The sequence below is a fragment of the Convolutriloba macropyga genome, chromosome 7 (genome assembly GCF_964194025.1).
Source record: "Convolutriloba macropyga chromosome 7, txConMacr16.3, whole genome shotgun sequence".
NCBI classification, from domain to species: Eukaryota; Metazoa; Xenacoelomorpha; order Acoela; family Convolutidae; genus Convolutriloba; species Convolutriloba macropyga.
In genome coordinates, this window is record NC_134474.1 from 8,836,725 (window position 1) to 8,908,813 (window position 72,089).

General features: G+C 35.9%; 3 protein-coding genes across 4 annotated transcripts; 2 read left to right on the top strand and 1 right to left on the bottom strand.

The window, feature by feature from the left end:
• Positions 1 to 16,206: 16,206 nt before the first annotated feature.
• LOC142342932 (calmodulin-lysine N-methyltransferase-like) lies at positions 16,207 to 44,856 on the bottom strand. Its single transcript, XM_075394611.1, has 11 exons — positions 44,677 to 44,856; positions 39,946 to 40,023; positions 39,617 to 39,878; positions 39,160 to 39,220; positions 23,349 to 23,403; positions 22,450 to 22,513; positions 22,104 to 22,164; positions 21,928 to 22,005; positions 19,095 to 19,158; positions 18,691 to 18,840; positions 16,207 to 16,469 (listed from the first exon to the last, which is right to left on the bottom strand). Exons 1-11 carry the CDS (start codon positions 44,854 to 44,856, stop codon positions 16,380 to 16,382), a joined length of 1,143 nt encoding a protein of 380 aa, XP_075250726.1. The 3' UTR covers positions 16,207 to 16,379.
• On the top strand, positions 23,903 to 27,639 carry LOC142342583 (uncharacterized). Of its 2 annotated transcripts, XM_075393958.1 has the most exons (4): positions 23,903 to 24,018; positions 24,599 to 24,697; positions 26,864 to 26,982; positions 27,288 to 27,639. In XM_075393958.1, the coding sequence occupies exons 1-4, from the start codon at positions 23,996 to 23,998 to the stop codon at positions 27,485 to 27,487; spliced, it is 441 nt and encodes a 146-aa protein (XP_075250073.1). In that variant the 5' UTR covers positions 23,903 to 23,995; the 3' UTR covers positions 27,488 to 27,639. The 2 variants fall into 2 exon arrangements, with proteins under 2 accessions (XP_075250073.1, XP_075250074.1); XM_075393959.1 differs by lacking the exon at positions 26,864 to 26,982 and having other exon boundaries at positions 24,599 to 24,762.
• Positions 27,946 to 39,409, top strand: LOC142342582 (uncharacterized). Its single transcript, XM_075393957.1, has 4 exons — positions 27,946 to 28,000; positions 32,241 to 32,340; positions 33,030 to 33,187; positions 38,904 to 39,409. The coding sequence occupies exons 2-4, from the start codon at positions 32,262 to 32,264 to the stop codon at positions 39,129 to 39,131; spliced, it is 465 nt and encodes a 154-aa protein (XP_075250072.1). The 5' UTR covers positions 27,946 to 28,000; positions 32,241 to 32,261; the 3' UTR covers positions 39,132 to 39,409.
• Positions 44,857 to 72,089: the final 27,233 nt, after the last annotated feature.

A 72,089-nucleotide genomic window follows, 5' to 3' on the forward strand; every position in this document is an offset into this window, starting at 1 on the left:
TTGAGTCCAAGGTGGCTTGCTTAGGGCACACTCCTCAGACTATCTGCTTAGCTAACTTCCACTAACTGAGCTAGCAGTAGTTACCCGGGGGCACCGCGAGGAGGTTACAGATCACGTCTACACCCTGGGTTACTAACCCTCCCCACAAGGTTTTCGCCTCAGCATACCCCTGTAGTAATTTTTCTGAGTCCGAAATACAAATTGTCGGTAACAAAGTGTCGACTAATTGAAATCTTTGTAAAGCCAATTCTGTTATACGGCCTTGAAACCAGCATCACGAGAAAAACTGATATAGAGAAAATGAGTGCCGTGCTAAATAAAGCACGAAGAATGGTCATGAAAATAAATGACAAATGTGTGATGTCAGTAAAGGAATTGAGCGAAGCAGTCACTCTGAAGGACAGAGGCCGAGTTGGCGGTCAGAAGAGCCAATCGTTGGGTGAGCCTCAATAATCTAAAAGTCCCTGAGCTACTTTCGACTTGTAAGAGCCGAAAGACATACACCAAAGACTGGCTAAGAACACTCAAGAACGACTTAAAGAGGCTAAAAGTCGCCAATATTGAAGAAACTGAAGTCGATGAAAAAGTCAGACAAGATTGATACCACCATAAAACCTGTAGGCGAAAGTCCACATAGTAGAGTGTTCTATGAAAAATTGTAGTCGCATATTTGAACTACAAAGGAAATGAACAGGCATGTGAGAACCGATCATGATGTAACAACAATGGAGTCAGAAATAGACCCAGAAATGATCGTAATACCAACAACAACACCGCTTTGCTGCCCCTTGAGTGAGTGGCTGTAAAAAGTCATACAAGACAGTAGGCTGGTGGAAAGCTCACATGAGAAATGCACACCCGCAATGGGTGGTAGTGGAAAGTGATATGAAAGTAGCAATTACTCAAGAATCAGCCGCACCAGCAAGCTCAGATATAACTGTGGACAATAGCAGTCAAGTGTTTCAATGCCCAAGTGTGCTCGACATTATAATGTCAAGAAGAGCCGAGTGAATCATTGTTACGAAACATGGCTGGTCCTACGGCAAAGGCAGAGAGGTCGGAAGAAGAGGGACTATAGGCTCTCAACCCGAAGACTCTCCTCTACCTAGAGATCCGGGGGCCTCGTCTCACGGGAGTCAAAGGATCTGATCTGATCAGTCTCCTGTTGCAAACCCTCAAAGCTCTGATGACTACATACCGGCGGTCAGGTAGCTTTTCGCTGCCTACCAATGGGAGGGGCCACCACTACAGGGGTATACAAAATAAGGTCCAATTTACATATAAGTGATTTCCAGATTGTCATGAGATCAATTTATTTTCCTACTGTCAGTTGGCCTTGAGATCAAGTGACAATTTTTTATCACATAATTTTGATACCTACATAGATAATTCAGAAAATGAGATTTTTGCGACTATCCCATTAGATGGAGATTATTTATTTATCTTACGTTTATGTTCTTTTTGCCGGCAGAAATTTACGCAGCGCTTTAATTGACACACGCTATTGCGCAGCAATACCTCAAGTCCTATTAGAAAATCTCCAAAAACAAACCACCGAGCTTGATTTTATTGAACCAGTTTGCAAAAATGTTAATCTAGTAGCATCTGGTTGACATGTATCTGTTTCTCACGCTGTTAACATAGCCAAGCATAATCTTTTGAAGATTTTTCTATCGTTTTTCCAACAATGAACACTGTTATTATTGGTAACCCTTTCTTTAAGAAAAAATATCTGCATCTGTTCGTCAAATAAAATGTTTAAGTTACCAGATATAACTGTCCAAATAAACGAAAGCCAAAAATCTAAAGCACATTTTTGAAAAAACTGAATTCCAGTTCTCCTACAGTCTTGGAATTCACTTTGAGAGAGAACTCCAATAACTCTTCAGAATAAAGAGATGTAGCTATACCTAATGAAGAACTCGAAAAAACAACGAAAATAGCGCTTACTCAGTACAATTGATGAACATGGAAAAAACTAATATCTGCGATAAATATTTCTGATCATTTTGTCCACATAAAAGCCGACACCTTAGTTAATCCATTCGAGATACTTAATCAGTCCCAAGCCGATAGGCTCATAAACATTGACAAGCAGCTAAGTGCCCTCGCAAAAAAGAGACCCAAATTATATAGAAAAAGATCTGAATCAATTAGTGCAAGTTAATTTCTCAAATCAAAAACGTCAGCCCGGCCCTGCGTATGAGAAATTCTGGTTGCCAACCCCAGAAACCTGTAGTAGTCCAGAAAATCTACAATCTTTGCAAAGAGAAAATTTAGACCAAATCAAAAACTTTCGACTTGAAAAAATTCACCAAAAAAACGATTGTGAACAAAAAGAAAAGTTCTTGCAAAATTTCAAGTGGGAAAATTCAGCTCCTACGTCAGAGCATAAGGTCAAAGTTGAAAAGTTTCTTGTAAAATTTTCCGGCGTACTTGAATGACATCGTTTCGATGCAGCTTACAATACAGAGCTAAAGATCAAACTAACACCAGAGAACGACAAGCCCGTTTACGTTCAAAGTCCAACTACGCCGAAACATTTGAGGGACGCACTTGATGTTGAGTTAGCTCTGATGCCCTATTTCAATGTTGTGCAACTCGTCCTTATTCAAAATAAAGTAGGCCGGTGTTTGCTCAAAGAAAGTCATTAAGCAAAATTCGAATTTTAATTGATCTTAGGAGAATAAACCACCTACTAAAGATTGGTTATACAAACACGAATTTTGCGATCTCAAATATGAGCAATACTTCAAATTATTCGGCCCGAAAAACATTGTTTACAGATTTCGATTGTTCGAAAGCCTACAACTTTGAACAAATGGCATATGACCTTGCAGTTCAACTATTGGCGTTTACTTTTCCTTCACGAATATACGCCTACAAATGCCTAGCACAAAGTCTTAGCAAATCTGTCACAGGTTTCAGTTCAATTATGACGCAACCGTTTCTATGATAAATATGTGTCCGCATCTCACGTTCAATTTTCGAGGTTTTGCAGCCGACTCCTTTCCCTTTTTGAAATCAAATTGTTTCATAATTATCAATTCAGCTGAATCTAGTAAGCCTGCAAGCACTGGATTTTACTGTCCTATGATGACAACTTGTACCTTGCGACCCATTGGACCTTTCTGTTACAAACTATACAGCAATCTATGCAAGACTCACGAAGTACTATAAAAATGCGAAAGAACTCAACGCGAACTTTTCTTTACAAGAGGAACTTTGTGGTCTCTTTTGTATCTGTATTGCTCATGTGAAATATATAGATTTCAAAATGTACTTGTACAAGAATGATAATGATTTGTTACGTTTTGCTACATATTTGTTCTAATTGACTTTTTGATCAGATGTTTTTGAACCCTATTGTAACAGAAGAACTTTTCGAGGTTAATTTTTGAATTCATACAGAAAACAAACTTCATTCAATCTAGAATTTGTTTAAAGAAATCAATAACCAGTAATCAGTATATCCGTTATTTTAGATAATTCAGCAAAATTTACACTTAAAAATTTAAAAAAAGATCTAGTGTACAGTCAGGTAAAAAATCAGTTTGCATCTGAGCATCTTTATTCTTCATTGAGCAGAAACTGGGTAATCTCTTTCGAGATACTGAAAAACCGCTTGTTTCATATTTTGAATTGAAATCAACCGAAAGAACAATTTAATCCATAAATGCTCCAGATATTACCATGTTTGTAGTAAAAATTAGACTTGAAACAGCCGTACAGGCATGGTACTGCGTATCTTTCCGAGTTGCTTTTTGGAATCATCAATCACGTTAGAGTTTGGCCAAAACATGGTAATGAACAGAATTACTATAACAAAAATCAAAGTTCTTCTCGTGCAATACATATGCAAAATTGTTTGTGGTTGTTTCCTGAAAATAAGGCTCACTGTCGGTTATAATTTTTTTTTCTGAAATGGTGAAAAGGATTCAGATGAACAATCATAGCTTGTCTCAAACAAGCTTAACGATCTTTTTCACTTGCGGAATTGTCAGTGGGTTTTTGTTCTTGGTTTCCAAGTTCGTTTAAACCTTGATCGTTGTTCGTTTATCACGGGTTGCTTTTCAACAGAACATTCTTGTGAGTAACTTCTTCAAACTCTGACACAGTGAGCGTTACTCTTTGATTGAATTTGAATTTTCAGTCAATAATTCTCAAGAAATCAAGAAATCAATGGTAATATAGCTACCAGTACTCTCATAGGTTTTAACTGAATCTCGAACAAATCTTTTTTCACTTTTGGTTATATCGCCCCAAATTCATGTTCAATGGCCGCTAAAATGTTCATTCCGACAAAATTTTCTATTACTAAATCCGTTTGATAACAGCAAGATTTGTGGTTTTTAACAATACAAAATTGAGCAATAAAATTTGATAGCTGTATTCAACAACCTGCTGATACATGAATGCACTAGGCTGGACTACTATATGCGAGACGAAACTGTGATAGCGAAAATCTAACCTTCAGCCAAGTGAAAACCAAAACAAACTAAGCTAACTTTAGTATGGTATTTGTCAACAAGACTGAGTGCTCTTATCAGAAAGCAAACAATAAGTATTTGCAAGATAGTAGACAAAATACTAACCCAACGATGTTGGTTTCTCGGTTAACAAATCTCTCTAGTTACAAGGAAACTCAAAGCTTTAAAATGTTGTCTTTTATATTCATATCTTAGTGGTAACTTTAATTTCATACACATAATACATACAAAGAGAAAGTTAAAAATGGGTGGAAATGACCTTAAGAAATACACCTTATCACGTAGAGACCCTATACAGTGTCGATAATTTTTCTACTTCAGAGCGTGAATAAAAGGCACATTTAAAAAGAATTGACTATTTGAGAAACATTGACTGCCGCAGGAAAAGTTCATAATATAAACGTTTGTGAGATTGTTTACTGAATGCCTTTCTCCTAGCATTTTAACGAAGCCACAAAGCCACTATTTGTTAAAAGCAAAGCAAAAAAGGTCTCATTTACAGGATTTAAAACTTGAAATATCGCATTAACTTCTCAGCTGCTTTGATCGACTGTTTAATATTTCATTTCAAACAATTGAGCACGAAGCAACTTTTCTGTTATCTTAAAAATTTGATTATTTAATTCACTATGACAAGAACACAGTATCAGCAATTGAGAAGTTTTTTGAAAATCATCAGTGTACTGTTAGCATGCACTTCAACGAGCCAATGAGTTTAATCGACGTGATACAAATCTAACGTGTTGAAACGACAAGAGCAAGAGTTCACCCTAGCAGGACATGAAGACTCAAAAAGAATGTCTTCAATTTCTCGATTCTGCATCCTAGCGACAGAAAAATAATCTGTCACTTCGAAATTTTTAATGCTCCTCTTTACGAAAATCAACAACGATATTGGGATGAAATCGAAACGTTGGAATCAGTATGGCATATGAAAACGCCCCCAGACTCTCCTAACTCGAGCACACAAAAGAGCAATATTCACGCCAACAATCGTCGACTTTCCAGTTGAAGATATTGAGACCACTAATTCAGAAAAATACAAGTTTTTTACACGCCACCAATTCAATTCTGTTATCCACTCGAAAAACGAAATCTCGAACGAGATTGAACTTACAAAAAATTTGAATATTCTTGAAAGTAAATGTAATTTAATCTGCGTGCTGTTATTGCGGCTCTTTGTCATGCTTGCATCACTGTATTTTTGGTTTCTGTCTAAATTTCCTGTGTTCAATTATTTAACTGCGATACTTTAAATGAAACATTTGATTTAGTTTCATTTCTGTTCAAGCAATATAAAATTTTTGAACAGAAAAAGTTTTTGACCAAATTCCAAATTCAAAATCTAGCTCCAGAGTTGCTAGATCTTTGCTTTTACGACACGAGTAAAGAACGTAGTAACTGACGAGTTTAGAAACTCGAATTTATATAAAGTTGACAAAATCTCCTTTTCAGAAAAGCTTAATAGTTTTAGGCAGTTTGAAGCTAAGTTTTTTCTTCATAATTGTGAGATCGTGCTAATCAACGAAACAAAAATTTTGAAACTTTCCTTACTAATTGTAATTTGAGCAAAAATATTGCTTAAATTTTGTTCAAAACTTTCTATCAATTTTTTTTTAAAACCTGAAATTTTAGGACCTCGAAAATGTCATATTTCTAACAAAAATAACACTTTTGAGGCCTTTTGAAGAATAGATGTAACAGAAACAGTTGGTAATCGGAAGTTCTTACGTGGATGCCTTGCTTCAAAAGGTTAAAACAAAACAGTTGAAGACTAATTCGATTGAAAAGCCACAGAAAAATCAATTTAGAATTCAAGCAACAAAAAAACTACCAATGTGAAAAATGTTTTTGTGTAAGCACAGATAACGGTCAATTTGTTTTCTCTGGTCAGAAACACTAAAAAGTTACCAAAATTTTTGAAAAAATCAGATTGTTTCTCACGCTCAAATGGTTATCATTTCAGACCACCTGGTGAAAAAAATCGTGTGCATTTTTTCGCCCTTATAGAAAATCCTTGTCACTTTTGAGGCAACAATAGTGTTCATAACTCTTTCCCACAAATAAACCGTTCCGTCAGTGAAGCCAAAAACTGACGCAAAAATCACTCAAGCGTGAAATCTTGACCAATAGGTAAACATTGCCAAAAAACAGGCTGAAAGAGTTTTCCAGAGCTATATCTCCGCCTAGAGCACAAAATTGAAATAGAAAATGTGCCTTCACATGAAAAAATTCTGAAAAAATTTCATGCAAATTAAGGCATTTATTCATGAATAAAACCTTAAATTTTGATTTTAAATAATTTGATAATTGAACACCTTTTGTTGTTAGAACTTTCATGATATCACTTCAACGTCGTTCTTCACCTCAGCAAGCATTGTTTGGATTAAAAAGAGAATACTGGACACCAAGACCCCACACTCAGTCGTAAGCCTTCAATTATCATAAAAGTAATAAGTTCAGATGGATCCCAAGGGGGCTCCTTTCGCCTTCAGCCTTAAATAAACAGTAACTAGGAGACTTCAAAGCACCCAATCAGCAGTCTAAAATAATATCAAAAGAGCAAAAACCAATGAACTTCGAACGGAACTAAATTTTGCAAAATAAGCAGAAAAACTTGAAAATTTAACTGATTTTCAATAAAACCGGCGAAAAACCTTTGATATAGTTTAAGGTTGAACCTAATCCCTCTGGTAATAAGCGTTGACATGAGTTGAACTGAAACACTAAAAAATCGGTGTTTGTATTTTATCAACGTACAAAGACCCACCGCAAAGACAAGTTCGGGTCACTAATTCGCGTGAACTGAAACTAGAGGCTGGAATCAATTGGAAGCAGTTAGGTTGCCGCAACTGAAACAGATCTTTTTCTCTTCTTTGCTTTTGGAATTCATCAAATTTGCAATTCACAAAAAAAAACGCTTGCAAAAGCTTGTCTAAACTGGCAACTACTTCGAAAGCTCTCAATTGCAACTTGTGTGGAGAGGAATACACAGAGCGACTACTCTTGAACATGAAAGCATATTCGGAAAATGGATGACAACAAAAATGGCGACAAACGCCATCGTCGATCACATGAGGAGAAGCCACCGTCACTCTGTCGGGGAAAAGGAAAGAGGAAACGCAAAGAATGCTGCCAGTGGATACCGCATTTGATGGCGTCATTCGTCGATATGTTTTGCAACCAACTGAGGTTAAGACAGACCTGATGAAAGCACTCCACGAACAAAAAGTACAGATATAAGATATGGTTAGAGTACGCGCTTCACAAACCTCAAAAAGCACAAGTCTCGCTCGACTGAAGTGTGCCTTAGCAAAATAAAAGAAGGTAATGAGACCCAAAATATCACTATCTACACAAATAGTGCATACATCCCTGAAGACGTTCAGGGTCCAATTGACAAGGAATTCTTTAGATGAGAAGCTAAAAACAATCTCTCAGTATGAATCCCATGGAAGTGGCTGGAAATTTCAAGAGCTGAACAAGATCAACATCAACATCAGAATGGTCAAAAACAGTCCTGTCAGGTGCACGTCTTTCATATAGCTATCGAGAGGTCTAAAGAAGCACAAAAAGTGGCTTCTGAGCGTTGGGAAAACCAATGACTACAAATGTTTTGCCTATTGTTTCAAAGCTGCATACAAATAATACTATAAGCAAAAACTAACATCCCACACTCAGATGATCGGATGGAAATTGCTCAGGGAAGTTGGTGATTTCAAAAACTTCAACGAAAATCCCCATTATGAACAAGTCAATTATGTCAATGTCAAAATTTTCAGGTAAGTGAATCATTCTATATATTCTTCGAAAAACCCTTTATTAGCACACCGTGAAGGAAAAATTGAGAAAATCAGCAAAAAAAATCTCCTGATTAGGCATTAAAATTTTTTACACACAAAAAAGGAACTGCTACCCTATGGCATCTCAAAATCACAAAAGCTATTCCATATGGACATCCTACTGCTAAGTCAAAACAAAAATACCCAGTAGGTACTCATCAAAAAATTTCAAACCCTAAAATGCAAGTCAAAATTCCAAAGGTTCAATTGCGATCCGACAGAAAATTTTTGCGTCGAAATTGTTTTCATATATGCTCCCATAAAGTTAAATTTGAGAACCAGCCGCGCACCGGTTTAACCAATGAACCACTGCAGATAAAAATGCCAACAACGCCAGAAAAAAATAGCATTTCAAAAATAAAGCTGTCAAATCATATTGCCCCTATGTTTGTGGCTACGACTTGGCGCGAAACATATGCCAAGTAGTTTTTGCCTTGTTATGGGACAAGACAACCCTGCAACCTACTTCTTTAGTTTCAGACGAGGTCATGATGCAAAGCAAAATCTTGTATAATTGCTCAATGATAGATGAAAAATTCGACAAAAATACGAGTTTCCTATTTCACGGGAAAAAAACAATGTTGAAAAGAAAATTATTGGATTTGTGAAGAAGCTTTCGCGGAAGATGATCTAAAAAAATTAGAGCACTGTCAATTTCTGGAGACTGTAACCTTCTCGAATCCGTAACTTTTGGAGTTGGTAACGTTCAGTTGGTAATTTGGAGTCTGTAACCTTCAGCGACAAAGAACTAAATTTACGCCTATCTTCGCATATAATCTGGCTAACTACGACCTTCAGCATGTAATACTTGCCCTTAAAATGAAAGTGAAAAAAACTATTGCAGTTTTACACTAGAAAGATGAGAAATTTGTCACTGAGCTTCAGGGTATTGCCTGGTTCCTTTACAAAAGGGCATGTTCGTCATATCTATGAAATGCGTTTTCTTGACAGCTATAAGTTTATGCGTACCTCGTCGGACACACTAGCCAGAAATTTACCTAAAGACAAATTAATTACCTCGATCGCCAATTTTCCGCCCACTCAGAAAAAGAAAAATACGTGCCTCGCCAGAAAAGATTCTTTCCAGACTCGTATAATAATAAAAAGAAATTTGAGCCTGAATTACTTGTTACATTTTGTACCAATAAATTGCATGGAAATGAAATAACTGTGTCCCAAGCTGACTGGGAACATATAATCAAAATTCCATTCCTCAAATGTTGGAATATACAGCAGATTGTATGGCACTTGTAATACCCTCAAACTTGCATGCGTTTTTGCAAAATTTCACAAAGTGCGTTTTGAAACTTTTTCGGTTGACTGTGCTCAGTAATACACTCTGTAATGTTCTCAGAGTCTGCAAGATTGATATCGACCTGTTAATAGTTAGAGCGTCTTGATATTGCCGAGGCAATGCTGAGAGGGGATTCCGAAATTTCGGGTGTGTTTTCAAAAAGATTAGCACAAGCAAACAATAAATTCGTAGAAGGGTGTGACGACGAACGACTCTCAACATTCCTATGGTACATAGTCGCCAATAATTTATACGGTAGAATAATAGAAAAAAAACCTTACCTATGAATAGCTTTGAACTGGTATGACAAAATGCTCCAAAGCATTTTGGAAACAGGCTTCAAATCTGGAGTTGTATATATAGTCGAATTGGTTTTAGAGTAACCCCTGATTTGCATGAGATACATTCTGACTCCCGCTTGCTCCCACAAAAAAATAAAGGTGTGTTCGAGTAAAAACCAAAAAACTTTTCTGTATCGCAACAAAATCCCAGGAGGATACCGAACCAAAAAACTGAAAACAATTTTATTTAAGATAACCAACTATACTTTGCACTATCCTACGCTACAATTGTATGTAGAGTTAGGATTTGAGGTAATAAAAGTTCGCAGTGTTATAATTCAGACAAAAAGGTTAAAACCTTATAGAAGTGGATAGAAAAGAGAAAACGGGCCTGGAACAGATTCGAGGATTTCTTCTGACTGTTGTCACAGAGTGCATATGGAAGAAATGTGAAGGGAAACGGAATAGAATTAACAAGTAGATAACGCAATCCAAATCCAAACGTCTCGAAACAGCAAGCATAAATAACAAAAAAAAGTTTTAAAAGGTATAAAACTATCGATGAAAATATTGTCTGAATTTCGACGAAAAATACTGAAGTGGTTTGTAAAGCAACTGTTGGCTCCGCAATCTTGGATCTGGCCAAGTGCTTCAAATACAATTTTCAATACAAAAAAAAGAATCAACACTTAAAATGTTAATTGCTATACAGCGATATATTTCCTTTTGTATGAAATAGAAACAAAGGATTTGTATCATGATTTGGCAGGAAACGCATGGATGAGAAATCATTTCGATTTCTATTATTAAGAGGACAACAGTCTGTTCAATAATATCCAGAAGAAAGAAAGCCTAAAGTTTAAAGACGAAATGGCGGGCAAAGTTTTAAAAGAGTTCGTTCACCTAAAACCGAAACTCTACTCAATCTTAAAAGCAGTTGAGTAATTACTAGTCATTAACAATCATCTAATGTTCACAATCAAGCCTTTCAAATCAATTTCAACAAAACATTGACCGCTTATTACCAAAACTAAACCAAAAAACTTCAAAAACAATTGTGCCTTGTTACCGACTCTAATGTTCCCATCTCTGCGTTTCAGATAAACTACTAACTTATAAAACGTTTCTCCAATTGTAATCACTGGTACTTTTCATATTCAGATTCTTTAAAGAAGTCGGCAAAAGGCGTCAGCAAGCATACACAAAAGCAACTGACACACGCACGATGCAAGGATTCCTGGCTGCATGGCCGACAGGTCCACAAACAGAAAACAAGGATTGCTAGCAAGGTAAAATTGATAACCTAAACTACAAAAAACTATGTCTCAGCAACTGTGATAAGCGCTACAATCGTGATGACAACGTCGAAACTTTGCCTTTTGGTCATTTTTGTATTGATTGGGAGCGAATTAACCGAAGTTACTGGAGTTTCCAAAGCGATAACATTGCTAGTATTGTTAAGAACTGATTGGACTGAGGAAATGAATGAAGAAGGGGACTATAACATCGATATTTTTACCCCACCAGACCATTAAATTTAACTAAAGGGAGAATTCAAGCGCTGAAATTCAGCAAACGGCTGATCTCGAAGCCGAAACGGACAACGAATCTACCCCTACACCAAATCCTTTCCTGTACTTAGAAGCATTCGTTAGTTTAGAAGAAAAACCGAAGTCAAAAAACTACGCGCCAACTTATTTGAGTCAAATTCTGATTAAAATTTTCACACACATATATACATATATATATACGCGTTGACTACTAAATTTAATTCTTTAAATATTTCTAAAATTTTATGTAATCAGTCACAATCAAATGTTTACTTTCAATTCTTTTTCTTCGCTTATTCCAACTTTATTGAGGGAAACAATAAATATTAAAAACATAACTGACAAACGTCGAGCGAACTGCTCTCAAACGACCGGCGACCGGTTGGCTTCGTCAACAGCTAGCCACGATTTAGTGACCTCAGAGCGCTACCTCTTTATCCTGTTTCTGCATACGAAAGTCAAATGAGTCAGACAAAAAATCGGCCAAGCGAAAAATTGCATAAAAGACAAACAGGATTGATATATTTGCTACACATTGCTTTTGAGAGCAATTGACAACGGTTTCCTTAAAGTGCTTGTTAGATCATTTATGATTAAAAAATATTTCAACTATAACTCATTGATAATGACGATCAGAGATGGTGACATTACGCCACATAACAGCAGCTGAAGTGCGGAATCAACAAAAAGAGAGAGTGAGAGAGATAAAACGTGAACGAGAAAGAGAGCGAAAGGAACCCCAACCGAAAGAGAGAGAGAGAGAGAGAGAGAAGGAGACAGGCCTATATTCCATGATTGGATTCGACACTGCAACTTCTAGTTTTGACACTGCTAACCTCGTTAATAAATAAATCATACAGAAAAAAATGAAGGCACCCAAAAAATTAAAAAGTTTTCAACTTCGCAATAAAAAAATCAAAACCATTTTTGTCTCAAAAGTTCTGTCAAGTAACCCATCTCCGAGACTTGAAAAGTTTCGTTGGCCAGTAATGGTCGTTAAACTCAGAAAAGGACAAAAAATATTGAAAAAAATTTGAAATTGCAAATTTTATTAAAATCTTGCTACAATTCAAGATATTAATATCTTAAGAACCATTTCCTTGTCTCAAGAGATTATCCAGTATTGCTGTTTCAAGCCTGAAATAGTTTCCCTGGCTCAAAGACCCATACGCTTGGAACATAAAATTTTTCCCAAGAAAATTTGAAGAGTTTTTTATCCAAATATACTAAAACTGGAGTAAAAAAATGTTGATCATAATCCCATTAACTCTAGAAACTATTCAGCGGCTTATTATCAAACCTTGGAGGAGGCCCGAGGGCCTCTTCTGCCGGAAAAAAATCAAACAAAAAAAAACTGCAAATATTTTTAAAAATTGCTTTTATTCGTGATATTAAAATCTTGACGAACATTCCATTACGTCTACAAACTATGCAGTAACATATTATCAAACCCTAGAAGAAATTCCGTGGATCTTGAGACCAGAGAAACCTAAAAATATAACGAAAAATTTCAAAAACTTTAAAATTGCAAGTTGTTTTAAAAAAAAATTGCTAATAAATGTGATATTAAATTAAAAAGTTGAAAACTAATCCATGACGAACAAAAATTTTCTGACAACTTATAATCAGATCCCGACGGAGGCTTTTTTGACCCTTGAGGCTCGAAAAATCTGATTAATGACAATAAATCTTAAAAAAATTGGAAAAAAATGGCAAAAATAACAAAAATATGCTAAAATTTGTGATGTTAAAATCTTGCAAGACATTCCGTTTAATCTAGAAACTATCCAAAACCTATCTTCAAACCCTAGAGGAGGTTCCTCGGCTCTTAAGGCGGAAAAAATCTAAAAAATTTGTCAGTAACTTATTATCCAACCCCATAAGATGTTCTCTAACCCCTGGGTCGGGAAAGACCTGAATAAGGAGAAATGTCAAAATATTTGAAAAAAATTGCACGTTTTGTCATAAAATTGTAAAAATACGTGACGTTAAAAGGTGGAAACCATTCCATTACCACTAGAAACAATGCAGTAACCTATTATCAAAACCTAGAGGATCTTCCTTGGCACCTTGGGCTGATAAAAAACAAAAAACGTCAAAGATTTTCAAAAAGCTTGAAAAAAATTGCAAAATAGTATAAAATTTCGTTTTTAGCAAGCGGTTGTTCGTCAATAGCTAGCCACGGGGGGACGGGTGCACCGGGGGCTGATAGGGTCAACATTGGGGTGGGCGGGGCAACAGCGCGGTGGGGGGATGAGGGCAATAGTGGGGGGTCAACAGTGGAAATGTCGTCAACCTCTAAGAACCGCCCATCACACCATACATATAAGTATACGTCTCCAAAACAGTTTGAGCTGAAACAGAGCTGAAAGGCTCTAAGAGCACTTAATGCCCGCTGGGCGCTACCTGTTTATCCCGTTTTTGAAGACGAAAAGTCAAAAGCATCAGACGTAAAATCGGTGGTCAAGCGAAAAATCGCATAAAAAAAGACCGACAGGACTAATATAATTGCTACAAACTTCGTTTGAGAGCAATTAAAAAACATAGCCAACAGATTGCCGGAATAGCTGCAAAAGAATAGACCTGCGTGCCATATAATAGAGATAGAGACAGATACAGATCTAAATCGAAAAAAAATCGACGCCGCTCAAAAAACTAGGTAAAAAACATTCAGCGATAAATTAATAAAGCTTGTTGAAATTCATTCCGCAGAAGCCTCTTATTAGGGACCTCTACTGCACAAATGAGTTCCTTTGACCTTAAACAAATTCAAATTAAACTTTTCAAGTTTTAAAGTGCAAAAGTCATTTTATTGAGTGAGGTAAGTCACGTATGATCAAAATCTAATCACGCACATAACCTTAAAACTTTTGCTAAAGCGAGTGAGAAATGACGTCACGCGCACAATTGCCGTTAGTGAGAGGAAGAAGTCATTCAGAAAATGTGACTTTTTCAGCTTTGCTGTGTGAACAAATGTAAAACGAAAAAAGAGCGTCAGACGACTAAACAAAAAAAACCAAGAGCACCGCAATATAGCTTCGCTCAGCTTACAGCTTCGCAGCTATAAACACTTTGAGCTAGTTAGCACACGCAGAGAGCATAAAATTAATATAAACTTTCTAAGTTTTCAGACAGTTAAATTTCGGTTTTCCCCTACCAAGACAAAATCTATGGGCTAAGGCATGCTCAAACATTTTCCGCTTGTGGTATATCGAAGTATGTTCTGAAAAAGGAATTTCCTTGCCCATCTGGCCTACTCGCGGAGTTTCCTTACCCAGTTTCCATACTACTCTAGCTGCGTCTCAGCTGGTTTTAGGCATATCGCCTCATGGAGTGAAAGCCACAAAGACGGTTACACAAGATGAACAAAATCCCTCCAAAATTCAAACCCCTAGGGCTGAAACTGGGCAACCTGACGCCGCTGTATTACCGGGCTCGGTTTCGCCTCCGAGTTTGATACTTTCTTGATAGCAACAACAACCGTGTACTATTCATTAGTTCAGAGGAAAATTGTGTCTAGTTTTGCCTTCGTCATTTTTGTGATGTGATTAAACATTATTTCTAGTATTATGAAATAATACTAGAAATAATGTTTAATCACATCACAAAAATGACGAAGGCAAAACTAGACACAATTTTCCTCTGAACTAATGAATAGTACACGGTTGTTGTTGCTATCAAGAAAGTATCAAACTCGGAGGCGAAACCGAGTCCGGTAATACAGCGGCGTCAGGTTGCCCAGTTTCAGCCCTAGGGGTTTGAATTTTGGAGGGATTTTGTTCATCTTGTGTAACCGTCTTTGTGGCTTTCGCTCCATGAGGTGATCTGCCTAAAATCAGCTGAGACGCAGTTCATCCAGTTCGTTATCCAGTTCATCACCAGTCAACAAACTCTGCGTGAAGTCAAAATTATCCAAAAACTTCTAAATATTCTGTACTTAATCTGGTTAAATAATCTGGTTCAATTTGCTCATTCAAATAATCAACTAAACCAAATAAAACTCCAAATAAAGCCAAATGAAGGCTTCACTGTAGCATGTAGAAAAAAACAACAACTATTCCGTTTCCTAGCTGTTTTCATGCCAGGGGACAGGGTAACCTGCATACTTAAAAACAATCTACGTCTCGGAATCTGGGTTTAGTACTCCCTCTTCTTAAACACTACTGTCAAATAGCACTAAGTTATAAACACTTCCGTCACTTTGTACGGCCAATCAGAGCGTAGATTCTAATGATATTTCTCATGTCTAAAGAACTAAATAGAGTTCAGTATATCAAATGGCTGGGTGGTGTTGGAAACAGTTCTGTTAGGAAAAATCCAGAGATAATTTTTGACTGATTGGGTTATAAAAGCGAGCATCTAAACTAGAAGTGATATAATATAAAATTTATAGTTTCGGATGATGATTGGAGAGAAAGTCTATCAGATGAAAACTAGAGACTAGAAGACTCGAACCAATTGTTGTTCACAGCTTGACCAATTTTCACAGCAGAACGCTCCCAAGTATGCATCTAGAACCAAAATCCGGACATTGCTAAATCGTTTTAGGGATGATTGTAGCTCACTGACTTTTATAAAAAAAAAACTGAGCTAACCATTTATAAAAAATTGTCCTCAGATATGTTAGAAATAATCAGAAAAAACTAAGGCGCACAAAAGGCAGCCTCAAACTTACGGTTATAGATTGGAAGGGTGAAATGTTCCAAAAAAATGTAATTCAAAATTTTCATTTGATAAATTTGAGAGGTCAAGCTGCTTATTTGCTTAGTTTTAGAACAAGGAGATCAAATTTATATTGCAACATATTTATGGACTCTTTCTATTCGGATGGTCGTATCCAGCGACTTTGTATTTATTTTTGGGACACTTGAGGCAAGGAGGGATTTGGGCCATTGTTTATGGGTGTATATCTAACTGGCTAACTAAGTCGAGGACTGCGCAGTTGACTTTTTGAGAGTGATCAGGATTGGCTGGTGACGCGAGGGACTGAAGTTGGTGCTATGCTTCAGATACTAAAACGGGCAAAATTCATCACTTGGCGAGCAGTAAAACAGAATAATAGAACTAATCGTCAGACACTCTATACACCCTTAAATACCTTTTCGTTTAGGCCAACGTATTTTATTTCTAGAAGTTCAATGCAACAGCTGTTAATTCTGAAAGCAACGTTTTCATTCAATTATGATGAGATAAAAGATACTTCAAAACTGTTTTCTCTCCAATTTTGTTTTTCTCAAATTATATACGATGCAGTGATGTCTCATAGTGGGGGATCACTGGATTGTCCTAAGCGGCTTAAGAGCAAACCCCCTTTATTTATATGAAAAAGAAAAAGATTTTGTTCTCGAGCATTGAAAAAATGAAAGAAAAAATTACAATTTTCGAAAACTTCAATTTTTCCGCAATCTCTTTGTTCGACTGCCATCATTAATTAAATTTACAATTAAAAATAATGGACGCATTTTAGAATATTGTAACATTAAAGGTATTTCTCTTCTATAAAGTCTGCACAACCTTCGAAGCACATGTTTTTAGAAACTTTCATAAACAGCTTGCAAGTGTTGAACTTTTATACCAGCCAAACTGACAGCCTGTTTTCAATACCAATATTACAAAAAAATCACTATACAATATTTTGAATTGTCATAAGAGCAGTCATTTTAAACACTCGGTATTGTAAAAAAAAATGAATTTTCCAATTTACTGCTTTCTTAACGGTTCTCAAAAGTACGGGAAACACTTAAGTTTGCACATATAGCGTTGAGGCTTCTGAAATCTATTAACCTTAATATTAATGCCAGCTAGCAATGGCTCTAATGAGCTTCGATAACTTGATGCACTATGACCTAATGACCAGACCTTATCGGTTTATCCCGTTTCTTTTGATTTTGCTCTTCTTGACCTAATTCACTACATTGCGTTATTCAAGGAGTGGAAAAGTTTAAAATCCATGCAGTTTAAAGAGAGTGAGGTAAGTCACGCAAAAAATAAAATAAGCCTGCTAATTGAATCTACGAATCATTTTGAAAGAATAAGAAGAAAGATAACATGAGAACGGCCCGGCCAAAAAGGGATATCTGGAAAAACAACACCCAAAACAATATTTCCAAAACAACTCGCAATACAAACAAACTTCAATGAATAACTGACCGACCTTCAATATTAAAAAAACAAAGAAACGCTATATACACAGAAAACCGAGGAAAGCGGGAAAAGGACAAAAAATTGTTAAACATGTAACTCCAAAGAAGGTTTAAAATGCTACTTTTCGATTGTTATTCTGGGAACCTTTTACAATTATTGAATTCTACAATGAAAAACTACAATTAACAACAATACTACAATGAAAAAGGCAAACAGCAAAAAATCGGAAAAATACAAATTTAAACAATTTTTTGGTAAATGTATAAAACCTTGAACTGTCAAGTCACAGTTGCAATACCTATATAACAGTTCTAGGTTAAAAAGTTAATGCCAAATGATTAACTCAGAAGAAATAAGCAAAAATAAACAAAAAATAGGAAAATTAATTAAAATTACCCCATTTTTTTAAGCAAACAACTCAAAATTAAAATCTAGGGAAAGATCAACTAAATCACAAAAATAACTTAGATCAACCAAAAACTCCCCAGATACGAAAAAAAATTACAAAAAGATACTAAGAGAAAGATTACAAAACTACTAAAAACGCATTCCACAGGGGAAAAATGGCAAAAAGCTCAAAATTGAGCCTTAAAGCCTCCGAACGCACTAATACTAGTTTTTATTGACACAAACACCGGTATCCGATAAAGTTAAGTTAAAACTAAAAAACGTTTCGAATAAGCCGCACGAAAAACAATCACTGTTAGCGAAAAACTTTTTGCACCTACTTTTCTTGCTCTCTCAGAATAATGCATAAACGAAAACTACAAAATTCTCTTTCTGCTTTTAACTTTTGTTCAGCAGATTGACCTAAACACTTCCTTTCACAAGCACCATTTGACTTCCACTAAAACACATCCCCTAATATAGAAGTCACCGATTAAAAACATTCTATAAAATAGAAGTCACCGATTAAAAACATTCTATGTTTTGTCTCGCAAACTAAGTTTAAGTTGATTTAATTATGAGAGTCCGAATTGTAGATAACCCGAGGGATGACCTCAAGCTTAGGGGAGGAGTGAAGAGGAGGAGTGGTAGAATAACGGGGGGGGGGGGCGACTTGCAGGGGGCCGGGTTGATACTACTTACATATTCGGATAGCTTGTATATGTGGTCATCAAAGTGTGACTCTACTTGTACTGAAGAGAAGACTCCTCTGAAGGTGTCTGAGTCTTTGCAGATTGAGACAAAGTCATCGAATGAGTGGCCCCTCTTAGGAGCTATCAGGATGGCTTCGCCCTGAATGAAAAATTGACTATGGCAGCTCGAATTTCAATGGACTTTCTACGTTTGTCACCCCAAAATACTGCTTATCAATTGCATCACTCACAGGCACAAGCTATATAATCTCACAATTTTTTGCCTCTATAATGTGACGGTATGAAATGAGCTCGAACTCCCTCTATGAGAGAGACACAATTTTGCAATGGAGGCATAGCAAGGATCCTTCAAACTTGGTTGAATGCTTCAAATAAGAGAATCAATTGACTCACCCCCGGCTTCAGTACTGTGCTTATTGTGTTAGCGAGGTGTGTTCTGAACTCATCAAAGAAGAGGCTGAAACAACACATATTCAACGACAATTTAAAATACCTTGGAGCATCGTGAAAATCTTATCAAAACTGGACAGTTCCCCATTATATCCATCGGGCAGGAAATAGCCGTCCATTCCAAAATCCTCCTGATTAAGGTATATTTACCGTTATTGGTGCGCCGTATTAGATCTAGCCCTACTGAGAGATGATTTAGCACCACTCGGGGTGACCTCAAGCAAAACAAACACTACGACTAACGTCTGGCGATTTGATCTCAAACGACCAAGTTTTTTCTGAAGTACTTTTTGTCTAGCTTAAGTACATTTGGCTTGTTCGCTTCGTCGAGTACACAGTGCTAAAAATTTTAAGATTAGGAGCCTCCCTTTACACATTAACCTCCCTTTGTTTCCTCAAAACAGTTTTGGTGAATCGCATACTAGCATGGCTACTAAGAGAGCTGCTCATCCACCTAATGCCCCCTTTACCTGTTTATCCCCGTTTTTGAGGACAAAAATTAAAGGAGTCAGACGAAAAATCGATCCCATAAAAAAGTCAGTGGGACTAATACAAACATAGCCGGCAGATTGCCGGAAAATAGCCGCCCTTGACGCGCTAGACGCACATCAGGATTGAAACAGAAAAAAAAGAGACAAAAAATTCACAAAACATTTTTCATGTTTCAATTGTTCTAATTCAGTGTGCAGATTCTCAACCTCGACTTACTTCAGCTTCTAAACAGAAGGGTATTAAGCTTAATACTTATATCAGCCAGCAGTCGCTCTAATGAACTTTGATAACCTAATGCCTTATGACTTAATGACCGCGCTTTATCGGTTTATCCCGTTTCTTGAGTTTGATTTTGCTCTTTTGACATTAACCGTATTCACTACATTGCGTAATTCAATGCGTGAAAAAAATAGAATCCATTCAGTTGAAACAGTGAGTGAGGTGCGTCAGAAGTCAAACGTGAAAATCGTGATTTATGTAAAACGAAAAACGTGATCACAAAAGGTAAAGCGAATAAAAAAGGAGAGCGCCTAAATAATAGCCGTTTGAGAGGCTGACGGCAGCTATTAATTAGTACAAACTTTGTTTGAGATCAATTAAAATGTGCCCAATAACTTTCAAAACATAGCTGGCAGATTGCCAGAAAATAGCCGCAATAGCTTCGTAGATCTGCATTCTCAAAAAAAAACAGTAAAAAAGACAGACCAAAAAACTGTAAGGCTGATATGTTTTATATATTTTGATTAAAAATCTGTATAAGTGTTTGCTGCCTCTATTAGCTGCTCTCAAATAACCTTCATTTAGAGTGACACACACCCATTTGACCATTTCAAATCAAAGAGAGGAAGTCATTTTTGAGAGTGAGGTAAGTCAAGTGTGACCAAAAATTTAATCATGCGAATGAACAAAAAACTTGCTCAACTAACAGCGAAAAATGACGTCACACACGCACTTCAGTTGAAATTGCATTAACGAATGAACAAAAAGCAGATTTGAAGTGGTTGTGACGTCATATGGTCGTAACAAAAATCGCGACGACGAAATAAAAAAACCACGTTAAACAAACGTTCAATTCTCTCAAATAGCTGCAAAACAGAAACTTTGTCGACTACAAAAAAGCTTCTTTAACTATGAATAAAACTGACGAAATTCCTTATATTAAAAAAAGAGTGTTTAATCGAAACTCAAAAACAGTTGGCAGACTGCTTTAAAAATGCTTTCGCAGACCCCTGACCAGCCTACTGATTTAATCAGGTGGAAACAGAAGACAAAATGTGTCAGCACATTTTTTCCAGGTGTAGAATGTGTTCTAATGTAGTCTACAGTTTCATTTGTTTCTCTAAAGATGGCAAATTTAGCTTATAAGTCGGCTTACAATAAACTTAATAGCAATATCAGTTAAAAGCATGCTCTAAAGAACTAAATGACAGTGCCCTGGGTTCACCGCCTTATCCTGTTTCCTAGTATTTCGCGTTTTCACCTCAAACATATTTTCAGAAACCTGATGAATGAAAGCTTAAAATCCAATTTAGTTAAGAGAGTAAGTGAGGGTAGTCAGAAAAGAATGTAAACAAATTAACATAGCTGACAGACTGCCAGAAAATAGCTTTGACAGCTTCTAGACCGGAAAGCGCAAAAAAAGACAACAAAAAATGACTAAAGAAGAGAAAATTCAGTTTTTTAACAGCTGCTGAGACCTCTAGTGAAATTGCCGCATGTGAACAAAAACTACTAGCGAGAAAGCGAATTTTTGTTCAAGCACCGTTCTCTCACTCTACTTTAAAATTAGAGCCAAAAAATATCACGCCGCAAAACCACTCCCTTTTTCGCTCCATTTCCTGTTTTGGCGTGACCAAAAATCACTACAATTTGACTTCAAAAATCATGAAAATGTATGAACAGATCTTAAAAAAAGACAGCGCCCCAATACAATTCAAATTCTTTGAATTGTAAAAAATAGGAGCGCTATAATAGCCGGCTGAGAAGCTGAGGCAACTATTAATAATAATTTTGTTTCTGCGTAATCGCAGCAGCGGCAAAATGAGTTAAAGCGAAAAAATGTTCGAGGTAAAAAAAAATAGGAGGGCTATAATAGCCGGCTGAGAAGATGAGGGCGACTATTAATCGGACATAACTGTAATCTACAAATTTATACTTAGCAATATTTAAAATACTGTTCCAACATATCGTACCGAAATTTTGTTATAGTAAACAGAAAGACTTCTGAACTTTGTACTTCATTAATGAAAAAGATAAGCGTCATAATGTATTTAAATAGTCTAACCAGTCGGCTGATATGACGTAATCGAATTGCTCTTTCAGATCAGAATGCTTCTCTTCCACAAAGTCCCACCTCAGAACTCTAAACAGCCCTCGTCAATTAAAGAAACTGTATTAATATAAGGCACAGAGCACAGAAAATAATAAGCAGAAAGAAGAACGTATCGCGTGTCAACTTACCTGGATTGAAGATTTTGATTCTGCAGTTGGTCTTTATTGCGTTCAATTGATAGATCCAAATCTGCAAAAAAAAACATTTTTTAGAGATGATTTCCTTGCATAACATGATCATAAAATTTCTACACGCGCAGTGCAATCAAATTTGGAACAATGACCTAAAAACTAGCATCATAATTGTTCAATTTTAGCACCCACTTCGTAGGGTAATTTATGGTTTCTGCAAAACTATTCATTTCAATCTTAAAATTTAATCCATTTTTAATCTTAAATTTTAGTTTAAGTACTATATCTCTTTTCCAGGTTGCGCAGATTCCTAACGCTATAAAGAGATTTCTGAAACACTAACTTGAGATAGATTCTTCAGAGCCATCGGTTAGCATTACACGCTCGCAATCAACTGCCGCAGCCAGCTAAAACGGACAAACAATTTTCCCGAGTTAATTTCCAAACCAAGCTCTCAGGAGGTAGTGTGTGGCTTTTCCCATTAGACCGGAAACGTTTCCTCTCAATACTAAAGCAATGGCATAAACTCAAAAAAATGAAAATTTGCATGAACGAAAACCCAACTGAAACAAACATAACCGATTAACGTCGGGCGAATTGCTCTGAAAAGACCAGCGAGCGGTTGGCTTCGGTAGTAGCTTAGGGATGCTGGCATTAGGGATGTTTGAGCGGAGTGAGGGGATTAAGCGACGGGGATCAAGTTATGTGCGCGTGTGTGTGTGTGTGTGTGGGGGGGGGGGGGGGTAGGGATGCCAAACTTTAACTTTTAAGACTAAGAACCCCCCCCCCCCCTCACACCCTGTCTCACAACAGTTTCGGCGAATCGTATAATTGGAGACTAGTGAGCTGAAAGGCTAAGAGAACTTAATGCCCGCTGGGCGCTACCTGCTTATCCCGTTTTTGAAAACAAAGTTAAATAGGTCAGGCGAAAAATCGCATAAAAAAAGACCGACAGGACTAATATAATTACAACAAACTTTGTTTGAGATCAATTAGAAACTACTATTTTAAGATTCAGTCTACGGTGAGGGTTATTTTTATCAAAAAATTTATTTTCTCATGATCAGAGGATGAAGTCTCTTTGTGTTCAATGAACTCACTCATCTTTTCTTTGTTTAAAACAGGTCCCATATTCACAATATTAATTTTTACTTGATAGTGATATGAAACGGCTCCGTGAAATCAATACAGAATTAGTCGAATTATCATAAGTCTGTTCCACTATGCCACTAATCCACTTACCAGTAATCCTGCTAGGCAAGTCATGCCTCCACCCAGCTCTATCACTGATTTTCCCCTAAAACACACAACAGACCACTTTACATTCAGCACATTCAGTTCTCGTATAGCTAGCCAAACAGTACACCTTATTCGTGGGATGTTTTGCCCCCCCCCCCCCCCCTCCCCCCAGCTTAGTGAGCATAAATTTTTTATGACCCCCAGGCGCACGTGCTATTTTCTTACATAGTAACGTGCTATATAACACCCTATAATTTGTTACTGGGGGTCAAAAAACACTGGGGGCCGAAACAGAATAGATCCGAACCTTTTTACATTGAGTACCATAGTCGATTTCTGATCTGATAACAAAGAAACAAAATTGAAGTCAGCCAAAACCCGACTAGGGTTCAATTTGTATGCAACCCTCCGTCCTCCTCTGACTGTGCTATTATATTACACAACTGATCTCTTTCGTTCTTCCGTTTACCCCCCCCCCTTCTGGGGACGTGAACGTAAACGATCCCAAATTTCCCGCCTCGTTCCTAATTACTGACATGCTATCCGTTGTTTCGATTTCTACACGTGCATATTATATCCATTTATGTTCAAACTCATCTTTGGTGATAAAACTAAAACTACTTGACTGCAAATATTTTAAATATTCGCCTATGGAGGACAATTTTTCAGAACGGTAAATACTTTTTAAAATATTTTCTCCATTTATTTTCAAAAGTACCCGGCAATCAGATCAAGATCAGTTTTTGGGATTTATTTCGTTTCATTGTTACTTGCTATTCTGATTATACCCCCCCCCCACCCCCACCCAGTCCCCCAACTAATCTTTGTGCATAGTGCAGATATTATGTTGATGTTACGAAAAGTTACTAGTTACAAATAAGTGGTCTTTATTTTGGGGAAGGGTGCTGAAGTAAGATCTATTCAACCCCAGCTTAGAACCCATATAACTTCTACAACCCACAATCACCCCAAATTTACATACTTGTTACATAAAACTTATATCAGATGTTGTAAATGGCACCGGCAGGGGCAAAAATATTGTCAAAATTACGAGTCCATTCCCCCCCCCCCCCCCACCACGGAAATAAAGCCCCCCATTATGGTTAACATACAATAATCGGGGGCTATAAGTGACGGCGGCGGCGGGGGGCACAAAGCTGGCGGCGGGGGGGGGGCTATAATGGGAAAGACCCAAAATTACAGTTCATCGAAGACTGCGGTGTTCGACTTGATCAGACACGAGGACTTTTTAGGACCAAAAAGCGGCTCTCACAAGCATTCAACAACAACAACAATGCAACGGGAGCTGGAGGAGTAATGCAAAGTGGCACGGGAGCTGGGGCCACTAACACGAACTCACTATTTCTAATTTCACTTTTTCCAACTTTGAACAATAACGGGTGTTCCCATATCCCAGGTAAACAAGATTTTTGCTTTAATTAGACGATGTGAACAAAGAGCAAACTAAATTTCGTTTTCGAGTAAATAGTTACTATGGTCTGATGGCAATTGGGACCCGGAATTTCAGAAATGACAGATAAGTGTCGGCTGAATTGAACTCAAGCGACTTGACTAAAACTCAAAGAAATTGCCGCTTACAACATGAATTTGCCTCTCAGCATTTTCCTTGGTAAACCACAGATTTAGAAAACAGTAAGCTCTAACAGAGCTGCGCAGCAACGCGATGTGCTCACACTTAACTAGTTTACTCCATTTCTGTGGACGAAAAGTCAAAACGGATTAAAAAATGACAGGTATTAGAAAGCTAAAAAATCCAGTGCTTTAAAATTAATTTTCTTTCAAAAACTGAGTATAGAGATTTTATTTCATCCAGTTGTATTATGTGTCGCTTCTCGTCCCGTGATTAGCTGATTCAAATTCCGATTTTTTAGCTGCGCGGGATAAAAAAATTTTCAGAATAAAAAAGTAAGGCAAAATGGGTGACCGAAGACCTCCGCAATAATAAATCTACGCTCTGTTGACAGCTTAACAATTAAAAACAATTACTATATGTAAAATTTTGAAGAATGAGGATACGAAAATACCAAAACTCATAAAAAGCCGGAAAAAACTAACTGATAATCTGAAACACTATCTCAAATGCCACCTCAGTCGAAAAACATTTTAGCTACAAACCTAATTGAAAGCAAAACAAAATAACCAAATGCACGAAAAAAACGACAAGAAACGGTTAGATGTACGCACTTTCTGTCGAAAAAAAATAGTGCAGTAAAAAATCCTAAGAACAAAATACGTCTCTCTCTCAGCAAATTTGCTCAACGCAAAAGTTTTACTCACTTTTGCTCTTCATATTAGAAGTCTTCTTTAATTATTTCTTCAAATAATACAAATTAGAAAAAAAAACTTTCTTTCATGCACTTTGACACAAAAAATAGTTACATATTGATCAAATTTTTGTCATATACCTCAATAAAACACTGCATTTAACCAAATAAACTGCATAATCATTCTGAGACTGAATCCGCGCACAAGAAACATGTGTCTAATATAATTCCAATTAAAGCAAATGTATTTGGACCGAAAACTCCCAAAGTAGACTAAAAACCCAAAAAATTGTTCAAAAACCACGGATTAAAGAAAAACTCATCTTAACTCCCAAAAATACCTCAAAATGAAATCAAAAACATGAACAGACTAATGTCGGGCAAACTGCTCTCGAGCGAAAGGCGGGGTATTTTAAAGGTGCAAAGATTCCTTCGCCGTAATAGTAGCAAGCATTTACCACTCCGCTATCAAGACTTCGAGCTAATTTTTTTCAAATCTGATTTGTATTAGCAACAGACTTATTTTCCGAATAAAAGCAATTTAGTTCACATACAATTCAATTAGTCAAGCGGGAAAAAACAGTCAAGCAAAGACTGCGTAAGAAAGACAAACACGTTCACAATAATTGCTTCCAAATTCTTTCGAGAGCAATTAACAATCCTAATATCTTTAACATAGGCCATTGAAACTTTTAAAGCGAAGACCAACTGCTAAAAGCAATGCAATTTTTTAAAAAAGCTGCACGCGAACAAAAAATGCTAAGCACCAATTTTTTTTACACCTAAATTTCTCTATTTTAAAAGAAGGCACGAATGTAATAACCTCCCTCTTTTCTCCGCTCTTCAAATTTATAAACCATGACAACTTTGTCAAACGTTTCCCGCAAACTTTCGCTTTTTGTTCGCTCACCTATCAAAAAAAACAATACCACCTCTTCGGATATGGTTTTCCGAGTCTTAAAAATAAATAGAGGGCCAATAATAGCTCCGCTCAGCTGTCGCTATCGCCGCTATCAATCGCAGCTATCCCTCCCCCCCCCCCCCCCCGCGGGCGAAACGATGGATTTTTATATGCAAAATTGCCGAATTTTGATTCACTCGTACAATTTTTCAAAGCAATTTGAATTAATTGGCTAAAACTAATTGGGTAATTATATTGAATTAATTGGGTAATTATATTCAGGTATTAATGAATTAAGAAATAGTATCTTTGATTGTTGCTGCAAACGATAGTGGTTTATTGGGCCAGAATGCGTCTACAATGAGAGAAGTGATCAGACTGTTCAGAGAGAAGGAAGAGATAGAGGAGGAGTTAAGAGAGGCAGAGACACTCCAAGTCAAATTAGAGGAAGGTATCACCATCAAAATCGTTGTGCTGCTTTAACAAAACGATTTTCGAACCAGCTCTTTCGGCGCTCAATTTTCTTCATGAACCCCACTCACAAATTATGTGTTGTTATATGACACGTTTTTTTCTAAAAAAAATACCAAGTTCGCTTGGGAGAGCGGTAGACATTGTATGCCCACTAAACTGGGTTGTGATCCTTATTTTCTATGGACAAAGAAGTTTTGTAATAGGGGCGTAAGGTATTGAGGGGGAGATAATAACAGAAAAAATGTAGCTCCTTTTTACATAAACAGACGGTAACTTGTTCAGGTCTCAAAGACGAGTTGGAGTCAATAGACAAAGAATACGAGGGAAAAACAACAGCAGTTTACAGGGAAGCACTGGACCAAGTGTACAGTGTGAGTAGAGACATCTCAGACAAGAAGAGAGAGGACAAATTGGAACAGGAACATCATCTCTTTCATTTTCCCACTGTGAACAAAACTGTTTTCATTAGCCTAACAAACTAACGTGCGTTTTTCTGAATGGATGTGCAGTTTTTATATCCTGCACGAGTAAGATACGAGCTTAAGAGGTACGAATAATCATAGCAATTTATATAAATGTAATCGAGTAAAGGAAACAAAACAAAGAATTAATTTCGTTGCTGTACAAATCTTTACATACAAACAAATAAGATCATGGAGATCTTCTATTACAATTTGCCCAAATATAAAATCAGAAAATTATTTCTTTCAGTTGCATAAAAACAGCAACTATGTATTTTCGATCTAGACATTTAAAAAGGGCTGAGCGGCATAGTTAATTTTTACCGACGATTATGTTAGTGGAATAAAACTTCCGTTAGCTCATCGTAGGCAACGAGATGAGAATTTTATGACAATTTTTTGGTGAAAATTATAAGGTGAAAAAATATCATTTGTAGATGGTTACATTGCAACGTGCGGAAATGAAACACTTCACAGGAAGAACACTTAAAGGTCATCAAGACACTGGAACACAAGTTCAGTCAACTCTCAAAGGTCAGATACTTTTCGACGGAACACTTGAGTTTCGCTCTATTTTTTACAGCTGAAAGAAAAAAGGCCAAAGTTGGGTCTTCGTGACAACAAAATTTGACATGACGTTTTAACTATTCGACTACAACCGTCCCACAAGTACCATTTCACTCAAATACAAGCCAACCGTTGTAAATTTTGCTCTCGAACCGCTGGGAGGGGTGTCACAATAAAAAAATCTACTCTTCAAACAATGCTCTTCCTCGTCATCTTCGGTGAACCGTACAAAGAGCCTACAAAATCTCAAAGAGAGCTACAGGGCCTAAACTACTTGCACTTCCTCCAGTTTATAAAGACACACAATCGAAACGACAAAAATTTGTCAAAAACATTTGAGCGTCTGGACCCAAGTAAATGCTAAAAAGAGGTCGTTTAAGCTTTTTCAATAAGTTATCGCGCTTTTATGTTTAAAAAGTTTGGACTGAAGTTTTGATTAGTGAATATCGACTCCACTTGTAAAACTATGCGTTAAATTAGCATTTAAAGCCAAAAAAAATTAAGACTCTCGTAACAGGAAAGTTAACAACCTGAAACGTAGAGTGAAAATCATTTCAGTTTACAAGGATCACCAATTCTGATTACCATGATTTGCTTTGCGAAATATTTCGCTCAATTTTAAAGTCCAACTATTGTCTCAAGCAAAGCAATTTAATGGTTAAACTGTTCTCGAACAACTAGAGAGGCTAGAAAAACTTTTATGGTGCACGAACTTTTATGGTTTCGTTTCAGCTACACACACTTAATTTCTGAATGCACGCAATTGAAATCAGTGAATTTACGCAATTCAAATCACCAAAAACACTGAAAAGAAAACGGTCTGGCAATATTTTGCATAAAAGACGGACACGTTTAAAATACAGGCTTCAAATCTCGTTCGAGAGTAATTAAACTTTACCGGCACATTGTCCAACGAAAGCCACGATTGGCCATTTTGACCTTCATGTCATTGAAACAAGTAGACAAGATAAAAAAGAAACCTAATCTTTGAAACTTTAAAAAGGACTAGAGCTCTATTAAACATCATAATAAATGGTGAGAGTTCTGAGTTATGATTCAAATTGCCTCCAGTTACATTCTATTTAAAGCAACTTAATTTTATAAGTAACTAACTTTTGGAGTGAAGCAAGCGATAAAAGAATAACGTAAACCATTAAAAAAAATAATGTAAAACATAAACCGACTAATGTCGGAAGAATTGCTCTCGAACGACAGGCGGGTGGAATAACATTTACCTCCACCGGGATTCGACCCATTGACCTCCCGTTTCATAAACATATGCACCACCGAGTGTGCTAATTGTCCCTCCTTTTTTCTTTGCTGCAACCGACTTTATATTAGCAACAAGCTTTAACAAAAGAGATCACTCAAAAATGAAGAACGAAAGGTGTGAAAAAGTCACTTGGTAAGTCAAAGAATGTCCTAGAAAAAAGCACAAAATGGTCAAGCGAAAAATTTGCATAAAAAAGACCAACACGTTTACAATTATTGCTATGAACTTCGTTCAAGAGCAATTAAAAAGTAACGTTTAAAAAGTAATAAGGAAAACTCACTATACAGGGAGAGTTAAACAAATGACGTTACGCATACAATTCAGTTGCAGGCACTTAGAAGGCCGTGAACAATAAGGCTATTTTAAGCGTTTAGGCGTCATTTTTTTCCCAAATTGAATCCCAAAAAGAAATTTTAATCTTGAATAATACCAGCAGTTATAACTGATACACATAAGGAACAAACTATTAGACCAGCTCTAAATGTTAACGCCTAGAGTTCAAAATTAAGTAAATGCTAGAAAACAAAGGTCAAAGTTTACGTAAACAATTGTGCTTCAGCTGAAAAAAATGTAGAAAACTTATTTCTCTCCAAGTCAAGAAAGACTTCAACTGTTGTCCAGACTATCCTATAGCTTCTGCGGATATTGATAAGGTTAGTTTCCTGCTTTGCACAATTCTTTCAAGTTTTCTGGCCGAAGCAAGACAGTCACTCGCAGTAGCTTTTAACAAGAAAAATACGTAAAAACTCTTTCATTAATTTAGTTTGAAGATTAATCTATAACCATTGCAAGCCAGAAATTCTCTCATTAGCCCTTGTCAGGATAATTGTTTTGTTTTGTCAAGATTTTCCATATTATTAAACAAGAGTTTGCTATTAAAAATTCCTTTACTTTTTATTATGACCATACGATATCTTAATCCCAAAACTAGTTTTTAGAGCAAGGTCTTGGTAGAAAAAAATTGAGAAAATTTAAATTTGTAAATTACGTGAACGACGACCCGGAATGTTTTTTTTTGAACTTCAAGTCACGCCTAATACAAAATGCAGCCCAAATAAGGCCTAAAGAGTATTTCGACTAAAAATGTTTAAATGTGACAAGTTTAACCCGATTTCTGATAAAAACCACTTCCCTAGTTTTGCCTTTTAAAACCCTCGGCAAAACAGTTGATGTTTCATCACTTGCTGAAATCCATTGCGAAAAAATTTGGCTTCCATGCAAAAACCTCGCTCAGAATAAACTGCGTTAGGTAAGAGTATTCAATAATCAGGTGCTTTTATGAAATTAAAAAACTGGTAATTATGATTATTGAAATTATTATCAGCTTCACTTTTTTTCAAAAAAAATATAAACTGATTCCACAGTAACAACAAGTTCGACTAATTGATGCTCGGAAAGCAGAATGTTTTTCTATGAAAATAAGTTATAAAGACCACAGAACTTTTAGAATACATGAATTTGTATTAAGCAAAGACTGACAATTATTTTGTCTAATAAAACTTGCATTCTTCAAAATGTCAGAAATACCACCAGTAATAACTTTGCGAATCCAGGGGCCTATCTGGTACCAATTATTGTATCAATAGAATTTCCATATGAGACTGCTAAGTGATCATTACTTCTCAAAATGGAACTTCCACCATGAATAACACCAGCTGTTAGTTACACATAATAAACAAATTATTAGACAATCTCTAAATCTAGAGTCTAGAATTTACAGTCTAGAATTCTCTCAATCTAAACGCCTAGATTTCAAAATAAAGTAAATGCTAGAAAAGAAAGGTCAAAGTCGAAAACAATTGTGCATCAGCTGAAAACTTAATTCTGAGTCATGAAAAAAATTCTTGAGATCAATACCAGACTGCCCGATAGCTTCGGCGGATATTGATAAGACTAATTTCTTGCTTTTCACAAGTTTTCTGGCCTCAGCAAGACAGTCACTCGCAGTAGCGTTTACCGAGAAAAACCCGTAAAAATTCTTTCACTAACTTAATTTCTGCTATTGAAAAAACCTTTTGATTACATTTCAGCTTTTATTTGAAGATTTACTTGTAACCATTAGAACCAACAATATGATCTGTGTTTTGTTTTGTCAAGAGTTTGTCGGTATAATTAAACAAAAGTTCGCTATTAAAAATTGCTTTTTCTTATGACTCTACGATAAATTCATCTCAAAACTAGCTTTCAGAATCAGATCGTGGTTGAAACATATCGCGAAAATTTAAATTTAAATTACGTGAATCAGGACCCGGAGTGGTTTTTGAACTTCAAATCACGTTGAACTTCAAAATTATGCGCAAAAAAGGCCTCTGATGTCATAAAGTGAATTTCGACAAAAAAGATGTTTAAAAGCGTGGAAAATTTATCCTGAGTTTTGATGACATTACTTTTACAGGTCTTAAAACGGAAAAACAGTAGATTTATACCACTTGTTGATTTCCATTTTTTTCAACTTCTTGCTAATAAAATTAACTTCAATGCTTAACTTTGCTCGCACTACAATTTGTTAATTCAAAAATCAGCTGGTTGCAGATGAGTGTCAACAAAATTTTTTCAACTTCACTTCTACGGCACTTTTTCCAACAAAAGTTATAATTTTATTCCATAATAACAAGTTCGACTAATTAATGCTTGAAAATCATAATATTTTCTATGAAAACGAGTTTTGAAGACCACAGAACTTTTAGAATACACGAATTTACATTCAGCAATTATTTTATTTATTTTTCATGAACTGATAATTATTTTTTCATGAATTTGCACTCTGCAAAATATCCCAAATACCACCAGAAATTACTTTGCAAATCCAGGGGCCTAACTGGTACCACTTATTGTATCAGGAGAATTCGTCAAATCCCTTTAAAATTCTTAGTCAATAATGTTTTGTCAAGTGACTTGAAGTCAATTAAGGATGAGATACGTTTATTTTGTCAGGAAAAGAGAGAAAAGGTGACAATGGTGGACGAGATCAAAGAGGACTTGCGCAGAGTGCAGAAACTTATGAACAACGAGCGTGAGTTCAGAGAGGCCATAGGTTAGTGCATTAGTAGATGTGGAAAGTTTCCTTTATTTTACCCAACTCACCACCGTGGCAATATAGCTATCTGAAATTGACAGTTTAAATATTGATCATAGTTTGTACCAATTCAGTGATAATGGTTTATAACTGTTTGTTCTACCTCCTATTTTGAAAAAACACAAAAGAACCAAGAGAACATTGTTCGATCCAAATTATTATGAAAAACACGGGCACAATTTTGGCTTAACTTTAATAGTGTAATGAAAAGAAATGGGACTACGCATTACTGTCAATAATCGTCCTTCGGTATACTCATGCATTACAGAAGGTGTAAATGCATATCTATATAGATTTTCAAATTTTCTTCTGGTGAATGTGAAAAATTCCCCTACTGTTTGTGTACCTTAAAGAATTCCGCATTTTCACGCCTGTACCTTACAAAGGCCCAAATAGTTGAAAAAAAATTCTGATCTTTTCCGTTTGTGCCACCCCCCCCCCCGGCTTAGTGGGTGCATATTATTTGCACAACCCAGACGCACGTGCCATATTTTTACATAATGATTTACTATGTAATGACACGTGCCGGGGGGCACAAAAAGAAAAGATCCAAAAATCAGTACATAGACTTGCAATTTAGGTTCTCTTAACGAGTCAAAAAACAAAAGAATTGTCCGCGACAATAAAAAGATCTAAATATGTTTTAGATTGGCTGTGTGACAAGTACAGCTGGACCCCAGTGGCAGATGCGAGAGATCTAATGCTGGATGTGGAGAGAGACCACCAGCTGTTTCTCTTCCAACAGGCATATATGATGAACAGACACATGTCGGCACACATGTCCAAGGAAAGGACCAACTTCAGGGTCAGAAATTACACTCTTAACCACATCCAATTTGCTCGACCAACAATAATTTTTTCATCCTGAATTCGGTATTGTTGTTTTTGCAACTCGTAAAAAATCCACAATTTGCAAACCGACTTGTCACCGAGTTAGCTTAGAAAAATCGGAAAACTTTGGCGAGCTTTCACAACTGTTATTTAATTCTTATCCAATGCCTTATGACATGATACAGATCCCGAGCGCTAACGATTGACAAAACGTATGGCGGCATTTACTATTATTCATTTCGCCGAATTTGGTTATGTCTTTTATGGTTCACTTTTTCAATTTTTATAATACAATTTTCCATTTTTATTTCAGAACCCATTGTTTGCTCAGCTCAATTTGAGATGATCAAGACAAGAGCAAAAAACTGCGGCAGTATAATACAATTGGACACCAACACCTATTAATGAAGATACAAAGGCTTCAAAAACCCAAAAAAAAAATCAAAAATATCATTTAAAACCACCTCTTCTGGTCTCAAAAAATGATACTCAGAAATCGCTCTGGTTATATTATTGCAGGGTCCGTTACTTAAAATTTCATGCTTCCACAATAGTTGCAATTTCTAGCTACGGAAAAATTATCAGACAAATGTAATTAAACGGAAACCAAACAGACAAAAGTCAAAAAACTTAGTCCAAATTTATACAGAAAGGATTTTTTGAATCTGGAAAATTAAACACAACCAAATAACCTCGGAAGAATTTCTATCGAACGACTAGTGAGAGCTCTAATTAATTGCAGCCTGCTTCAGTGGGGGGAGGGAGCCTGAAAGGAAACTAAGAAATTCATTAGAGGGCTTCAAATAAATTCATTAGAGGTTTATATATACAACTATTAAGATATAAAGTGAAAAAATGGTACCAGTTTTGGCGCACTTGTCATTTGACTTTGTGTCGCCAATAGAGTTAAGCTGCTTGAAATTGTAAATGAGATAACTTAAGATCACGCAAAACGCAGCAAGTCAAGGGCGTAAAAGTCACTCGAAAAACGGTCAAGCAAAACTTGCATAAAAAACATAGCCGGTAGAATACCGGAAAAGAATCAAAGCGTCGTCCATTATAATCTCTGACCCAAGCATATCAAAATCGGAACATCATAATGACAACATATGAACCATCAGAATAGAGTATTTTAGAAATAGTAGAACCAATTCTGCCAGTTCAGGGGTGTGTGTAGGTACTGGGGTTAGGTGGGGAGGGGTGAGGACAAGTGAGGGTAGGTAGCTGGAAGCTAGATAGGTGGGTGCGGGAGGGGGTTAGACGGGTAGGTGGGGGGGGGAGGTAGGTAGGTAGGGGGAGGTAGGCGGGGGTCTGTAGTTTAGATATGTAGATTTGACTTATATAGGATAAAAAACGACCACTTCACCTTGAGCAGTTCCTAATTATTATACCTTACAAACAAGGCTACTGTTAAAGTCCAATGTTCGAAAACAGAAGTCAACGATCAAAAACAGAGGTAAATGTTTGAAACGAAAGAAGTCAAAATTCAAGTCAAGAACAAATTTGCTCTAGCTAAAAAAACAATAGCCGGTAGAATACCGGAAACGACTCGAAGAGTCGTGCAATAATACCTCATATCTAACCCTAGTTTGGGTGGGGGCAGGTGTGTGGGGGGGGGGCAGGTGTAGGGGTCTAGTTGAGGGAGGGGGTAGTTTAGATATGTTTTCATGCTCTGATCAAGTGATAGCGTATTCAGTTCTTATGGCTTAAAATATCTCCTCGAGGATTTTCTGAAGTTAAACACTTTATCATCTAGACATTATTCTAAGGTTTAAATTCAAATTGCGCAAAAATCTACAAACTACTTTCTGAGGGCTTGAATAGTTTTGCGCGATTACCGTTTTTTGAAGTCGATTTTTAAAGGTCATGCCTACACTAATTCAATTGGCCAAAAATTTTTGTAAACCGGAAGCCAATTTGGTGAGTAGTTCGAATCAACTAGCAAAAATCAACAGAAAATTAACAAGACTATTATTTTCTCAAGACATTGTGTTTTCTGTTCTAGTTCAAAGGATCTCATATAAAGTTAATTTCGTGAAACTTCAGTCAAATCAGTTCCCAAATAACTATAAGAAGTGGGTTCGTTCTAAGCTTAGCGTAAGTAGTCAAAGAAAACTTGATCTTTGTATTCCTGTTTCAAATGATTTATATGCTGTGTCCGTTCAATCAATTAACTTTTTAAGAAACTTTTTAGTGACACCAAAAAATACGAACCATTGTCAAATTTAATTTGTTTTTCTCATTCTCTAAAAAACTGTTTTCAGTAATTTTTTGTCCATCAAGTCTTGTTTCATTGAGTATGCTTTCTGACAAATCAAACAAAAGAACGTAACCAGGTATGATTAAGGCTAAAAACTAAGTTCAGAAGTTAATTTTTTCTAAAAGCGTCTGTTCCTGTTAATTCCAGTTCCCCCTTATGAGTTAAATTTTCCTGTTTCAGATATATCCAAAACTATTGAGCTACATAAAACAGAATCGGGTATTATAGGGAAGAGAAAGAACCCGATAGGAGTACAAAAATTGCTTCGGTAGTTTTCTTTATTCGTTCCGGTTCTTGTCTTCTTAACAAAAAATGTTCTTCATGAACAAAATTGTGAAATCCAACATAACTATTAAGAACATAAATAAAACATACCCGGTAGATTGCCCAAAATTCCCGACATTGATTCCCATAACCCCGATTAGGATTGGAAGAATAGAGAAAAAATAGAAATTGATTGATGTACGAAAACCTTTTTAAAGTGTAAACTATTCTGATTTTGTTTTGTTGTTAGACTCGTACTTCTGAATGAGAGAACACGTAGTCTCTACAACAGAAAGCATGAAAGCAACTAAGACTTATAAGAACAAAGTTCACGTAGTGGGTTTGAAGTGTCCATCCCGTTTTTAATTTCGATTAGTTTTTGATATTGATTCTGTTGATTTTAGATGAATAGGCTAAGCAACTGCTTTTAAAAAGCACTTTGAGCAGAATGAGCAAAGAATGAAATTAGCCTAGAGTAGTCAACAAGATCTTGCAAATGTCAAACAAGCGGCAATATGAGGAAAAGCGAAACACATTTTTATTTGATGAGGTAAAAAACAGTACGAAAAGCCCTGAAATACAGTCCAACGAATTGAATGACAAAGTAAACACTCCACTATCTGACCAGCAAACCAAGAGCATCATTAAAACCAAAAAGACCAGCAGAGTTTTACAAATTAAGAGAAAAACAATTACGGCTTTCAAAATGTATACACTTCATGAATAAAATCCAAAATGAAAAAAATGAAATCATTTGAAAAATTTCCGCTTATTTTCATCATCAATACCAATTTTTGCTGTAATAACCAGAGGCCAGCAAAGTCTGGGCGCAGAGAACAGTACAAACAGAGACAAACACGAAAATTAAATTTGTATAAATAAGCCGAAAACACAGAAATTTCATTTTCCTTAATATCAAATTTAGCCTCAAAAATCATCCCAATAACACAGAAACAAAGAATGAAAAAGGACATAAAAGTACAAATTCTTAAAAAAGAAAAATTTTAATGAAAACTTGATAAAATTCTTGACAATATCTTCAAAACTTTTTCATTGTCACCGACCATCCTTAGCCCTTAAAAAAGATTAATTGGCCCTTGAAAATTGAAAAACTCGAAATCCAAATAAAATCGCAAAATACACAACAACTTTTTGAAATTAGGTTTGCAGTGCAATAACAAATCTTTGGATTGTGAATAAAAACCATATATGAAGGCAATAAGAGCCTGCTGAGATGAGGACGGCTTTTAATAACCAAGCTACAAATGACCACAATCAGTAAACATAAACCGACTAACGTCGGAAAAAATGCTCGAATGACACACGGGGCGTAAATTTTTCTTTATGGGTGCAAAAACATCAGACGCAGGTCGGATTCGAACGCCGACCTGCTGAGTCTGATTCCTTCACCTCGACAGAGGTATTAACCAGTCGGTTATCAAGGCCTTGTCATCTTATCTCTAACAACCGGTTTTGTATGAACAACAAACTTTATTTCGAAGTGACACAATTTGAAATCACTCAAAAATCAAGAAGTGCGTGAAAAAGACACTTGAGAAGTCACAGATTATTCCAGAAGAAAAGCTCAAAAACGTTCAAGCAAAAATTTGCATAAAAAAGACACACGGTTGCAATAATTGCTTCTCATTCGAGAGCAATTAAGCAAACAACAAATTACCAGCCAAATTTCACAATATGATTAATTGCTCTCAAACGAAGTTTGTAGCAATTATATTAGTCCTGTCGGTCTTTTTTATGCGATTTTTCGCTTGACCGATTTTTCGTCTGACGCTTTTGACTTTTCGTCCTCAAAAACGGGATAAACAGGCAGCGCCCAGCGGGCATTAAGTCCTCTTAGAGCCTTTCAGCTCTGTTTCAGCACTGTTTTGGAGACTTATACTTATGGTGTGAAGGGCGATTCTTAGAGGTTGAAGACACCCCCACTGTTGACCCCCCATCCTTTTGCCTCACCCCACCCCCCCCCCCCCACCGCACTAATGCCCCCATCCCAGTGATGCCCCCAATCAACCCCCAGTGACCCCCCCCCCCCCCCCCGTGGCTAGCTACTGGCGAACAACCGCTTGCTAAAAACGCAATTTTTTTTTACTATTTTGCAATTTTTTTCAAGCTTTTGAAAAGTTTTGACATTTTTTGATATTTATTAGCCCTAGGTGTCGATAATAGGTTACTGCATTGTTTCTCGTTGTAATGGAATGATTTCAACATTTCAACATCACGAATTTTATCAATTTTTTGACAAAACGTGCAATTTTTTCAAATTTTTTAACATTTTTTTTCCTTATTCAGGTTTTTCCAGACCCAGGAGCCAGGAAACATCCTAAGGGGTTTGATAATAAGTTACTGACAATTTTTTAATGGCAATGGAATAGTTTTCAACTTTTTAATGTTACAAACTTTAGCAATTTTTTAGTTTTTTTTCAAGTTTTTTTGAAATTTTTTGTAGTTTTTTAGAATTTATCAGCCTCAAGAGACGCGGAATTTCCTCTAGGATTTGATGATATTTTTTGCATAGTTCATAGATGAAATGTTTTTCAAGATTTTAATATCAGTAATTTATAATTTAATTTTTATTTTAATATATTAATCCTGTTTGTCCTTTATGCAATTTTTCGCTTGCTATTTTTTTGTCTTTCCGATTTTTTGTCTGACCCGTTTGACTTTCGTCTTCAGAAACGGGATAAAAAGGTAGTGCCCTGAGGTCACTAAACCGTGGCTAGCTGTTGACGAAGCCAACCCCTAGCCGGTCGTTTGAGAGCAATTCGCCCGTCGTTAGTCGGTTATGTTTTCTTTTTTCCTGTACGATGCTTGAACAAAAGTGAAAATTTAACTAAAGAAAAGCCAGCCTCGCATATAAATATTCACCCATTTTGAAAAATGTTGAATCAATAAACTCCGTATCAGCCTGTGTATAGTTGTAATCGGTATTTCTGGAGTCTCAAAACTTATGGTGTAGTGAAAGCAGATAAATACTTGATAAATGTAAGCACAATTAGTTGCATTGTTCTTTTCGGAAGGTTTGATCATGCGGGTGAGTATAAAAAGCTCGGTGTTAAAGACAAGAAAAATTTATAGATAATTGCTTGCAAGTATTGGAGGCTAAACATCTCTGAAATCCATTACCGAGATTACAATTTTCCAAATTTAGGACACTTGCCGAGATTTGATTCGCCAAAACTACGAACTGCTCGAGGAACGGAACAAAGAGGTCGAAACAATGGAGAAACACATAAAGAATCTCCATGATGACAACATGAAGCTAAAATCGTCGCTCGTTGATTCGCAGAGAATGGTTCGAGAGATGGTACACGATTTGAATTCTCTTGACCCTTTTCTACATTGGGAGCCGCTCCAGAACCGAAGGAAGAGTTACTAATTGGAGAGTACTGATGAAGTGAACTAACTTGAACTTCGTGTGGTTGTTCAGAATGTACGACGCAAGTACTTCCTCAGCTGGCCATACGCCTAAAACAATTTAAAGATATTATTTTGAGACAACATTGAGGAACCCGAATCAACCACGAAGTCGAAAATGTAAGCCTAACACAATCCGCTAAACAATCATAAATAAAAACGTTTTTAATTGCACATTCCCAAATATTATGAATACTGCAATCAGTTGAAATAATTCTGATGTAATATTTACGATTAAAACAGTCATATTTAGAGAGATCTCTTCACGAGGAATTGAAGCATGCCTGCAAGCCTAGCGAATCCATTTCTAGATTTTATGACCTTTTAAGTACATTTTATAACCTATTAAAGAAAAAATGGGTTGTAACTTTGTATCTATCTAGGTCGGAGAGAAAATTGCAAACCAACCACCGGATTTAAAACATCAAAATTGCTAATAAAACTTACAGACATTCCCAGTGTTGTTGAATTTTAGTAGTTCTTCAAACATTATTGGCCCCGTCAGATGACGAACGAGAACAGAAACATCTTTCTTTCCATTTCGTGCTTCGAGCAAGGTACTGTGCTTCTTCCAGCAGCACTCGCTATTATCTTCCTCGACAACTTCTGATTTGATCAGCTGATATGACTCAAATAAAATTGCACTATGCTTATTGACATTGTCTGTATCTGACAGATGCTTCCGATCTAGCTGCCTATCTCTGAATATCTGCACAAAAATGATAAGAATGAAAGATTTTTACAGACCATTCTACCGCATAATTAAGCAAACTTGCCTTGGCCAGCATAGACCACCTTCGCCCAACTTCTGACGATACACTTGGCTTCTGATCTTTTTCCACATCAGAAGTCATCTGCAATATTTAAACATAATTTACTAACATTGGGCGAATTGCTATCAAACGACCGGCGCGCTGTTGGCTTCGGTAGTAACCAGCTGAGGCTTAGAGATGCTAGCATTGGGGGGGGGGGGGTGTGGGTGATCAAGCGACGGGGGAAGAGGGAGAGTAAGGTTGGGAAGGCTGGAGAAGGTGACCCAAATCGCCAGGGGGCGGGTGAACGGGGGTTGAGAGGGGTGACTGGGGGGGGGGTCAAACTTTCAAGATTAAGAACCGCCCTTCACATCATTGAACGTCTCCTGAAAGCAGTTTCGGTGAATCCCGTATTCAGATACTAGCAAAGCTAAGAGAGTTGCCTGCCACTTAATGATATCTGGGTTTTACCTGTTTATTCCCATTTTTAGGACGAAAAGTTAGACAAAGAATCGGTCAAGAGAAAATTCGCACAATAAAGAGCTCTTTAATAACGAGCTCTTTATTAAGCGAAAAAGTTTATCAAAAATTATATCAGACCATGCAGAATATCAGACCATGCAGGAAATTGTTTGGATCTGTTCCTATTGTGCAGAAAAAGGCAGAAACGAGGACACACTGGAATTGAAATTATTCAAGAGGTAGGTGGATGACAAAGTGTGCACGGTAAAGGGGAACCCTCTAGATTACCTTGAGTATGCAAATTCTCTTCACAAGAACTTACAATTCACTCTTGAGACACCAAACGGAAGTGGAGACCTGGCATTCCTAGATCTAAACATAAACCTAAACGAAGATAGAAAAATCAGCTGTCATTGGTATCGAAAATCAACTGATACCGGCATAATCCTAAATTTCCGTATCTGTGCACCGTTACAACATAAGAGAAATGTGATTCAAGGGACTGTGCATAGGATTTTTAATGCGACCAGTGACTGGCAATCCTTCGACGTAGCTCTGAAGAAAAATCAAGAGATCTGGACTGAAAATCATTACCCAACGGAGTGGTCCTCCAGTATTTTAAATGAGACGTTGGATAAAATAGTCACGAAGGAAAAGGTCACGGCAAAAACAACCCAAAATGAACAACATCCTAAAAAAGTTTAAAGTCTTAACAATAGGGAACCTATACCTAGGTTTTTTGTTCAATACAGAGGAAATATCAGGCAAAATTTTGCAAGTAGACTGAAAAAATTGTGTGATATTCAAATCATTTTCACAACAAGAAAGCTAAGAACTTGCTTGCCTAAACTAAAATCACCTTTTGATAAGAATCTGAAATCGCATGTGGTATATAAAGTTACATGTAATGGATGCAGTTCCATCTATGTTGGCCAGCCCCGCCGACATGTTACCACTAGAAATTCAGAGCATCAAAAGAAGGATTCCCCTGTTGGACAACACCTTGTTGAATGTTGTGGTACAACGCATAACGTAAAATGGGAGATTCTTGATTTTTTTCGCGGGGTTGAAAAGCTAATGACGCTAGAAGCGATTTACATCAAAAAACTGAAACCGCAATTAAATACGCGCGATGGGTATTGGGAGCGGGAGTTGACATTGAAGTACTAGTTCAAAGACAAAAATTTGACTTTTAAAATTCAAAAATATTCTGGTACATCTTAATTCGAAATTTTGTCAACCCCAAAAATTAAAAAATAAAAACAGATGGGAATGAAAGTAAAAACCCTTTTCAGGAACAAAAAGCATTATACCCGGGCATTTCATAAAATCCGGAATAAAAAATGAATTGATTTTAGTGTAATAAGTGTAAATAAAATGTTGTAAATGCGATGTTAACTGTAAATAAGTTCAAAAATTCGATGTTATTTTAACTCATTTCTTAGTCAAAGACCAGTTTCTATACTTTGCAAAGGATTTCATTTAATTTTTAAACCTGACGATGAACGCAATGTTCGAATACGTTCGTTTTAAATAATCAATTTAAGTTTTAATTGACAATTTCTTCGCTGCATCTTATCAAAAATTGCTAATTCGACAGGAGCACAACCCGCGAGACTTTATGGCCTAGCAGAAGTGCACAAGAAGTGCACAAGAAAGGATTTCCTTTACGCCAGGTGTTGTCTATACCGGGAAGTAGTTATTATAATTTGAACAATTTACTCACGCCACTTTTAGATAAAGTACCTGGTGCTAATATTGAGACGTCAACGCTCGATGCACAGAGAAAAATAGAATCCATAAAATTGGGGCCTGATGAGAGCATCGTTTCTTTGGATGTGAAGAGCCTATATGCAAATGTCCTTGTTAATGAAGCAATTGAAATAGCCTTGAGGAGCCTGTGCTCTAGTGACCACGCCCCTGAGATGTCCAGATCGACTTTGAAAACACTCTTGAAGCTAGCTGTGACAAATGTCTGTTTTAAATGCAATGACAGATGGTTTTGTCAGGTGGATGGCGTAGCAATGGGCGCATCACTTGCAGTAACTCTGGCTAACATTTGCATGAAATCATTTGAACATCAGATCAAGTCAATGAAAGAGATCACCAATAAGATCCCTAAAAATCAACTTGAGGCCTGTCCTGAATGCAACCGTAGAGTCACCTATAGAGGAAAAGGAGTGGAATGTGAGAAATGTGAGAAATGGTTTCAAGCAAAATGCCAAAACATTGTTGATCAACTTTACGCGAAAATGAAGGACATGGTGTGGTACTTCTCTAATTGCCAACAAATTAGGTAATGAACCGGAAAGGAAAAGACAAAAATTAGTAAGATATGTATACAATATAAATTGCACGCACGTTAAATGATGAACTGGACAACTTGCTCAGAAAAGTAAACACCTTTTATAGGAAATTGGAATTCACAATGAAAAATCTTGACGAAAATGGTAATTTAGACTTTTTAGACATGAACATCAATATAAATAGCTGTAGAGAAACTAATTGCGAGAGGTACAAGAAACCAACCGATACGGGAGTTGTATTGAAATTGCGTAGCTAAGCTCCAATCCAAAGTCTAAAGAATTTTAGAAGCACGAGCACTTGGCAAAATTTTGACAAAGCTCTGAGGGAAAATGAAAGTTTTTGGCTAAAAAATCAATACCATGAAGGCTGGACTTCCAAGATAGTCAACGATGCTTTACACAAAAACATAAGTAAAACTAAATTGAAAAATGACGGAAAGAAGGTATAACTGAGGGGACAAAAATTGCCAGTGCAAAAAATTGAACAATTATTTTTCCTTCAGTATCAAGGTATCACCAGCCTGCAATTGAAGCCAAAATAGGTAAAAACGTGCGGATTGACAACCATATTCACAACGACAAAAATATATACTTGCCTGCCATCCCTGTAATCTAGTTTTCATAGCAATCTGAAGTCTCATGTTGTCTACGAACTCAGTTGTTGTTAATAAAGTTCCACCTACGTTGGACAAACGTGTCGACATTTGACCACGAAAATTCTTCGTATCAAAAAACCGATTCACCGGTGGGACAATATGTAATAGAAATATTCTGTGGGGCTCTAAAGGCCTTTAATTATAAGAATTTTGATAAGTGCCACGGTAGTGAAAAACTTATGATCATAGAAACTCTACACATTAGTAGACGCGAGCCACAACTGAAAACGCGGGACGAGTACAAAAGAAGGGAGCTAACACTAATATTTTAAGAGCCGAATGCATGCTCTGCCTAAAAATTTTCGAATTGCCATTTGCGCAACGTTATATTGCGGATCAAAACGAAAATCTTTTATTCAAAACTCAAAGAAAAAAAAACTCATTTTAAAAATTTTTAATTTTTTTAACATTTTAACAAACTTAATGGTTGAAACGTGTAAAATTTTTAGAAAAACAATATAAATAAACAATCAAGACACGTTGCTGTATATATGCATATCTGTAAATATATTCTTAACAATTTTAAACTCCTGACTATGCCAGTTATTGCGGAAACGTTCGAGTAATTTAACTATTTTATATTGACTTTTAACACTTTTTAGCTAAACAGAATATAGATACAAAAAAATTAGTTTTCTTGTTTTTCTCTATTTTCTTATTCGAAAGATGTCATATACTAATTGTGTTGCCGGATCTATTCTGTTACTATGCAAGAAAAAAATACGTGCTCCCCGAGGGCGTAAAAACATTAGCTCACTATGGTTGAGGGCGGGAGAAAACAGAATAGATCCGGGTTGTCAATATGAATAAGACTCCAGTCAAGAACAGGGCCGGTCATCATATGGATCTGGCAAATGATCACTGAATTCAGCAGCGAGTAAGGTAGCTACTACACAAATTTTGAAACCAGTATTTCGTGAGGGACACAAAACGGGAAGATTTTCTGAATAGGGTCTCAGTAAATATTTTAAAAGAGAGCTCGGGGATCCAAAGGTGTGGTAAAGGTACGCAAAAAATGTATCCAACAAATTGAGGACTGGCCTAAAAACAAACAGTGCCTACCACCGGGCATACGTTAACCTCAGTATAGAATTATAAAAACTACATAGAAAATCTCATCAAAAGTTGTTTTTGTCATTCACAGTTGTTTTGTCGTTCATACATTTGCAACTCAAATCGCCAAGGACATTCAATGTTTAAGAAAAGCGCCGGTTTGAGATACTTGTTTACACCAAAGCACACCTTGCAGAAATCTCTAAAATTTGGTGGAGCATCCGGAAGCTCCTGGTATCTCAAAAGCTTTAGACTAACAAATTGCTCGGGTTGACAACCGATTTGATTGCTGTGCCCTGGTTGGTGACTGGTGAACTCTCTAGGCGAGAAGAAGCATGCAAGTCCAATACTGGCACGACCCACAAAAGCTGCTTACCTGTCTTCCATGGTACCAGTGTAGGCCCATCGTGTCTCTTGTCTGTTCCGTACAGGTGACTTGGTTCTAGTACTGAGGGCATACGTAGTGAAGCCAAGGTTTGTTTGGCGAGACTACTTGGAACTCTGCGTTTTTAGCCAGAGCTACATTTATCACTCTAGTCAGTCTTCATTTAAAAATTGCATAACACTTCTCCAATTACTATTTTTTCAAGGTGCTTAGAGTTTTGGCATAACGAAACAGTAAAAATTAAACAGTTATGAAAAACAAAAAGCAGTTACAAATTATCAGAAATTCCAGGCGCCTTTTTTCTCTTTTATTAGTTCTTGCCAAGAGCAGATAACGCCTCATTTGTTTCAGACAGGGTTTCCTAATAATAAAAGAACGTATTTTGTCTTTTGCTTTAACTTTTACTCCGAGGCATAACATTGCAAATTGGTTAAATATATTACTCCTCTGAGCCTGAGTCAGTTCTCCCGAAAAAAACAAATCACATTTTGCAGAGTTAAAACTCAAGTCGATCTCTTCTTCAGAAATTATTTTTTTAAAATCTCAGTGCATTTTTCCAGTTATCAGTCAGATTGCCATCTTCCACTTACCATGTGTTGAAATTTGAACTGATTTGAGTAACGAGCGCCTGTATCGTTTTGGCGAACAACTGAGGCTCTTCTTGTTTAGTCTTTTCCTCTGACTGAACAAATATATCTCCATAAAACAAAAAACTGGGTTTACTATAAGCGGCGCATATATAGCTGCTAACAATCGGTCTGGCATTGCCTACATGTTTAAGCATTGTTTCCTTATGCAAAAAATTGAAGGCATTTTTAAAACGTAGTTTTAGTGAAACATCAGTTTCGATGGAGTGTGGTGCCAGGGGATTTTTAAAAAGATGAACTGCTTTTTATGCACAATTGCGAGCTTCGCAGCCAAATCTGGTTCTACCAAAATATGAAAAAAATGTGTCTTACGTGCCTCATTGGCTTTTAAGCTCGCCCATTTGGACAAAATTTTACTTATGCACCTCCAACAACTATTATGCAAAGATCGCCATCAATTTGTGGTAGCGCAATCAGATTTACTCGAAAAAAGGCTTTCAGAGTCTCATATAGCATTTTGTCTGCAATCAAGGTCACTGGTTTCGCTAAAGTTTTTCAAATTTCTGAATCTGCAATACTGTTGGACTTACAGGTCCGATCTATCAAAACCTGGGTGCTGGACCAGAAGCACTGGCTACCCAGCCTTTGTTAAAACATCTAACGCTTATGAAAACATTGCAATCGCTCTTAAGAACAGGTTCTGAAAAATTGGGAGAAGGAGCATTTATATTTGACGGCTTTTATGGTTTTTCCAACAACTTCTCGTAATTGCTTGTATTGCATGGGGGCAGACTTCTCCACAGAGAAGGTCAAACGAATGCCGGCTCGTTCTATGTCCTTGTCCGCTGAAAATTATTTAACACGTTCAATTTCCTTGATTTTACAGGCTTTAAATTTTTTTACGATCAGCTCCAGGAAGGTGACCTTGTTAGCTGTTATCTTCTGACTTATGATTGAGCTCAAGCTTGCCGTTTTCTTCTCAGCCCATCTGAAAGGCCTAGAAGACAGAAACTTACTCAAAGGATATAATCCACATCTGAATGTTAGAGGGTTCGTTCTTCAATCTCGTCAATTCGCTCCCTGAGTCAATTCGCCTGTTGAGCGCATGCCTTGTCGGGAACGCGCTTGAGAAAACTCACTTTGGATGATTTAACAATCTCCTCTTTTCCAGAATTGTTTTTTAGTTAGGTCAACGCAAAAATTATGATACCAGAAACTACAACAACCAAATTGAATCAGTTAAAGAGCCCTGAAGGTTTCGAACAATTCTATGCTATGCAGAATTTTTAAAGTTTTGAAGGCATAGATGAAAAATGCATTAAAAGAGAAGAGATGGTGGTCCCAAACAAAATCGCCTTGTCAAAAAACAGCTAAGATTACTGGGCTGATAAAATAAAAGTTAAAAAAGGGGTGAAACAGCAAATCAAGCTAACGCAAAACCGACTTATGTTCCGAATGTGCCTAAGACCCATTTAAAATCAAATCTTTTGGGGCAGAGCTCAGTTTTTAGACCAATCGTGCCTAATCCAGATATTCAAATTATCTTCCACTCCTTGAATAGACAAACAATGCTTAAGCATGTACTCAATGTAATTGCGATGGTTTACAACCATATACCGCTACTTATAGTCAACTCAGTCTCCTATATCGTGGAGATGATATGAACTTGTCGGAGAAGAGACTTAACGAGAGGGACCTAGAAGGACCTCCTTTGAAACACATCCACTGTTCTCTTTTGCTGTTCCACTTTGTTTGAGAACAATTATTGAAATAGAACAAGAGATCAAAGACACCAAAATTCAAAATAAAAAAAATTCACAATCGAAGTTGAATTGAGTTGAAGAGTAGTTTTCCGCTTAAGAAGTGGGCCCGGTTGCTATAGAGCCACAAAACCATTCACACTTAAAAAGAATCTTAAATTAAAGAAAATCAGTCTTTGAAATGGATATGCTCAAAGATGCCAGAGAAGATGTTTTGCCCCCACATCTCTGCGGTCCTATGTCTTTTTGCACACAATCACCCCATACAAGTCATACCATCAACTTCTCTAACACAAGTCGTATCATAAACGTGTGTCTACCACCTAGGTCTTTCTCTGAGCCCTTCATCGGATGAGCCGCATGAATTATTTTGATGCCCTTCGCAGATTAGTTTTCTTTGAAGGAGAGCAAAATTGAATGTTTGGTACGATGTTATTAGTGATTCGATGAGTGAGCATCCAAGTAATAATAAAACACATTGCGAGACCCATCATTTAATTGAATTTTGAAAAAGCACAAGGAAAAGATTGAGGCTGTTTTTTATATCCAAAATTTTTCTCTGACCAGAAGTCATAAAAAAACTGGTCCTTAGCGAGCTGAAGAAATCTCATGGTTCAAGCTGGTAGAGCATACCCTTGGCGGTGTTTCCAAATATTGATACAATTTGAAACGATTTATATCCCAAAATTAGACAACACAGTTGTAGTAAAAGCCAATAAGGTTGTAAGTTAACTATAAAGAAAGCACAAAGGGGCAATAAAATAGAAAGCGAAAGCAACAAGTTAAGTTATCTTTTTTTTCAAAGTCAGTCAAAGTCGAAGTTTTTGTTCTTTTCATTAAAATTCCACCCCCTGGCGTCACTTGTGACGTTGCTTAGTTTTCTAGCATATCAAGGCGCATTTTTGTTTCCTTGAGGTGTGCGAATATGCTGGGAGCCTTAATAGCAACCCCCAAAAGTAACCGAAACTGAAGTTTTTTTTCTTCAATTTATAACAAGAACGAATTGTTAACAGCAAGGATCTTATCTAACTGCCTCTAGAAAATGCTTAATTCTAACGATGCAAAGTCAGAGACGACGAGTTTTTGTCACGAATATAGTCTCGGAAAATATAAGCATCCGTCTATAGATGTAATAGCAAACAAAGGTTCCGACGCCATTAGCAGGCACTGCAGCAATTTCATCAAGGTTTGGGTCACATCCATGGCTCTTGAACTGCTCTTCAAAGACACATGGAAAATTTTATTGGAAATGACATCAAATCATAATATACAAGACACAAAAAAAAATCAATATTAAAAGACACACTGCCGGGAGGTCGTAGCCGAAAATAACAATTGAGAGCGTTTGAGTGAAGCTTTTTTGGAGTGTCGCAGAAAACGCTGAGAAAAAACAGACGAATAATCAACAGACACAGAGAGAGCGGAAGATGCTGACGAATCTTTTCTTGCTGTGTCAGATGAGAACCAACGGCACTTCGAAGTCAACTTCTGACTCCATTGAAGAGCTTTTAAACACAGAACGCAAAGAAGTGACAAAAGTTCAAAATTCTGACTGAATACCCGGAAAGCGATAAAATAAAGCTTCTTGATGAAAGTCAGCTGAAAACAAAAAATTGCTTCGAAATCTCCTAGTAACAATTATCACTCATATCAGAAGAAGAAAGTAAGAAAAAAAGCGAATGAAATTAATACAAACATGTATTTTTATTTTAGTAATATTGGTTTAAGCACAATTTAAAACCTCAACAGTGCAGGAAAATTAAAAAAGATAAGTTTTGAGTTTTCGCCTGAACTTAAATTAAGATGGTATGTTTCAAATCAAATTAGAGCTTATTCCATTCAACAGCGACAGCATGCGAGAGCAAACGTCTACCAAAACTAGAGCAAAACTTGGGAACAAGTAAATATTGAGACCTTGTAACCATCGTGTTTCGTTTCAATAGTTCCGATAAATATTGAACACAATGCCTTACCTAATTGGTAACCAGTGTAGCAATTTCAGGTACGACGAGGTTGGTGTTGAAGCTGTTGAATCAAACGCGCGGCAGAGCTTATTATTCGTTGAAGTTTTGCTAATAAAATTCTGGCAGACCATAATAAAGAGAATTACAGTAGTCAACACCTGGTAACACTAAAACTCTAATTAACGCAATTAGGACTGATGTTTGATCACGAACTTGATCACTAGAACTTGATCACGAACTTGATCAGGACTGATGTTTGATCACAAACTTATAACTAGAACTTTATCACGAAATGATCACACTTTCAAGAGATAATAAAAATGATTTCGAACAAACGAAGTTGACCTGTCGTTGCAGAGTAGGTTTACAATCAATATAACAACCTAGAATTTTACCTGTTCAGTGAAGTTACAATCTTCTGGTAGACGTACAAGACCGTGTTTAATAATTTTACGTTTCCGAATTGTGAAATACTCACTCTTATCCGCAATCTAATTCAATTTTGCATTGCTGAACCAACGTTAAATCGAGGTCAAATTATCATCAACCATGCATTGACTGCGGTTTGAACCGAATACAAAACGAAGAACGGTATCAAAATAATGTCAATTAAATAGTTTCAGATATATATTGACTTTCTGGGACAGCAGCTGTGGTCCCATATGCACTTCGTGATAGCTGCCAGTTCACTTAGCAGAGCTCTTGACAAATACCCTGCCACTGGAGAGCGATTTGGAAGAAGTGTGATCCTCAAGACGTCACCAGATTTCAGAAGGACCCTCCCAATACGCATTGAGTCAGTCCCAGGTTTGAGTGTTCATCCAGAAGCCCAGCTAGATAAGAGTGTCTTTGATATCAACATCCCCCGGGTCACCGGTGATCCTGTGGCACGACGTCATCAACAACAGCGTGACGTCCCACCCTAAGCCTCGCAGAACCCCACTTACAACGGCTCATCTTCTAAAGGAACTGGAACGAATCCCAAACCTGATGGCAATTGTATACGTCCGAAGAAACGTCCGCAGCTCCCGACCTCTTCAAAGACCTACTCAAACTCCGAAACCTAACAAAGGATCTTCGCCTAACAAGTCAAACTTCTCAAATCATTGCAATTTGACTTTTCCAAAACATTTGACACCGTGCCCCACGAATTGCTTACCTCCAAACTATGTGACATCGGCGTAGGTGGATGTTTCCTAGCCATCCTACACGACTACCTAAGTCAGCGAAAACAATACGAACGAATTGAAGATCACACATCGTAAGAATTACAAGTGACCAGCGGAGTACCACAAGGCTCCCTACTGGGGGCTCTACTCTTTTGCATCTTTATAAACGATCTTTCCGATGTTCTAACTTTCAGCCGACCTTTCATTTTTGCGGGCAACCTAAAATTCCTAGCCATCGATAAATTAAACGAAGAAGTCCAACCTGATAAAAAAGAGAATTGGGAAATGGGTAAAATCAAATAAAATGAAACTAGCTGTCAACAAATGCCATTTACTCAACTTTCGAGGGACACGCTTATGTCCATCATTAAACGGACAACCGCTAGGAGAGCCTGGTAAAGTGAAAGACCTGGGAGTTAACCTTGCGTTAATCTGGACACGTTAAACTGGAGTACGCACATCGAGTATCGAATCGAGAAAGCAATGAAAGTATTTTACTGCTTAAGGAGAAACGCTGCCTTCAATGTCAAATTCTCAGTGAAATTAGGACTATACAAATCAGTCATAATACCCGTTTTGCTCTACGGGATGAATTGTGCGTACCAATCTAGAACAGATAAACGGAAGCTCGAAAATCTTCAAAGGCGGGTACTGAAATGGGTGTGCAGACCCCACCGTGGTGACTACAAAGCTCAGTTGAGACTACTGAATGTCCTACCTCTACCCCTTTTCATCCAATTGAATGCACTTCTGCTCCTTTTGAAACTTTACAAGGACATTGAGGAGCACAAAATCAACCTACCCATTCAATCATGGAGCAACAGAGGACAAGTAATGCTGAAGTTATTTATGACACAAACTGAACGAAGAAGGACTGAATTTGTCTTCAGAACTGATAGAGTAGTGAACAGAATAAATGAGAAAGTCGACTTTAATTGGGATTTTGGACTAAAGAACAGAATCATCAATCTTATGTGGTGGTACGTGGAAGATCGGTTTTCCGAAAACAACGTCTGCACGTGGCAGCTATGCTGCAACTCTGGGTGTTGCAGAAACAAGTGGACAATATTCTGAACAGGCCAACTGGGAATCCAATAAAACAACAACTACAACAACAAAATCTGCGTAAAAATGACAGTTTTTTCCGAGTTCATTCAGCTTATCTTTTAAAGTCAGCATGTAAAAGGAAAAAAGTAAAGGACCAAGAACCGACCCCTGTGGCACACCCGTTTTAACTTCAACATCACCAAAAAGACATCCATTTATAATAACTTTTTGCGAACAATGCGAAAAGTATTTTTTAATAAACAGTAACACTACCGATTGTGAACCAATCCTTTCTGCTAATATCTGAAAAAAAATTGATGATCAATAATATCAAACGCTGCGGACAATTTAATCCGATAAACATCACGGAAAGCGAACCGTCTGATAGCAAAGAAGATCATTAAAGTCTTGAAGCCAAGCCGTTTCCGTTGAATGTGAGCTACGACAAGCACTCTACCAGTTGCTCATGAGATTATTGGATTCCAGATAAAAATTACTTTGCTCAAAAACAACTCTTTCATTGAGTTTTGAGAAGAGTTTTAGATTTGTCCCAGGGCGAAAACTCGACAACAACTGATGATCAATCATATCAAATGCTGCGGACAACTTAATCCGATAAACATCACGGAACGCGACCCGTCTGATAGCAAAGAAGATCATTAAAGTCTTGAAGCAAAGCCGTTTCCGTTGAATGCAAGCTACGAAAAGCACTCTACCACTTGCTCATTAGATTATTGGATTCCATATAAAAATTTTTTTGCCCAAAAACAACTCTTTCATTGATTTTTGAGAGGAATTTTAGATTTGTCACACGGCGATAACTCGACAACAACTCAAGATCAAGGCTAGACTTCTTAATGAGTGGCCTCAGGACTCCTTTTTCGAATTGATTTGGGAAGTACTCTGTCTGGAAATTTAAATTAGTTAACGCAGTGAAGTAATCCGAAGAATTTGTCCAGACAATTTTACATAATTTTGTTGGTATTACATCACTTGGTGCCAAAATTTTTGGTAGAAATACTTGCAAATCGCTCAGTTTAAAAACTTGAAAACTTTCCAGGGTGATTGTATGTTTATCATTTAATTCTATACCATTCTTTGGAGGTAGCGAAACTAATATGGCTTATATTTTTTTTAACAGAGAAAGCATTAAACTTATTTGCTAGGCATTCAGGCTTCCTTATTGACTGAAGCCGAGCAACATTATTTTTCCCTAAGAGTTGCTGCAGCATAGAATACCTTACACGCTTATTTTACTAGCGACACATTCTTCAAGGTATTCACTTTTTTGGCAAACAGCTCAAAATACTCCACAACTGAATTAAGTAACCGGCTTTTGGCTTGAGAATTAACATTCTTTCGGTAAGCTTTATCAAATCTTTTCGTCGTTCTTAGCTCATCGTCAAAAAAAGGCAGGAGTGATTTCTCTTACATTTAGTTTTGAGATGATGGTTCCTATCGACATAGCTGATTTTGTTCATTAAAACGCTGTTCCAATCAGCTTCAGGATTATCTCTGTCGATCGAAAGCAACTTCAAGATCAGAGCTTGTTTTGAATCTTACAAGAGGTACTGATACTTCAAAATCCTTGAATGTAATTACCTGGTCTACAATTCAACCTCTGTTGTGAGTTGGCACGGTAACTTGCTGTAGCCAATCAAACTCATCCAAAAAGGAAATCCAATTGCTTGACGCTTGATTTGATAGCAGCGTAGAAATATTGATATCGCCTACAATGAGTAAATTTTTGAATTTTTGAGCCACTGCGCTTCTTCCTCAAAAAACGATGTTAACTCACTTTTAAAGACACGTACATTAATATTTGGTCGACGGTATATACAAACCAAAAGATTCACTGACTTGCCCAGCGTAAATTCAAGAAAAGCGTAAAACATTGACTTGCCCAGCGTAAAACACTTGTTCAATAATTTATTGACACGTAAAGTGCCTTCATAGAACACCGCTAATCCTCCGCCAATTTTCTCTTTTCTGTTTGCACACAAGGAATAATAGCCATTTGGGCAACACTGCTCGAGACAAAACTCATCATTTGCGTTATCTTTGATCCACTTTTCTGTTAAAATTGTGAGGTTAAAACCATTAGCTTCGATAATATTTCTTATTTCCGAGGTCTTGTTTCGTGCAGATCTTGTTTTATGTAAACATACTTTTACACGGTCATTGAAATTGGAAATTTGATAATCATTTATCAGAGGAGGCCACCCGTTCCTTCGCTCTCTGATATAAAAACAATTGTGAAAATGAAACATTTTTGGGCCAGAGATGGGAAGATACAACTTGATCATTATCGATTTTGAATACACAATGGAAAGATTTCAGACGAGAAGCTTCCCTAGATATTTTGCGGATGCACAGTAGATGACCTCCCCTGTTCTTGCAATATTCTCTTATATCATCCGTAGAGACAAAGTCACTAAAATGACCAATATAGAGATGCCGTTTTTTCGGTGGTCTTCTAATTGCACTGACTTTCGTCTGATGATTAATATTTGTGCCCGTCTTGAAAGTTGTGCCCGTCTTGATGACTAATATTTGTGCCCGTCTTTAAATATTTATGCCCGGCAAGCATATTTTCATTGCTTTCAGTTTTTCGTTTCTTTGAATTACGATCGCTAGCAGTTCTGTCATTTCAATTTCTGAAAGCAGCTCCAAGATACGGGTTATCCGGTTTCTTCAAAGAAATTAAATCCAGCTTCAGTGATTGAATTTCAGAAATCAGCGAGTCTACTTTCTCTAATTTAGTTTCAAGAGCAGATATTTGACCAAAATAACTGCGTGTTCTATTGTCCAACGCCAGAAGTTTTTAATTTTTTTTCTCTTTAAAGCTTTGTATTTATTTTAGGAAGTATGCACATTTGTCTATTTTTAGTTCTGATCCCAAATTAAATGAGAATTGAGAAAATTTTTGCAAACAAACATTTTACCCTACACAGAGCCCCAAACCAAAACATTATCCTATACAATTTCTCTTATTTCCATTACTACAACGACAACAACTTATAAAGAGGAGGACTCAGGTTCAAAATTCTCCGACGTAATGCTTATAGACAACCTGTTTTTCAAAAAATTTTTCAATATGAAGTATGAAAAAGTTTTTTTTGAACTTTATGGTAAATTACGTTTCCTCATTCCAACTAGTCTTTAACAAAAGCCTTTCCCACAAATTTAAGCTTAACATCGCCGTTTCCAGTAAACACTTCGCTTTTCTGGAGCCGCTTTGCATAGAGCACAATATAGTCAGAGATGAGCAGAGATATCAACTTAGCAATTCACACTTGATTCGTCTTCTTTCAAAAAATCTTTGCTTTTGTTTCTCGTCTTTTCATTATTTTACATCGAAACCTAATCCTGCTTTCTTCTTACAACACCAGCGTTTCTGTTCTTATTCATAACTGGACATCTATTTGAAGTTTTTATTTGCGTCCATCTCTTAATATTGTTATCTATATTCCAACTAAATAGTAAATTTTGCAGATTTTTTCTAGCTTCCATCTGTCTTTAAAGTTGAGACTGGATCCCAACAGGATGTTTTTGTCTCAATCTTTGACCAAATTGCCTTACTTAAGATATCATATGTGCAGAATAACAGCCTTAATTATTCCATCCCTTTTAATATTTGAAGTTTGCCCCATTTGAGAATTATGTTTATCAAAATATAAATTACAATCTATGGAGAAGATTTATTAAGGACAAAAAAATCTTCGGCACTTACATCATTCATGAAAAAAATTGATGTGGGTTGACACATTTTTTTTTCAATTTCTTCGACAACCGCTCAAAACTCAGCGAAAAAAATCCAATTCAATAGAGGATATGAAACATTGGAAATGAAAAATAGCCAATTCAAAATTTGAGGTTAGGGATTTCATTGATAGCCAACCACCTGATTTATCGTCAAGATTTTTTGATGTTTTCATGAGCGAATGTGTTTTGAAAGAAGACGAAACAAGTTAAAATGGCTTGGTTAGTATCCCTAACTAAATTGTGCTCCGTGCAATCACAAAACAGTTCCCAAAGAGGAAAATCTTTACCAGATAGGTTGACAATAAGTTTAAGATTGTAGAGAAGGCTAACATTAAAGACTAGTTGGGATGACTTAAATTAGTTTAACTTAATGTAAAACAAAGTTTTCCATACTCCAATTTGAATTTGATTTTGGAAAACAACTTGTAAATAAGCTTTACGTTAACAAATTTTGAACCTGAGTCCTACGCCTTCTAGGTTTTCGTTGGTGTAACGATGGCAATTCGAAGGATTATGTAAGAAGGAAGTTTTGTTGTGAAATCTGGCTAGGTTATGATGTTTGTTGCAAAAAGTTTCCCCAATTCTCCAATAACTTGAACTCAAAATTCAAGGTGAATAAATGTTTGTAATTGGTAAAAGAAAGGTGCAAAGTTTCTTAATATTAAAGGGATTAAGTACATTACGATATTGTTTTGCACGGTAAACACCGTCCTATTTAGACGATTTGATATGGCAGAGGATTTATTTTTGGAGCCTTCATTTTTCGTAAAACTGATGTGAGTTCACACTTTCCTAAACAATTTCTTCGACAACTTCACACAACCCAGCAAAAAACTGGATTCAGTAGAAGATGTGAAACATTGGAAATGAAACATACTCAATTAGGAAAATCGTGAAAGAGGATTTCATTGAGAGCCAAACATTTGATTTATTGTGAAGATGTTTTTGATTTTTTCATTAGCGAATGTGTCTTGCAAGAAAACGAAACAAGTGATAATGACTGGGTTAGTATCGCTAACTAAATTGTGCTCCGTGCAATCACAAAACAGTTCCCAAAGAGGGAAATCTTTTCCAGATAGGGTGAATATAAGCTTAAGATTGCAGAGAAGGCTAACATTAAAGACCAGTTGGGATGATTTAAATTAGTTCACCTTAATGTCAAACAAAGTTTTCCATACTCGAATTTGAATTTGATTTCGGAAAACAACTTGTAAATATGCTCTATGTTAAAAAATTTTGTACCTGAGTCCTACTCCTTGTAAGTTTTTGTTAGTGTAACGATGGCAATTTGAAGGATTATGTAAGAAGGAAGATTTGTTGTGAAATCTGGCTAGGTTATGATGTTTGTTGCAAAAAGTTTTCCCAATTCTCCAATAACTTGAATTCAAAATTCAAGGTGAATAAATGTTTGTAATTGCTAAAAGAAAGGTGCAAAGTTTCATAATATTAAAGGGATTGAGTACATTACGATATTGTTTTGCACTGTAAACAGCTTCCTATTTAGACGATCTGATATGGTACAAGATTTATTTTTGGAGCCTTCATTATTCGTAAAACTGATCTGAGTTCACACTTTCTTTAACAATTTCTTCGACAACTTCACACAACCCAGCAAAAAACTAGATTCAGTAGAGGATGTGAAACATTGGAAATGAAACATACTCAATTGGGAAATTCGAGAAAGAGGATTTCATTGAGAGCCAAACATTTGATTTATCGTAATGATGTTTTTGATGTTTTCATTAGCGAATGTGTTGTGAATGAAGACGAAACAAGCGATAATGGCTAGGTTAGGATCCCTAACTAAGTTGTGCTCCATGCAATCACAAAACAATTAAACAATCCCATATAGGGCAATGTTTAGCGGATAGGGTGACAATAAGCTTAATTTTGTAGGGAAGGCTGCCATTGAAGACTAGTTTGAATGAGGTAACATATTTCACCATAAAAACAAACAGTTTGCTTCATACTTCTCTTTGAATTTGATTTCGGAAAACAACTTGTAATTAGATTTAAGTAGAAAATTTTTAAACCTGAGTCCTCCTCGTTATAGGTTTTTGTCGGTTTAATAATGAAAATTGGAAAGCTTCTGTAGGAAGGAATTTTTTGTTGTAAAGTATGCTTAGATCATAATGTTTGTTCGCAAAAATGTCTCAATTCTCCATTAGTTTGGGTTCAGAATTCAAAGTGAACAAATTTTTGTATTTGCTCTATATATATATAAGCGAAACTTTTTAGTATAAAAACGATTGAGTAAACGACAATGTTGTTTTGCATTGTAAACACCGTCCTATTTACAATGTTTAACACGGTACAGGATTTTTTCTTGGAGCCTTCAATATTCGTAAAATTGATGTTGGTTCAAGCACTTTATTAACAATTTCTTCGACAACTTCACTCATACCAACAATATAACCCAATTCAGTTGAGGATGTGAAACAATGGAAATGAAACAAACTCAATTAAAGAATTCGAGTATGAGGAGTTCCTTGTGAGGCAAGCATTTGATTTATCATAAAGATGTTTTTGATTTTTTTCATGAGCGAATGTGTTTTGAAAGAATTCGAAACAAGTGGCAAGGGCGAGGTTAGTATCCCTAATTAAATTTTGCTCTATGCAATAGCAAAAAATTTCCCAAAGAGTGAAGTGTTTTATGGATATGGTGACAAAAATTTCAACTTTGAGGGAAAGCTCACCTTAAAGACTTGTTAAAATGAAGAAACGTATTTTACCATAATGGTCAAATGAGATTTTTCATGCTTCAGTTTGATTTTGAAAAAACTTGTAATTAAGTTTCACAAACAAAAATGTTGACCTGAGTCCTATTCCTTCTATGTAGTTGTCGTAGTAAAAATGGAAATTCGAAGAACTTTGTAAGGAGTAAGTTTTTGTTGTGGAATATTCGTCGAATATAATGTCAGTTTGCAAAAACTGACTCAATTCGCCATTAATTTGGGTTCAGATTTCAAAATGAACACAAGATCGTATTTGCCAAAAAATTGCATACCATTTTTTATAGTTTAGAATAGCTGGAGTAATTGGCGTTGTTGTTTTGCACTGTAATTACAGTATTATTTATACAATATAATATGGTAGAGGATTTGTTCTTGGTGCAAACATTATTCGTGAAACTGATATGGTTTCACACATTCGTTAACAACTGCTTCGACAACTTCACACAACCCAGCAAAAAAATCCGATTCAGTCGAAGATGTGAAACATTGGAACTGAAACATACTCATTTAAAAAATTCGAGAAAGAGGATTTCTATGTGAGTCAACCATCTCATTTATCGCTAAGATGTTTTTGAAGTTTTCATTAGCGAACGTGTTTTGAAAGCAGATAAAACAAGTGATAATGGCTAGTTTATTTTCCCTAACCAAATTGTGCGCCATGCAATCACAAAACAGTTCACATAGAGGGAAATATTTACTGGATAGGGTGACAAAAAGTTTAGGTTTGCTGGAAAGGCTGACAATAAGGACTAGTTGGGATGAGGTACCTTATTTTACCAAAAAAGTCAAACAGAGTCTTTCAAAGTTCAATTTGAATTTGACTTCAGAAAACAACGTCTGAATAAGCTTTACGTAGAAAAATTTTGAACCTGAGTCCTACTCCGTCTAAATAATTGTCGGTTTAAAGATGGAATTTCGAAGAGCTCTGTAAGAGGGAAATTTTTGTTGGGACTTCTGCTTAGGTTATAATGTTTGTTTTTTAAATGATTTCATAATTCTCTATTCTTTTCAATTCAGAATTCTAAGTCAACAAATGTTCGTTTTTGCTAAAAAAAAATGTGCACAAACTTTTAATAGAAAAGGGATTGAGTAAATAATGATGTTGTTTTGCACTGTAAACACCGTCCTGTATACTATTTAGAGGATTTGATATGGTACAGGATTTCTTCTTAGAGCCTTCAATTTTTGTAAAACTGATTTGGGTTCTCACATGCGAATCTATTTTGAAAGAAGACGAAACAAATGGTAGTGGATAGGTTAGTATCCCTAAATATATTGGGCTCCATGCAATCTCAAAACAGTTCCCATAGAAGGAAACGCTTACCGGATAGGGTAACAATAAGTATGTAGGGAAGGCTCAGATGAAAGACTAGTTGGGATGAGGTATATTATTTTACCAAAAATTCAAACGAGTTTTTTCATACTTCAATTTGAAAATTTGACTTCGGAAAACAATTTGTAAATAAGCTTTACGAAGAAAAATTTTGAACCTGAGTCCTACTCTCCTTAAATATTTGTCGGTTCAATAGTGGAAAATCAAAGGCTTCTGTAAAAACGAAATTTTTGTTGTGATTGCTGCATAGGATATAGTGTTTATTAACAAAAATTTTTACAATTCTTCATTAGTTTGTGTTCAGAATTCAAAGTGAACAAATGTTCTTATTTGCTAAAAAGAATGTGCAGCATTTTTTAGTTTAAAAAGAATTGGATAAATGACGACGTTGTTCTGCACTGTAAACACCGTCCTCTTTACTATTTAGACGAATTTGTATGGTACAGGATTTTTTCATGGAGCCTTCATTGTTCGTAAAGCTGAAGTGGGTTAACACATTTTATTATCAATTTCTCCGACAACTTCACACAACCCAGCAAAAAAATCCGATTCAGTCGAGGATGTGAAACATTGGAATTGAAACATACTCATTTAAAAAATTCGAGAAAGAGGATTTTTATGTGAGTCAACCGTCTCATTTATCGCTAAGATGTTTTTAATGCTTTTCATTAGCAAACGTTTTTTGAAAGAAGACAAAACAAGTGATAATGGCTAGGTTATTATCCCTAACTAGAGTGTGCTCCATGCAATCACAAAACAATTCACTTAGAGGGAAATATTTACTGGATAGTGTGACAATAAGTTTAGGTTTGTAGGGAAAGCTCACATTAAAGACTAGTCGGGATGAGATAACTTATTTTACCAAAAAAGTCAAACAAAGTCTTTCAAAGTTCATTTTGAATTTGACTTCAGAAAACAGCTTCTGAATAAGCTTTACGTAAAAAAATTTTGAAGCTGAGTTCTACTCTGTCTGAATATTTGTCGGTTTAAAGATGGAAATTCGAAGAGATCTTTAAGAGGGAAATTTTTGCTGGGATTTCCGCCTAGGTTATAATGTTTGTTTTTTAAGAGATTTCTCAATTCTCTATCAATTTCGATTCAGAATTCTAAGTCAACAAATGTTCTTTTTTGCTAAAAAAAATGTGCAAAAACTTTTAATTTAAAAGGGATTGAGTAAATGATGATGTTGTTTTGCACTGTAAATACCGTCCTATATGCTATTTAGACGATTTGATATGGTACAGGATTTATTCTTAGAGCCTTCAATTTTTGTAAAAACTGATTTGGGTTCACACATGCGAATGTGTTTTCAAAGAAGACGAAACAAATGATAGTGGATAGGTTAGTATCCCTAATTATATTGTGCTCCACGCAATCACAAAACAGTTCCCATAGAAGGAAACATTTACCGGGTAGGGTAACAAAAATTTCGTATGGAAGGCTCAGATGAAAGACTAGTTGGGATGAGGTAAATTATTTTACCAAAAAAGTCAAACAAGTTTTTTCATACTCCAATTTAAATTTGACTTCGGAAAACAATTTGTAAATAAGCTTTACGAAGAAAAATTTTGAACCTGAGTCCTACTCTCCTTATACATTTTTTGTAGGTTCAATAGTGGAAAATCGATGGCTTCTTTAAAAACGAAATTTGTGTTGTGATTGCTGCCTAGGTTAAAATGTTTGTTAACAAAAATTTTCTCAATTCTTCATTAATTTGGGTTCAGAATTCAAAGTGAACAAATGTTCTCATTTGCTAAAAAAATGTGCAATATTTTTTAGTTTGAAAAGCATTGGATAAATGACGATGTTGTTCTGCACTGTAAAAACCGTCCTATTTACTATTTAGACAAATTTGTATGGCACAGGATTTATTCTTGGAGCTTTCATTATTCGTAAAGATGATGTGGGTTCACACATTTTATTATCAATTTCTCCGACAACTTCACACATCCCATCAAAGGAACTCAACTCAGTAGAGGACGTGAAACTTTGGAAATGAAGCATACTCAATTAAAGAATTCGATAATGAGGATTTCCTTGTGAGGCAAGCATTTGATTTATCATAAAGATGTTTTTGATTTTTTTCATGAGCGAATGTGTTTTGAAAGAATTCGAAACAAGTGGCAAGGGCGAGGTTAGTATCCCTAATTAAATTTTGCTCTATGCAATAGCAAAACACTTCCCAAAGAGTGAAGTGTTTTATGGATATGGTGACAAAAATTTCAACTTTGAGGGAAAGCTCACCTTAAAGACTTGTTAAAATGAAGAAACGTATTTTACCATAAAGGTCGAACGAGTTTTTTCATGCTTCAGTTTGATTTTGAAAAAAACTTGTAATTAAGTTTCACAAACAAAAATGTTGACCTGAGTCCTATTCCTTCTATGTAGTTGTCGTAGTAAAAATGGAAATTCGAAGAACTTTGTAAGGAGTAAGTTTTTGTTGTGGAATCTTCGTCGAATATAATGTCAGTTTGCAAAAACTGACTCAATTCGCCATTAATTTGGATTCAGATTTCAAATTGAACACAAGATCGCATTTGCCAAAAAATTGCATGCAGTTTTTTATAGTTTAAAATAGCTGGAGTAATTGGCGTTGTTGTTTTGCACTGTAATTACAGTATTATTTATACAATATAATATGGTAGAGGATTTGTTCTTGGTGCAAACATTTTTCGTTAATTTGATGTGGTTTCACAAATTCTTTAACATTTTATTGGACAAATTCAAACAGCCAAGCAAAAAATCCAATTAACTAGAGGATGTCAAAGATTGGAAATGAATGAGGAGTTCTTTGTGAGGCAACCATTTCATTTATCGTAAAGATATTTTTGATGTTTTTCATGAGTAAATGTATTTTGAAAAACGGCGAAACAAGTGAGGATGGCTAGGTTAGTATCCCTAACTAAATTGTGCTCCATGCATTCACAAAAAAAACAATTCCCATAGAGGGAACTGTTCAGCGCATAGCATGAAAAAAATTTAATTTTGTAGGGAAGGCTCACATTGAATGGTAGTTGAGATGAGGTAACATATTTCGCCAAAAAAGTCAACCACATTTTTTCATATTTCAAATTGAACATAATTTCGGAAAACAACTTGTAAATAAGCTTTACGTAGGAAAATTTTGAACCTCAGTCCTATTCCTTCTAAGTTTTTGTCGGTTTAACAATGGAAATTCCAAGGGTTCTCTACGAAGGAGGTTTATGTTGTGGATTCTGCCTAGGTTATAGTGTTCGTTTTTTAAACTTTTTCTCGATTCTCCATTAATTTCGATTCAGAATTCAAAGTGAACAAATGTTCGTATTTGTAAAAAAAAAATGTGCAAAAATGTTTATTTTAATTGGGATTGAGTAAATGACGATGTTGTTTTGCACTGTAAAGAACGTTCTATATACTATTTAGAAAATTTTATATGGAACAGGATTTTTTCTTGGAGCCTTTTTTAGTCGTAAAATTGATGAGGGTTCACACATTTTATCAACAGTTTCTTCGACAAATTCGCACAACCCATCAAAAAAATCCGATTCGGTAGAGGATGTCAAACATTGGAAATGAAACTTACTCAATAAAAAAAATTCGAGAATGAGGATTTCATTGTGAGGCAACCATTTCTTTTATCGTAAAAATGTTAATTTTTTTCATGAGCGAATGTGTTTTGAAAGAATACGAAACAAGTGATAATGGCTAGGTTAGTATACCTAACTAAATTTTGCTCTATGCAATAAAAAAACAGTTCCCAAAGAGGGAATTGTTTTACGAATAGGGTGACAATAAGTTATATTTTGGAGGGAAGGCTCAACTTAAAGACTAGTTGGAATAATGTAAAGTATTTTACCATAAAAGTCAAACAAACTTGTTCAAACTTCACTTTGGTTTTGATTTTAGAAAAAAAAACTTGTAATTGATTTTCAAGAAAAAGAAATGTTGTCTTACTCCTTCTAAGCAGTTGTCCTGATAGTATTAGGAATTCGAAGAGCTCTGTAAGGAGTTAACCTTTGTTGTGGAGTCTGCATAGGTTATAATGTTAGTTTGCAAAAATTGTCTCAATTCTCCATTAATTTGGGTGCACACTTCAAAATGAAGACATGATTGTGTTTGCTAAAAAAATATGCAATATTTTATAGTTTAAAAGAGTTGGAGTAAATGACGCTTTTTTTGCACTGTAAACACAGTATTATTTAGACAATTTGATATTGTAGAGAATTTATTCTTGATGCAAACATTGTTCGTGAAATTGATGTGGTCCACACATTCTTTAACATTTTCTTCGACAACTTCACACAACCCACCAGAAAATCCGATTCAGTCGAGGATGTGAAAAATTGGAAATGAAGCATACTCAATTAAAAATTTCGAGAAAGAAGATTTCATTGAGAGCCAATCATTTGATTTATCGTAATGAATTTTTCATGTTTTTCATGAGTGAATGTGTACTGAAAAAAACGAAACAAGCGATAATGGCTAGGTTAGAGTCCCTAACTAAATTGTGCTCCATGCAATTACAAAACAGTTCCCAAAGACGGAAATGTTTACCGGATAGGGTGAGAATAAGATTAAGTTTGTAGGGAATGCTCACCTCAAACACTAGTTGGAATGAGGTAACGTAGTTTACAATAAAGGTCAAACAAATTTTTTCATACTTCATTTTGATTTTAGTTTTGGAAAAAACTTGTAAGTAAATTTTTCGAAGAAGAATGTTGACCTGAGTCCTACTCCTTCTAAGTAGTCGCCGTCGTAATAATGGAAGTTCGAAGAGTTCTGTCATGAGGAATTTTTCGTTGTGGAGTTTGCGTAGGTTATAATGCTAGTTTTCAAATTGTCCTCAGTTCTCCATTAATTTGGGATCAAAATTCAGAGTAAAAAAATGTTCGTTTTTTCTAAAATATGTGCAAATTTGTTGTGTAAAAAAAGGGACAGAGTAAATGACGGTGTCGATTTGCACTGTAAACATCGCTTCACTTTTATGATTTTATATGTTGGAGGACTTAAGTCAGAAATTGTTGAGAGTGAAACAAAAGCAGTTTGTGGTGATCGAGTCCAAAATTGGCAACGGATTGAGTAGTTGCGACCGCTATTTTGCACAGCGAACAACTTTTCTTTGAGATGGTTTAACAGTAAAGATAATTTTAATCAGAAACTGTTGAGAATGAACAAGAATTGTTTGCAGATATTGAGCCCGGAACTGGTAAGCAGCGGCCAAGCTAGAAAGAAACTGCAAATTATACTATTTAAGTCGATAGGAAACCAAAAAAGTTAGAGATGGACACAATTTAGAACTTCACGTAAGCTGTCTAGATAGCAAAAGGAATCGAAATTTTGGAGTTTTCACGAAAAAACAGGATGAGGTTTTGATGTTAGTAAAATGTTAGTTGAGCAAGTAAAATGCTCGGAAACACAAGTAATTATGTTTTCAGAGAAGAAGAAGCAAATGAGAACTGCAAAGTTAATATTGCCATTATAATCTGATCTGTACAATCAGAAAAGAGTTGCCGAAGCCGAAAGTTTCTTTAAGATAAAGTGGCGACAGTTTGCTTGATTTTATCGGAAAACATATGTTCAAGACCAAAAATGGAGAAAAATTATTAAACCATAAAGGAATGAGTGACAATTGCATGCCTTTAACTGTACTTTCTACAAAAATGAATATTTTTTGAATATAATACTTTGATTAGATGGGATACTTTGACAAAAAGTGTTTGTACACAAACTCAAGAAAAATCTCCAAATAAATTGTTCTATATAAGCATCAGGTAGAGAGTTTTGAACACTATTCTTACTCTCTTTGCATTGTATTTGCTGCCATATTGGAAAAACAAAGCGCTCTGCTGTTCGGAAGTGTTCCTTATGGGGTCTGCAAGAGTTTTAACTTTGTGCAAAATTATTATGAATTGCTCCAAATCTCAAAGGCGGAATTCAAAATGAATAACATTTTGTTTTAGTTTATATACAGCTCTGACGCTGGAATTTACTTTCTCAAATTCAATTTTTTTGGCACAGTATGCTGTGTTTTCAATGTTGCACATCCCTTCTTTTACTAGATTGCACTATTCTGTTAGATTTCGTAAAATTATTTATAAAATTGTAAGAAAATTTTAATCCACATACATTTTAACATCTCTGTATGCACTAAGAAGACTTTTTTGTCCCTATTAATTCTTTTTCACAACTTGCAAAGCTCTTAAAAAGAGTTTGTGAAAATGTTTTACAATATAGCAACATTTTGATAAATAATCTATCAATAAAAAAAAATGTTGAGGAATTTTTCTATCAAGGAAAGCAATCGAATACACTAACATCGTCCCCTAAATAAAAGAGATCGTTTCAAATTTTTTCAACAATAAACAACTTAAACCACATTGTTAATAACGATCATCAAGCCGAGTCAAACATTCACCAAAAATAGACTTCGGGAGAAACCCATTTTGATCCTGCACATCGTGTGTTCAATTCATTTGTTTTTCGGGCAGCAACATATTGACTCATCTTCTACATCCACAATTTATTTGAGAACAAGATAAGCTTTACATAAATTGAAAGAAAGTTTTGCAAAAGCTGATAAAATAAATACGATTGAAAAACTGTCCCCCAAAACACAGAAGAGGTGTACTATGAAAACTGTCCACACAACTATTTCTTCTAAATAGAAGGCTGTCTCAAGTGGGAGGAAGACTTGTGTGTCTTCAGATTTTGTGAAAAAGTATTTAATGAGATGATGATATAAATTATTTCGCCCCATTTTAAGAACTTTCACACTTTCAAAAGTTATACAAACTAATGCAATAATGTGAAAATTACATTCTTTAAATAATTGACAGCAGTCGTTTCCATTCACAGCAAAGATCCAACAACAATGAGTTATACTGTAGTAGAAATGAACTCAGTGTTATTGTCGCACAGACTAGAGCCAACAAATTCAGGAGACTAGGTTGTTTAGCAAATTTTTCTATCAAGTATAGCAATTGAGTACGCAAACACCTTCTCCTAAAATTCCTAAACCACAAAAACTGTCCCACCAAACACAGACGAGAGACTGCAGAGTATTATGGAAACTGTCCGGACAACATTTCTTTTGAATGGACGGCTGTCTCAAATGAGAGGAAAACCTGTACATATACGTGAAACCTCATTCAAAAACTCAACTTCCAGAAAACCACCTTTAATCTTGTGCATCGTTTGTTCATTTCAATTGTTTATCCGGCAGCAACCTTTGGACTCAACCTTTGCACCTACAATCTAACTGAAAAATAGATAAAAACATTTTCTAGAAGATGGAGCAATATTCTGCAAAAGCTATTGTTCTAAATACATTTCATCAATCAATTAACTGCAAAAATTGATGTCATTTGTCCAGTGAAGACCAAATCACTATCCCACCAAACACAAAAGAGCGATTGCGATGGACAATGCAAACTGTCCAGACAACTATTTCTTCTGAATGGGGGAAAACTTGTTCGTGTGCAGATTTTTGAAAAAACATATTTATTGAGATGATGATATATATACTTTATTGCGATTCATTTTAGGAACTGTCAAAAATTTAAATGTTTTTACCAACAAATAAATTGAATGCGACAATTACGTTTTGTAAATAATTGACAGCAGTCGTTCATATTTACAGCAAAGATCTAACAAAAGCGAATTATACTGTTTTAGAAATTAAATCAATGTAATTGTCTCAAAGCCAAAACCATCGAGTTCAGTAGAGTAGGTTGTTTAGCAAATTTTTCTATCAAGTAAAGCAAATCAGTACACTAACATGTTCTGTTACATAAGAGTAATTTCTCAAGTGAGAAGAAAACTTGTACATCTGCTTGAAAAACCTTCTGGAAAACCCAACTTCTGGAAAACCAACTTTAATCCTCTGCCTCGTTTGTTCATTTCAATTGTTTTCCCGGCAGCATCATTTGGAATCAACCTTTGTATCAACAATCTAATTGAAACACACTTTAGAAAAATTGAGGAATATTCTGCAAAAGTTGTTGTTCTAGATACATTTCATCAAGCAACTATCTGCAGAAACTGATGTTATTTGGCCAGCCTGGGCCAAAACACTGTTCAACCAAACACAGGGAACGATCGCGATGGATTATGGAAACTGTCTATGGACCACTATTTCTTTTGAATGAAGAAAAATTTGTGCGTCTGCAGATTATGTGAAAAACTAGTTTAACAGAAGACCCTGTACATTATTGCTCATTGTTTTTAAAACCGTCGCAATTTCAATTAAACATATATATACACTGTATACTATTGACCTTGTTGAAATAGTTAGTAATTTTTGTCAAAAGATCTTATGTTGAATTCATTTTTCTTCTTCTTTAGTTGCCCCAAAAAATCAAAAATTAAATAAAACAAATACACAATGTAAACAATTGGTATTGTAAATATCGTTTGCGAATTTTTCACGGAATCTGAAGTTTGGTTCAATCTACTTTTTTAATCTCTACAAATTTTGCAAGGCCATTCAGAAAAGGACTACAAGTAACGATGGAGTGTCAGAACGCTTGCAGAATACGAACCAGTTTAGCAGTCTTTTCGCAAAACATGAAAGCACATACGGATGAATTTAGATTCATGTTTGGGTTTCATGATTTAGCTGCGATAGAGATACAGTAAAAGTGAAATGAGAATTGATGATTGATAAATGTGTAATTAGGCGATCAAATATTAACCAATCCTTTGAGCGACAGAAGCTGAGTTCTGCCGAAGCTGTCAAAATCGTTAACAAAGAACAAATTGGCAGAAAAGGAGGTAACAACTTTGATAGTTCAAGGTACCCAGCTTAATTTTTTTCAATATAGAAGCTGGAGACAGATTACTCATAGCTGAAATAACAACTGCTCCTAATATCCCCATTAACTTCGATTGTCAAAGGATCGGTAAACCTAAACCAGACGCTAAACAGCTACTACGCATACGGTGCAAAATGGAAGAAATAAAAAGATATCTGTAAAAATGCGCAAAATTTTCTAACGATACCGATAGCTTTAAAATTGTATACATACATATACAGAAAATTGTATGCTCACAACCTCTAAAAGAAGGATCCAATAGCTCCTGATATCCAGTATTACGCACCAAAAGCAACAAAATCCAATACAGAAACTCAAAATAAAGGGAAATCACACAGTTCAAATGAGGGCACCATGACTAAGCGTACGTTTATGGAACCTTGTATGAGCAAAAATAACTTCGGAGTAATGTTTAGTATAATTAGTAATTTTGTCAGTGGGATCTGACTTCGATTTCAATTTACTTTAGTTTCTCCGCAAAATCAAAAATTAAATGAAACCATTACACAATGTAAATAATTGATATTGTAAACATCGTTTGCGAATTTGTCATGAAATCTGAAGTTTATTTCAATCTACTTCTCCCATCTCTACAAATTTTGCAATGCCATCAAGAAAAAGATAACAAATAACTGTGGAGCGTCAGAACGCTTGCAGGGTATGGACTGATATAATGGTCTTTCGCAAAACAATAAAGCAGAAACGGATGAATTTGAATTTATATTGAGGTTTCTTGATTTTAGTTTAGACAGAGATACAGTTATATCGAAATGAGAATGAATAATTGATATAATTTTTATTAAGCAATCAAATACTAACCAATCCCTTGAGCGACAGAAGCTGGATTTTGCCAAATCTGTCAAAAAAGTTAACAAAGAACAACTTGGCAGAAAAGGATTCAAAAATTTCGATAGTTCCAGGTACCCAGCTTGATCTTTTCAATATAGAAGCTGGATATAGATTACTTGTATCTGAAATAACAACTTCTCTTAATATCTCCATGAAAATTGATTATAAAAGGATCGGTAAACCTAAACCAGACGGTAAACAACTACTACGCATACGGTGCAAAATGGATAAAATGGAATGCTGTCTATTAAAATGCGCAGTATTACCCAAAGGTACCGAAGTTTTTCAAATTATATACGTAAATACACATAAAACTGTATGCTCACAACGTCTGAAAGAAGGATCCAATAGCACCCGATATGGCGAAAAAAAGCAACAAATTCCAAAACAGAAACTCAAAATAAAAGGAAATCACACAGATCAAATGAGGGAACCATGACTAAGCGTACGTATATGGAACGTTGGAGGAGCAAAAATAACTTTGGTGTCACGTTTGAGAGAAGCTGTCACGCACGGTTTTTGACTTCTGACCAAATCCTTTAGTAACAAAACACTGAAAATAGAAAATTGTCTGTTCTAACACAATAGCAAAACATAGCGGTCGAGGCAGACTGCAAAATTGTATATCAAACAGTCACTGACCTCCAAGAAGTCGCTTGTCAAACTTTTTTAATGAACAATAATGTTAGAGCTGTAGCGATAAAACAATTTAATCTCCTTGTTATCGCAGCCTATTTTCCTCCAAAACAAATTTGGAATCATTTTATGAGGAACTAACCGAGGCTGTGCAACAGTGCCATGGCAGTAGTCAACTATTACTGGGAGCTAACTGCAATTCTAGACTCAATACCACTACTCGGGGACAAACTACTGGGACATACACTGCACAAACTAATGAACACACCAACGTAGAAACCTTAAAGTGGTTCAAGCAGCAGATTATCGAGTCAAGTGAGACTAATAGAAATAGAAAGCACGATCTCAACAAAACAGAAACAATTGGTATGCAGTTAGCATAGAAAGCAGCAGCAAGTAGGCAAAAAAAGTACATAAAAATCAACATACGAAAAGTGTCAAATGATATGAAAGAAGCCCAAATGCCTACAGCACCAAATGAAATCAACAACTCGAACTCAAATTTCTCGAAGGACAATTGTGAAGCAGCAGCCGCTTCTCTTAAACGGAAATCACCAGGTTGTTTCAATAAAGAATTGTACTTGATGCACAAGCATGTGAAAATTGAGAAAAGACACAGATTTCAGGAAGGACTGCGATTTTTTAAAATAAACCGAACCTTCACAAAACATAAAACAATGGAGAGACAAATTTATCAAATCAGTAAAGGCAATTATGCAATAAAAAAAGTTGAATCCGATATAGAGGAGTTCTAAGGCACACTACATTTCAGGAGAGGAGGTCTTTAGCAAAGAGATGACAGATGTATTCCAGCAAGTACATCAACTGATACACCAACATTTGTTACCTAGGAGCCATCTTGTTAAATTTCTTATCACGAAGAAAAAGCACTTAGACAACTTAGTTAACAACCAAGCCGTTGCAAACCTTAATAAAAAACTCAACCTGTAAAGTAATCGTCCTGTGTTGATTTCAATTGTTTTTCTGGCACCAACCTATGGCATCTACCTCCACCAATGATCTATTCTAAATAGAAAAGAAAACACTAGAAAAACTGAAGCTTTATTTCGGAAAAGATGGTGCTGAGCTAGTAAATACAAGTCAACAAGTAACTTTCTACAGAAACTGACGTTCTTCTTTGACCCACCTGGCCTGAATTTCTGTCCACCCAAAACACAGAAGAGCAATCACGATGAACTGTGAAAACTGTCTGCACAAACATTTCTACAAAGTGGAAGATTGTCTCAGGTGGGAGGAAAACTTGTGCGGCTGCAGTTTGTGTGAAAAAATTATTTCATCAGAAAGCTACATAATTTATAGCGCCTCAATTTCAAAAGTGTCACCACTTCAAATGTTTTACAAACTTATAAAATGAATGAAACAACTACACGCTGCAATTAATTGACACTGTTGATATCATTTGTAAATTTGGCAGGGGGATTTGATTTTCAATTCAATCTTCCTCTTATTCTATAATTGACATTGTAAACATGATTAATAAATTTGTCAGTAACCTCCGATGTTCAATTCAATCTTTTTTAATTGCTCCGCAAACTCCTAAGTTGAATGAATTAAGTACGCAATTTAAGTAATTAACATTGCAAATATCATTTGTATATTTGTCAGTGGGTTTGATGTTCAGTTTAATCCTCTTTTTCTTCATTATCTTCTTCGTCTGTTCCAATATCTTCATTTATTGATGCCATTAAACTCAGTAAAGGCGGTTGTTCAGCAAAACACAAACTTTTTCTACCTGGCCAGGCAATTGAATACACTATTACTTTACCTAGGATGCGTGTTTTCTAGTCTTCTATCACATAAGCCAGTTAGTTAAAAAAAAACTAATCAACCCGTTGCAACCCTTAACCGTCAACTCAACTTGCGTAAAATGCATTGTTCTGCGCCTCGTTTCTTTTTCTCAACCGTTTTGCATGGTTTGAAACTTTAAGGCAATTTTTTTGAATTATTAATGGTTTTTCAATTAGTATTTTTTTGAATTAGTAAGTTTATGTAAAAATTCCCAGGCCTAGACCTCGACTTATGAAAAGACTTTAAAAGTCTAGTAGGGGGGGGGCCAATATTGACTATAATTACACGGTCGAGGTTCCTAGTAAAAGTCGAGCTAATATCTTTTCATGGGTCGAGCTAAAGTCTTTTCATGGGTCCAGCATTAGTCTTTTAATAACCAGCAAAGTCGAGTTAAGGTCTTTTCATGGGTCCACCATTAGTCTTTTCATAAGTCTGTTTTTTTTCAATATTCAAATTTTTTATTTGTTTCCTGCTTCTGTACATACAGAAGCAGAACCGGAGCACGACTAAATAGTTTTGCACCAGAGCAGTCCAACTTAAGAATCAGTTGGAAATCTGCCAAAAGCCGTAAAGAGTTTTTTCAGATCGAGTTTATTACCACATTACTTGATTCAATGAAACCAGCTAGCTTAAGAATATTGGTCCTAGTCCCATTAGCCATGAAAAAATTTCGGCGCTATTCAGTTTGTTTTCCTTACCAAAATTATTAGCTATTTGTTTAAAAAATAATGCAGGTTTTTGAGGTATTTATGGTTCTTTTGAATCGTAAAAGGTGCATGATCACATATGCTGACTACGTTATATGCAATATTACGCAAAACGTTAATGGCAGAAAAACAGACTTATGAAAAGACTAATGA

Excerpts from the sequence above, each read along its gene's own strand:
- LOC142342583 (XM_075393958.1), top strand. The coding sequence starts at position 23,996 with ATGGAGGACAATTTTTCAGAACG. Across the intron at positions 24,019-24,598 it reads GAGGACAATTTTTCAGAACG|GACCAAAAAGCGGCTCTCAC; the intron begins GTAAATACTTTT and ends AGGACTTTTTAG. Across the intron at positions 24,698-26,863 it reads GGAGCTGGGGCCACTAACAC|TGGTTTATTGGGCCAGAATG; the intron begins GAACTCACTATT and ends TGCAAACGATAG.
- LOC142342582 (XM_075393957.1), top strand. The coding sequence starts at position 32,262 with ATGGTGGACGAGATCAAAGAGGACTTGCGCAGAGTGCAGAAACTTATG. Across the intron at positions 32,341-33,029 it reads TGAGTTCAGAGAGGCCATAG|ATTGGCTGTGTGACAAGTAC; the intron begins GTTAGTGCATTA and ends AATATGTTTTAG. Across the intron at positions 33,188-38,903 it reads AGGAAAGGACCAACTTCAGG|GACACTTGCCGAGATTTGAT; the intron begins GTCAGAAATTAC and ends TTCCAAATTTAG.
- LOC142342932 (XM_075394611.1), bottom strand. The coding sequence starts at position 44,856 with ATGCCCTCAGTACTAGAACCAAGTCACCTGTACGGAACAGACAAGAGA. Across the intron at positions 40,024-44,676 it reads AGGGCACAGCAATCAAATCG|ATGACTTCTGATGTGGAAAA; the intron begins GTTGTCAACCCG and ends TAAATATTGCAG. Across the intron at positions 18,841-19,094 it reads GCACAGTACTGAAGCCGGGG|GGCGAAGCCATCCTGATAGC; the intron begins GTGAGTCAATTG and ends TTTTTCATTCAG.